The following is a 72089-nucleotide window of genomic DNA, read 5'->3' as shown; positions in this document are numbered from 1 at the left end:
TTCACAGGTGAATTCTATCAAACATTTAGAGAAGAGCTAACACCCATCCCTCTCAAACTCTTCCAAAATATAGCAGAGGGAGGAACACTCCCAATCTCATTCTACAAGGCCACCAACACCCTGATACCAAAACCAGACAAAAATGTCACAAAGAAAGAAAACTACAAGCCAATATCACTGATGAACATAGATGCAAAACCTCAACAAAATACTAACAAACAGAACCCAACAGCACATTAAAAAGATCATACACCATTATCAAATGGGGTTTACCCCAGGAATGCAAGGATTCTTCAATAGACGCAAATCAATCAATGTGATAAACCATATTAACAAATTGAAGGAGAAAAACCATATGATCATCTCAATAGATGCAAAAAAAGCTTTTGACAAATTCAACACCCATTTATGATAAAAACTCTCCAGGAAGTAGGCATAGTTGGAACTTACCACAACATAATAAAGGCCATATATGACAAACCCACAGCCAACATTGTCCTCAATGGTGAAAAACTGAAACCATTTCCACTAAGATCAGGAACAAGACAAGGTTGCCCACTCTCACCACTATTATTCAACATTGTTTTGGAAGTTTTAGCGACAGCAATAAGAGAAGAAAAAAAAAAAAAGGGTTCCAAATCGGACAAGAAGTAAAGCTGTCATTGTTTGCAGATGCCATGATACTATACATAGAGAATCCTAAATATGCTACCAGAAAACTACTAGAGCTAATCAATGAATTTGGTAAAGTAGCAGGATACAAAATTAATGCACAGAAATCTCTTGCATTCCTATACACTAATGATGAAAAATCTGAAAGTGGAATTAAGGAAACACTTCCATTTACCTTTGCAACAAAAGGAATAAAATACCTAGGAATAAACCTACCTAAAGTGACAAAAGACCTGCATGAAGAAAACTATGACACTGATGAAAGAAATTAAAGATGATACAAACAGATGGAGAGATATACCATGTTCTTGGATTGGAAGAATCAACATTGTGAAAATGCCTATACTACCCAAAGCAATCTACAGATTCAAAGCAATCCCTATCAAACTACCACTGACATTTTTCACAGAACTAGATCAAAAAATTTTACAATTTGTATGGAAACACAAAAGACCCCGAATAGCCAAAGCAATTTTGATAAAGAAAAACAGAGCTGGAGGAATCAAGCTCACTGACTTCAGACTATTCTACAAAGTTACAGTAATCAAGACAGTATGGTACTGGCACAAGAACAGAAATACAGATCAATGGAACAGGATAGAAAGCCCAGAGATAAACCCATGCACATATGGTCACCTTATTTTTGATAAAGGATGCAAGAATATACAATGGAGAAAAGACAGCCTCTTCAATAAGTGGTACTGGGAAAACTGGACAGCTACATGTAAAAGAATGAAATTAGAACACTCCCTACCACCATACACAAAAATAAACTCAAAATGGATTAAAGACCTAAATATAAGGCCAAACACTATAAAACTCTTAGAGGATAATGTAGGCAGAGCACTCTATGACATAAATCACAGCAAAATCCTTTTTTGACCCACCTCCTAGAGAATTGGAAATAAAAACAAAAATAAACAAATGAGACCTAATGAAACTTAAAAGCTTTTTCACAACAAAGGAAACCATAAACAAGATGAAAGACAACCCTCAGAATGGGAGAAAATATTTGCAAATGAAGCAAAGGACAAAGGATTAATCTCCAAAATTTACAGGGAGCTCATGCATCTCAATATAAAAAAAAAACAAAAAACAAACACCCCAATCCAAAAATGGTCAGAAGACCTAAATAGACATTTCTCCAGAGAAGGTATACAGATTGCCAACAAACACATCAAAGAATGCTCAACATCATTAATTATTAGAGAAATGCAAATCAGAACTACAATGAGATATCACCTCACACCAGTCAGAATGGCCATCATCAAAAATCTACAAACAATAAATGCTGGAGAGGGTGTGGAGAAAAGGGAACCCTCTTGCACTATTGGTGGGAATGTAAATTGATACAGCCACTATGGAGAATAGCATGGAGGTTCTTTAAAAAACTAAAAATAGAACTACCATATGACCCAGCAATCTCACTACTGGACATATACCCTGAGAAAACCATAATTCAAAAAAAGTCATGGGGGCTTCCCTGGTGGCACAGTGCTTGAGAATCTGCCTGCCAATGCAGGGGACACGGGTTCGAGCCCTGGTCTGGGAAGATCTCACATGCCGCAGAGCAACTAGGCCCGTGAGCCACAACTACTGAGCCTGTGCATCTGGAGCCTGTGCTCCGCAACAAGAGAGGCCGCGACAGTGAGAGGCCCATGCACCGCGATGAAGAGTGGCCCCCCGCTCGCCGCAACTGGAGAAAGCCCTCGCACAGAAACGAAGATCCAACACAGCCATAAATTAATTAATTAATTAATTAAAATTAAAAAAAAAAAAAAGTCATGTATCACAATGTTCATTGCAGCTCTATTTACAATAGCCAGGACATGGAAGCAACCTAAGTGTCCATCCACTGATGAATGGATAAAGAAGATGTGGCACATATATACAATGGAATATTACTCAGCCATAAAAAGAAATGAAATTGAGTTATTTGTAGTGAGGTGGATAGACCTAGAGTCTGTCACTCAGAGTGAAGTCAGAAAGAGAAAAACAAATACTGTATGCTAACACATATATATGGAATCTAAAAAAAAAAAAAAAAGGTCATGAAGAACCTAGGGGCAGGACAGGAGTAAAGACGCAGACCTACTAGAGAATGGTTTCTAGGACACGGGGAGGGGGAAGAGTAAGCTCGGACAAAGTGAGAGAGTGGCATGGACATATACACACTACCAAACTTAAAATAGATAGCTAGTGGGAAGCAGCCGCATAGCACAGGGAGATCAGCTCGGTGCTTTGTGACCACCTAGAGGGGTGGGATAGGGAGGGTGGGAGGGAGGGAGACGCAAGAGGCAAGAGATATGCGGATATATGTATATGTATAGCTGATTCACTTTGTTATAAAGCAGAAACTAACACACCTTTGTAAAGCAATTATACTCCAATAAAGATGTTAAAAAAAAAGACTTATGTTACTTAATGCTGTATATACACCTATGAGTTATTATTATTAACCATCATAAATTATGTGATCATCATTTTATTATATATATATATATATTTAAAATCTATTACTTTGATACTGTGAAGAAGAAGACCAAGATTGTGATAATTAACTTTAAGGACATCAGTTCATGTAACACTTGTAGTAGCATGATAAATTAATTGTGATATTTGGATTTATATTCTCCCCCTAAGTTTCTTATTTGTTGTCCTTACATCTTAATATTTTCCTTTCAATTTCACCTTATGCTACAAATGGGAAGATGTAGACAAATTGGTAAAAGGATGAGTTCACTAAAAAGAGTCAAGTATAATTCAGTCCTTATCTGCAAAGAACTGTCACCATTTCTATACACAATAACATGATTATATTTCAAGGACCAACTTTTTTTTTTTTTTTTGAAGCAGATGTCTATATTTCAGGCAGTCTGCTTGAAATCCTTATTAGGTTTGGAATAAGAATCTCTCAGTTGCCCTCATGGCTCTGAAATCCATAATTTTTATATGTGATCTTCCAGAAGGCTCTTGGAGTCTGGCTGCAAGTTAGGGCTACTTACTGTTGAGGCAGCTGGCTGGGGCTGAGGGATTTTAGGGCCTGGTGCTGAGGAAGAATTTGCTACCTTTTCCTAGGGTGTCATGGATGTGTTTTATTCATCTACTTGTCCAACAAAATCTTGTCAAGCCCTAATTTTTAGAAGGACTAGTCTCTGAGATAACACTTCATCTGAATCACTTGTTTTAGTTCTGTATGTCTCGCCAGCAGGATATTTGAAGTCATTGCCCTCTCCAAAGTGGTGTACTCCAGTCAAAAAGATGTTGATTTGCATTTTCCTCTTTGAGCACCTTATCCTAGCACTTTCAGTCTTCATGACATGAAAGAGTTAATGCATCTTTTTCAACACCTGTCACAATTTGGGAACAAATCAGGCAGTGAAAAGAGTAGGACTCAATTAACGTGGACAGAAGTGCGTGGGCATTTGGAACACTCTTCATAGGTTGCTCTTTTATGGTCTCTTCCCTTCCCTCAACCTTGGCCTGTGGACATGAGTAGCAACTTAAATGAACCATAAAACATCCCTGGAAAAATCTGCAGCGTGCGGAAGGAGGCAGCAAAGCATTGAGATGAATGCATCTGGGAGCTTTCTGAGCAGGGGAGAGACAGCACTTAATATTTATGGGACCATTAAACTCCCATGTGCTCTGGACCAATGAATCTGGAGAGGTGTCATCAGGCATCAACCTCAGACTCTTCACTAGCATTTATCAAAGTCATGGTCCCTCTCAAACCCAGATGATGGGACAGAGCCAGAGTCCATTCTGAACTACACCAACATAACTTTCCTTGCTTCCTAAGTGAAAGGATATATTTCTTCTGTGTGAATGGACAATTTTTAAAAAATAAAACTTGCATTGACTCATTGCTTAAGCAACTCTTACAAGTCTTAAGATCTCACAGGCTGGAGGATCCCAATGTGGACTTAGAGAAGTAAATTTGACCTAACCAGACTACTGTTAAATTCAACAGGAACTTCTTTTCAAAAGCCAGAGTCTGAACCCACGTTTGTCACAGCTTTTTGGTGTTGGGCTTGTTTTTAATTTTTCTGAGCCATGCCCTCCTCATTCTCCCCATGTGTAAAGTGGGAACATGAATCCCTGTTCCTGTTATTCATTCCACACGGTCTGGGTTCTCCCTCTGTGCCAAGCACAGTGCTACACCCTGGGGTACAATCGTAGACAAGCACCCTTTGTTCCTACTGCCATGGAGTTTACTGGTTTACTAGGGAAGAGAAATACTACACATGTATTTTAAATGTGGTGAGGGTCATAAAGGGAAAATATAGCACTTGGCAGAAACAGGAAACAGGAAGTCCTAACTTACTCTGAGAGTCAGAAGAGTCTCCCTGAGGAAGTGCTGTATGAACTGAGACATGAAGGACAAGTGAGTGATTATTAGATATTGAGAGGTCCGTGAGATTCCATGCCTAGGGAAGAGCGTGTGTGAAAACTCAAGGAGGGGAAGAGAACAGCGTGTGCAATTTACAACGTGGAGCTGGGGGGAAATTAAAAGAAGAATTGCCTTTGACAGAGCTTTATAAACTATCTCTGGAGATTTGCCAAGGACCATCAGCACCTCTACAAAGCCATAAAAGAAAATCCATAAGAAACCCCAGTCACTTAAGCATGCATGCTTCCGTTCAACTATTACTGCCAAATGCTCTTGAGGGTCATTTCTGAGGTGGAAAGGCAATCGAAGCCTAGATCATAATCACAGTGGGAATGAAACTCTGGTCCTTGCCTGTCTCGGATATTTTCTGGCCTGCAGGAGGCACCATTGAGGGCATCAGTCAAGACCTCAGCTGCCTTAATAGTTAATGATACTTTTCTCTTCTGCCATCCACTGGCCAGCATTCTAAGCCAGACACCATGTTCCAACCCATCTCTCTCAAGGGGAGCCTCCCCTCTGCTCAGGCACACCTGTGAAGTTGGAAGTGGTCTTTGTCCTCCATCTCTGTGAGTATTAGACCCTAAACATAATCTCACAGTCCCCTTCTCTGTACTTCTCTGGATCTTGTGGATTATCATACGTCGACTCCTGAGCATAGGTCTTGACGGGGTGGAAGTGAGCTCACCTTTGCTCAGAGACATGCTAGAATTAAAACACACGTTTTCTGGAAATTACAGAAGAGGTATATATTTTTTCTTATTCTGTGATCTCCAAGGAAAGGCTGTAGATATCTAGAGTGGGGTTGACACACATTTTTCTCTTTTGTAAAGGTCCAGATGGTAAGTAATTTAGGCTTTGCAAACCACATGTGGTCATTATTGCATATTATTTGTTTGTCTTTTACAATCTTGTAAAAATAGAAAAACCTCTCTTAGCCCAGCAGCACAGAAACTGGCCACAGTCTGGATTTGGCCCATGGACTGTAGTTTGTCAGTCCTTAATCTAGAGTAAAGATGGATCAGAGCCACGTAACTCAACCTGAGGAGCTATCTTTTTCTTTACTCTCCTTAGCATTAATAATTGTCAAATAGATGCTGTATGCCCAATAGAGTCTTTTTGGAGTTTTTTTCTTTTACACTACTTGCAAGCTAACAAGTTAGCCTTCCACAGTTTCATGAATGATGCTAGAATTCACGAGACTCCTGGGTCAGAGACAAAAGATAGTTTATTGATCACTGCAACATCAGTTGCCAGAGTATGAGCATTCTTATGCTGGTTCCTCAAGTATAATTTTCACAGGGCAACACGAAAAGGACCAGATGATGTCTGCATGCATAGTGGGTTGCATTACAGGAGTGGAAGCCTGAGTTCATAGAACTGAATATTTTATAACAGACAGTAAACATACTTGCTCTTGTTCCAGAGGGAGACATTATCTCTTATGTGCCAGGCTATGAGCACATCTGCTCTTTGTTCTAGAGAGAGATACTATATTTATATTCCAAGGCAGTTTATAAACAACCTAGAAAACACAGTCCAGAAGAAAAAGACAGTTATTGTCCTATTTGAAAGACATGGAGAAACACAGTGATCCACGGAAAATTGTCTTTCCGCAGACAACTAGTATCTATTCACACTAATGTGATAGTCCATTAATTTTGGAGAAATTAAACACCAAATAAGCCATTTCTGGTGTGGAAGTGACCTTTGCCTATGTCCTGTATTTAGTTATTTGCTGTCTAAGGACAGATCTAAGATCTAATCTTAAGGTTATTTAGTTCTGTAATAACTAAAAATCTTGATAGAGAGATTTTTGGTTCCAAGAGCAAAGGAAGGAGATAAAAACAAAAGAATGACTCATATGGGGGATTTCCAGGATAGCTGGAATTTGAAATGGAATCAGGAGTCCACTAAATAAGAGAAATGAAATTATCACTTCCTTCAATAGGCAGCCCGTTTTTTGTAACATTGTGCCCCAAATGATATAATATTTGGAAGGATTCAAACAGGAAATGAGTAGGAAATTCTTGAATGTGGTCCATGATTCACAGGGAGAGGCCATAGGGGACTGCCAGGCATGAATACAGGTGGTTTAATGAGAGCCATTAAGAGCTAGACCATGCCTGGGTCAACAACAGAAGCAACGTATCGGTGACAGGCAGAGCAAATACAGTTAGTGAATAAGGGTGGCCCAGAAAGCATCACTAGGGATGCCTATGTTAGTACATCTCTGGTCCAGAGGTCCAGATGAGAATATTCTAGATCCGTGATGCTCCATCTGGTAACCACCAGCCACATGTGGCTATCGAGAACTTAAAATGTGGTTAGGGCAGCTGAGGAAGTAAATTTCTGATTAACTAATAATTAACTAATTATTTAATTCTAATTAATTTAAATGTAAATAGCTACATGTAGCAAATACCTGTCCAAATGGACACCACAGGTCTATACTCTAGTTTTAGGTATAACGTTTGACGATTTTCATCCATTTGGAAAGAATGTTATATAAAATGATTAGATAACTAAAGTCTGATTCTAGCTTGTTGAGGTCACCTCTGTGTCAACCTTCCTTGCCTTAAGAGGGGCTTTAACGAGGCAACAGCACCCTGAACAAAATCAAGAGACCCTATGGCCTGTGACAGTAAAAGAAGTTAGAGACGGAAATGTTGAAGATCCCTTTTTCCCATCTTCAGGGCCTTCCCTTCTCCTAAGTACCTCTCAGTTGATGTCTTATAAAGGGCCCTGAGAAATCAACATCCAATGTTTTTAAACCTCATTGTTATTACTGTTTTAGCAGCAGAACTTTTGGTCACCCTAAGACTTTCATGAAACGCCCATCTATTGGACAGATAAAACCTGGGATGCAGACTTGTAGCCACACTTGATCTCATGTCTCCCTTTCCCTGTTACCCCTTCAGGACTCTGCAGGGCAGTTTGGACACCATGATTCTAACAGACTGCTCTGACTTTATCCAAGAGTAAACTGAAATCCAGGGACATGATGTGCTGGCTCTAAGGCACTTGGATGCTGAAACAAATGGGACTAGCATTCGGGCCACTGTCTCCCAGGGTTCTCCAGATGTGGCTTCTGCTTGAAGCGTTTCTGAGTTCATTAGTCTTTTTAATGCCTCTAAAAATAGGTTGGAGCCTGTACGCTATCACATAGCAGGTCTTTTGCATTCTGTCTGAAGTTGTTCACTATTGTCTGCTGTGCCTTTCTCTTGTTTCCTGACTGATGCTGTCAGTTCCTTAAGAGCAGGAACGGCGCCATCCACTCCTGTTATAGCCATGGTGCATTTGGCAGAATGTGAATAACCCTGCAGTCAATATCCATTTGAATGATGATTCTTGTTGGAAGTCGCTTTATTGAAAGTTCACTGAATGCTCAGCAGTGTCCTGGGCAAATACAAAAGACAGAAAATAGTCTTTCCCTTTAAGAAGCTTAGGGTTTAGTTGGAGAAACAAGACAGCGCAGAGGAATAACAACAAGTGTGCCTCTCTAAGTGAGCTCCAGAGATCACCTGCATCAGACCTATTGAAGAATTCACGGAGAATTCAGATTCTTAGATCTCGTACTCTGTGATTCAGATTGGGGAGGGCCCAGGAGTCATCCTTTACTATTATTTCTTCAGTTGACTTTGTGCACTTGTAATTTTGAAACCTGGAGAATATACGTTAGCAATCATTTATAATAGTCTCAAATATCTAGGTTGATGGCAATATTAGAAAACTTTGGTGATCTAAGAAGAGGACTCTGGCTGCATGGTGTTAAGCAGAGGGATTGAGGGATGGAGTAGAGCAAGGGACTCACCCCTGTTGAAGCTGCCTCTCTAACCACAGAATACTGGTACCATCAACCCCCAAGATGTAGTGCCTTCTTCCCTGGTGGATGATTGGAGAGGCGCTTTCATACCCCTGATCAGCTGGCACTCCAGATAAACTGGTCACCAGCTCAGGGAGATGGAGTTGCAGGGTGAGGCTGCACTTTTGGACAAGCCACGTGGAGGACAGAAGAAGATGTTAGCAGCGTGGAGGAGGATTTGTCAGTGGCTGTATTCGGTATTTATTGCTTCATAACGAAGTACCCCAAAACTTAGTGGCTTAAAAAACAAACATTTAAAATGTCACAAGGTTTCTGAAGGACAAGAATCTGGGAACAGCAAAATTAGGTATTTCTGGCTGAGGGCCTCTTACGAGTTTGCAGTCAAGATGCTGGCCTTGGATACAGGCATCGGAAGGCTTGACTAGGGTTAAAGGATCTGCTTCCATGCTCACGCATGCGGCTGTTGGCAGAAGGCCTTAGTTTTTTGTGGACGATTGTCTGGAGACCTCAGCTCTTTACAATGTGGGCTATTCCACAGGACTGCTCATGACATGGCATCTCTCTTCTCCAGAGCAAGTGATGAGAGAGAGGGAGAGAGAAAGAAACAGAGACAGAGAGAATGAGAGAGAGAGAGAGGGAGGGAGAGAGACACTAATTAGAAAACACGTCTTTTATAACTTAACCTCAGAAGTGACATATACTATCACTTCTGCCATATTCTATTAGTCACAGTGACCAACCCTGGTGGGACGAGATTATGCAAACCCGTGGATACCAGGAGGTGGGGATCATTAGGAACCATCTTGGAGGGACTGCTCTAGGAGTCTTCTGGGGAAGGATGACTACTAACATAGCTGTAGATGTGCAACCTATGTCCTCAATTTAGACCAAGTATAAGTCTTAATTTTTAAATCTCCAACAAATGATGCTTTCTCACACACTCGCATGTAGAAACTCTCGACATCTATTCTTACACAAGCCACCCTTGCTTGCTGTCTGTGTTTTCCCAAGCTTTCTTCTATAAACATGGCCCATATCCACTACCTCCCTATCCCACCAATGGGAAGTTATTCTCAGGGAGGCAGCTTTCCTATTACAGTTATTCTCTACCCTCTTTAGGTGGCAAACAATGAGAATTACCTTCTAGTGCATAACAAAGAGTTGTGAGTAACACACATGCATGTGTTTCTTGGGTTGTTTGAATCTGAAAATTGTTTCCAGGAAAGCTGCCTCAGAGCTGCCCATGTAGCTGTAATATGTCTGAGTTCCTTATTTGTTAAAAAAAAAAAAAAAAATCCTGTTGTTTTTTGCCTACTGGAGTATGAGCCTTCAAACAACATCTTCAAAAAGAGTTTTTAAATACAATTTTAACTTTTATTAAAAATTTGGCGTCTTTCACATTGGTGTGTGTGCAGGTATGTGTGTTTGTATATATTTATTCAGATTTTTAAAGCATAAACTACTGATACATAGTTGTATTCACTGTGTACATATAATGTTGAATCTTGTTTATTTATTATTATTTTTTACCTAGGTTTTACATTTTCTTTTACCATTTTTACCTAGGTTTTACCATTTCCCAGGGTTTTATGTTTTCTTCATAACCATTATTCATGCATTCATTCAACAAACTTTTATTGAATGCTTACCCTAATCTAGGACCATTCCAGGCACTGAGGATACAGCCTTGAACAAGAGAGTCCACTTCCTGCTCTCAGGTTGCTGACTTTACCCTGAAGAGAGAGAAAGAATAGATAATCAAGAAAACAAGATGGTTTCGGATGGTGATGAGTGTCTTCAGCCAAATAAAGCAGGTTACTATGATGGAGTGCCTGGGCAAGGGGCGTTTATTTAGATTGGGTTTTTTAGAATGATGAAGAAAGTGGAGCTGAGACTTGAATGATGGAGGCAGCCATGAGAAGAGATAGGGGATGAAATTTATGGACTGACAGAATAGAAAGTGACAGTAATTTGAAGCCAGAGTAAGTTTGGTGTGGCTGAGAACAAAATAGAAAGCCAGCGTGGTTAGAACATTGTGAGTGTTGGGGAGGGAGAGAGAGGAAAAGATCCCTAAAGTAAGATAGGGACAGATGATGTGAGGGTTCACAGGTCAGGGTAAGGAATTTTGATATCCCAAGTTCAATGAAATCCTTTAGAGGGTTTTAGCTAACATCTAGTCCAAGCAGGAACATAGTTTACACTCAGTAAATATATGTGAATACATCAACAAACTATGCATTACTTAACCATTTTATAGAATATGTATTACTTAACCATTTATAGAATAAAAATAGCCATTTTCTATTATGGATTATAAATTTAGTACCTTTAGCTCTTCTCCATATTATTTTATTAATGTTTGAGGTTGTGGCCCTAAAATTTCTTGGGCCAATAGAAAATTAATAAAAAACATCTTAGTCCAGAAATGCCAGAATACATTCTGCATTGATCAGAAAAAAGAAAATGCAGGACCTTCCTGGGCTTTTGATATGAGACCAAAGACAGCTCAAATTTGTTTTAGCCTGTCCTCATTTTAATATTGTATTGTCACATGTCAAATTTCATATGTCTATTTTCATAGTAGTTTGTGTCAATTGCACATTTTGCAAAAGTATTACAGACTTCTCTCAGTGAGTCACAGATGGAAACATCTTCATTAGTTAAAGAGCAAGAAACACACTGTATAGTGAACTGTATCTTATTAGCATAACTTGAGAGTCTCACTTCATTCAGTAATACTGGCCTTTGAGGAATGTTAGAGATTTGATGATCTTAAAAACATCTTGCAGGCTGTTACTGCCATAATGCTAAAACTAGAAAGTACATATTCTTTCCCCTGAAGGGGTTCATATGAACCCCTTGACTTCCTCAGGAACAGAACAGTCAGGACCAGAGTATTTATCTGTAAGATGGAGGCTGTCCTCTTTTGGTTGGAATGGGAAGACTGAAGTCTTCCAATACAGATTATAATTTATGTCCCACTCGCTCTTCTGAGCAGGCTGGGCAAACCCACGTGATGCTAGAGCCCTGGGGTGGTGGTGATGACCCTTCACCCACATTCTCAGCAGATGACTTTATCTCTTACTTCACCATGATGGCTATTCTCCACCTGGCCCTCTCTGCTTTGCCCTTCTCTGTCTTTCCTCCTGACTCATCCCTAAAATGTCTGTATCTCTTTGGGGTTTATCCAGGGCTTTTTTTGCTTCTCATTCTGTACACACTCTTATGAGAGTCATCCACTCCTGTGGCTTCAATTCATCTAAAGGCAGATGACGCTCAAGTCTATAGGTCCAGTCAAGACTCCCAAATCAGTGTGGCCAGAGCTGAAAGGACCATCTCTCCCTCCCCCACTCCCCTGGAATCTCACCTTTGCTGTCCTCTGTCTCAGTTAATAACCTCATTCACCACCATGCTGTTTGAAGCAAAGTCCTTGGAGTCATTTTTGACCTCCTGTTTCCAATTAATCACCCATAAACTCAAGCCCCTAGGCTTGGACGATCCAGCCCGTGCTAAACTCTTCAGCCTTCTTTGTAGAATTTTCCTTTATGTTGTAAGATGTTCCGGCTCGACTGGACTAATTCTGGTTCCTCCAGGCTTTACCTCACTCTCCCTTGCCTCCAGGTCTTTATATACACCATTTCTTCGGCCAGGAACACACTTGCTTTGCTATCCTCTCTTCCTGTATACAATTTAATCATTTTTTTAGCTCTTAATGTAAAAATCACTTCATCCAGGACTTTCTTCTGGATAGCTGGGTAGTTTAGATTCCCTCAGGAGCCCCCCTTCCCTGTCTACTCCAGGAATCTTGTCCTTCCTCTACTATAATTTAGTAGTTACAATTACTTAATCTGTCTCCTCCTCTAGACTTTTATTTGCCACAAATTCCCCAAGTCCTGGCCAATGGAAGTTACTCATGTTGAATACTGATGATATTTAAGAGGACTAGTGCTTTCCATGTACAATGGCTGTACCTCTAAGTCACTTCCCAGCCTTCCTTCTAGCCATGAGTAGCCATGTGATAAAGTTCCAACCAATGGAATGTGAAAATTTTCAGACACTTTCTTAAAAGGAAATTGTTTGCCTTCTACTTCTTCTCTCCTATTTCTCAAACTAGAATACAGATATGGCAGCGACGCAGATCTAACCTTACAAACAAGGACAATTTCCTCCTAGACTACAAAGCAATAAAATGTAACAAATCTGGGACAGGTAACCATGTGAAACTAACCACAAAAAAGAAAAAGGTTTGGGGTATACGTACAGTCTTTGACTTATGGTCTGAGAGACCCAATATTTGAAGTCAAACTGTCCAAACTGTTAAAGAAAAAAAAAAAAAAAAGAATCCAGAAGGTGTTATTAAGGGTATGGTGTTTGAGGATGGAAGGGGTCACAGAAGCAGTGCCTAAGTCATCTCTACTCTCTCCCATCTTCTTCCACTCCTCCCTGGGCAAGTTTAGCTGATCCTTAGTTGTTTTCTATCCAGTTAATCAAATCTCAGGACCAGAGATGATTAAGAGAAAAGCAAATGCAAAAAAGCCAAGGCAGCTCGTGATCTGGGTCCCCTGTCACACCAGCACAACTATCCTACATGCTCCCCGCCTACTCTTTGCCTCTTTAGCCAGGCCTCTGCCTTCACAAGCTCTCTAACTCTGCCCAACTCTTAAATATATGTTGTTCCAGAGATGTGGTCCTAAACCATATCTCTTTTCACTCCCTACACTTTCCCTGAGTGGCCCCATTCATACCCATGACTTCAACCTTCACTCACATGTTGCTGATGTCTAAATCGTTACCTCTAGCCAGCAATACTTGCTGGAGGGCTAAATCTGTGTGACCAACTAACTGCGTAATAGGAATGTCCAGTTGGGCATCCACAAAGTACCTTGACATGTCCAAAGATAAATGTGTCATTTGCCCTGCAAGTCTGCTTCCTCTTGTCTTTGTTCCACAATTTCCCAAAATAAACTTTAGAGTCATGATATAGTAATAAAGGCACACATCTATTCAATGTTAACCCATAAGCCAGACAAGAAGAGCCTATATATATAGGCTTGTCTCTCTATATATAGAAGCCTTCTATATATATATATACATATATATATATATATATATACACACACACACATATATATAAAAGGAAATTGTTTGCCTATATATATACATATATCCATTTAATCCTTATATATATATATATATATATATATATATATCCATTTAATCCTTAAAATCTGAAGTGCTATTACCACCCCGCTTTACAGTTGGACAACTAAAGCAGAAAGAGGTAAAGTAACTTGACCTACATTTAAGTTGCCAAAGGCAGGATTCAAACCAAGTTTGGTTCCAGAGTCTGGACACATAACTACTATGCTATGTGTTTCTAGAAGCACTAGGTTTTTAAATATTATTTTTTCACTAGTGAGCAAGATACTTGAGGACTGGCTTCCTAAAAATAAGCTTTGAAATTCCAGCACCCAGCTCCATGCCTGGTGCATAATAGTGTTCACGGAATAAAGACAGAAAAAAAAAAATGCAAGTGTGTAGGAGAGTTTGGAGAAGTAACTATGAAGTTAACCACAAGTCCAAGAAAATCCGTTACAGAAAGCTGTCCTCGCCTTCCTCCCACTTCCTCTACACTTCCCCTTCTACTCAAGTATTTGCAGGATCTTCAGAACCCCAGAAAGACGTCTAGAAAATATGTCAAAATGGCAGTTGGGGGCAAAGAGTGGAAGGAAGAAGAAACAGGAAAAAAAGCATCTCCCCTTTTCTCATAGCGGGAACTTCTACTTCTCCAGGTTTTTATTTGTCACATTAAAGCAGAGTCTGGTATATTTTTAAGAATAGTTGTTTGCTAATTGCAAGAGGAATAAAATATAGCCATATAATTTGAATTTCCCTGTAGAGAAAAAAATTAATGAGCACTAATTTCTACTGAGATATTAGCAAGTTCCAGGCCCTGTGCTAGGCAGGTTCTAAGCCTATGGGTATTATTATCAGTTCTACTCTAAGTGGAGAAACTGAGGCACAGAGAATTATTGAGGAACTTGCCTGGGATGACAGAGCAAATACATGGATAATACAGATCTGAACACAGGCTGTATGTCTATGGAGACTCTGCCCTTAATCCCCAAGGCTGTGCATGAAAATGAGCTTTTAAAAAACCTGAAGAGGGACTTCCCTGGTGGTGCAGTGGTTAAGAATCTGCCTGCCAATGCAGGGGACACGGGTTCGAGCCCTGACCCAGGAAGATCCCACATGCTGTGGAGCAACTAAGCCCGTGCGCCACAACTACCGAGCCTGCACTCTAGAGCTCGCGAGCCACAACTACTGAGCCCGCGTGCCACAGCTACTGAAGCCCGCGCGCCTAGAGCCCATGCTCCGCAACAAGAGAAACCACTGCAATGAGAAGCCCGCGCACCGCAACGAAGAATAGCCCCCTCTCACCACAACTAAAGAAAGCCCGCGTGCAGCAACGAAGACCCAATGCAGCCAAAAATAAATAAATAAATTTATTTAAAAAAAAAAAAAAAACCTGAAGAGTGATGAGTTGGGGATAGGAGGTAATCTATCATTGTCAGTATTTTCCCATTTTGTGAAGGCTGGTGAGGAGAGTCAGTTCTTGATTCCGTGGAAGAGGTTTCCCCATCCATTTTGCTCGTGGCTTCATCAGCATGCAACGTGGAAAGGTAAGACAAGGGAAAACAGCTATAAACGATAAAAACAAAATTTAAGTAAAGCCTGTTCAATCAGCTGCAGCTGCCATTAATTTCAATAAATATCCAGTTAAATTCATTGACAGGCAGCTCATAAATCTTGGAGAGAAATGGATCACTTCAAGGAATCTGGAACCCTTTGGAGGCTTGCTGAGTAATGTCATCTTTCAATGTGCTCATGCTTAATATTAATTCTGATTTGCTGAGTATACCATGGATAATTTGGAAAATCTATGGGACTTGGTATACCGGGTGCCTTTCCTTTTCAAAGGTTGAAAAGTGTAAACACGGAGCTGGTTAAAATGAACATTTATGATAAATATGCTGGCATGAAATTGCTCATTCCTCATGACTTCAAGGATCTGAATACTCATATCTTGACCAGGGGTTGCTTCTGGTTTAAGGTGGTAATTTGTGACGATTTGTATCAACAGAGATTAGGCAAACCGTGCAAAGTCTAAAAGGAAAGTTTACCCATTTCTGTCCAACTTTGATGTTAAAGTCATTACTCAGGATCTAATACACCTTTAGTCATGTCATTAAACCCTGACTTCTGTGTTCAGCTCATCTGAAGCCTGGAAAACAGCAACCTTTCATTATCATTTTAATAGCTATTTTTATAAATTTGTGTAGCTCCTTAAGAGAAGAATGTTTCTAAAGCAACTGAGGAATAGTTCTTTTTTTTTTTTTTTAACATCTTTATTAGAGTATAATTGCTTTACAATGGTGTGTTAGTTTCTGCTTTATAACAAAGTGAATCAGCTATATGTATACATATATTATAATCTCTCACTGCTCCAGGACTATATTTTCCCACATTTTTCTAAAACTGCATTAGAAGTCCAAGAAGACCTCAGAGAGCAAGGAGTCACTTAAAAAAAAAAAAAAAAAGCACCAAATATAAGAAATGACCACATAAATTCAGTCCCCTTGGAGTTCTGTACTTAAACCTGAAATTTCCCCCATATGTTAGTCTTTATTTGAGACCTAAACCACTAGAGCTTCACAAAGTCATTTACCAAACACTGTTTGAGATCATTCAGTTATAACTGTTTTCATGTTGTCATTTGAATTTTTAAAGTCATATTAAAAAAAAAATTCAGAAAACAAAATAAACCACCCTCAGTGAAGAAGATTATTTGTTCTTCTCTTCCTCCTGTTTGTTTGTTTTAATTCCTGAAGACCTATAGAGGAATTGAAATGAAATGCTTGGGCAAAAATGCAACAATTACGAGGAAGATTTGCCTTGGTGGATATCTTTGTTTATACTTAGGGCTAACTCCTTCCTTGTCAGTTGTCCCGTGTGCTGTAGGGGCTTAAAGTCTAGAGACTATATTTCTCAGATTCCTTTTGCATAAATTCCACCAATGAGAGGTGTTTGCATGAGATACAGGAAGTGGAAGAGAAGAAGGTAACAATCTACTATGACTCCTATAGGCAGACGCGAAAGAGGTTTGCAGATGATTTCTCAGGCCTGCTGAGACTCACCCACTTCGGTGAGACAGGGAGCTGCAATCGTGGGCCTTCAGTGTCTCTGGGTGCCCTCTAAGAATCAGTGACATTGGTGGCATGAGAGCTTCAGAGAGGTGTGTAAGCCTCTAACATGCTGTATTAAACTTCTTCCACCTCTAAATACCTCATTTCTGGTTTTCTGAACAAAACCTAGCTGATAACACTTTCCCTGATTTCTTAGTATCTGCAGCAAAACTCATGGTGAGATAATACTTTAGAAAAAAAAAGAATTATTCAGTACTTATAAAAAAGGGTACCAAGAGATTGTGTTACACATGAGTAAAATGATATAAAAACCAATAGTAAATCGCAAGCACAAATTTTGGTTTTTTTGACTAAGATTTTAAAACAGACATTGTGTTTCATACATGGGGAGAATAAATGACTTCATTTGGATTGAACCCTTGCTCTGTGTCAAAGTCTTTCATCTCTCTCATTTTCTCTGCTTTCTGTTGTTAGTGTTTGTTGTTATTGTTCAAATAAGGCACAGAATAGTTGTATAACAATTTTTTTAAGATAAATGAATGAGTGAATGAATGAAAGCTGATATGTTTCAAGAACCAAAAATATTTTAACATTTCTTCTAGTTTTTCCAGTCTTAGTTCACTGGAAATTCTCTGTCTTGGAGAATCTAGGAACACCTAACCAACCTGGGGATTGAGGGTAGCTTCCCATCTTTAATTAGAAGACTGCCACATCTTCATTCATTCATAGTTACAAGACTGCCGTATCTTCATTCATTCGTTCTTCTATTTACTTGCTCATTCATTCTTTAAACACACTGACAATGTACAGACACTTTAGTAGGTAAAGGAGATAAAATGATGAATGAGGTACAGTTTCTGGTCCTCGGGGACTTCAGAGTCTAAGGCACTCTAATAAGAACAATATAATAGCACACAATGAAACACAGTGCAGGACAGGACAGACCCATAATTCCTTATTTAACACTCCTGGGGCCAGGTAGATTTCAGAATAAAGCATTCTTTTCAGACTTAGAAAGATAATCTGGTGCCTATATGGTATATTTTTTAACACTCCTAGTGGGGTCTAAGGCAGTACTCCAAAGCCACACAAGTCAATTTTTCTACAGGAAGATGTCTGACTATTCTCACCAAATGGGATAAATCCGTACTAGACTTAACGTTAAAAATTTTAGTTTTCAGAGCTTTTTGTATTTTACTCTTATGGAGAAGTGGTTTGGGATGTGTACAACTCACCACAAGGTAGTGCAAAGAATACAAAGGAGGACAAGTTGCTTTGGGGTCGTGTGTGTCTGTATGTGTGTTGCGGCAGGTAGGGGGAGCTATTGCAATCTTGGGTGTGGATAAAAGGCTTCCCAGATCCCAAAAGCTAAGTAGGAGTTGGTCAGGCGGAGGAAAGAGGTTTTAATCAGGTGGGGAAAGATGCTTCTGCAGAAGCAGTGTGCTGTACTGAGGCATGTGATGTGTAAGGCAAGGTGGAAAGCAAGGGCACGGTGTGCCCATGAAACTTCTAAGTGATGTGGTGAAGGAGAGGATGGCAAGCTTGAAGCAGGGAGGGGACATCTACCCAGCTGGTGAAATGCAGCATAAGAAGTGCTAGGTCTTATTCCTGAGTCATCTCCCTCTGAGCCAGCAAATTTGCATCACTTCAGAATTGGATCTTGGTAACTGCTCTTCTCTGGCTTGCAAACAAGGGGCCTCCCAATAGCAGGTCAGCATTGCTATGAGCTTGAAGCATAGCCTCCTGACTATAAACTTCCTCTCAGGCTCAACATTGCATTGCTGTCTTTCCTGCCTCTTTGGCCACCTGGAAACACAGTTTCCTAACTGTTTGTCAGCTTGACAACCAGACTCTGAGATAGTCTTGTCATCTCAATGTCCTGATTTTAAAAAAAATTTTAAAGCCTACTTACTCTTTTTTTTTTTGGTATAAATTTATTTATTTATTTATATTTTATTTTTGGCTGCGCTGGGTCTTCGTTGCTGCGCGAGGGTTTTCTCTAGTTGCTGCAAGCGGGAGCTACTCTTCATTGTGGTGTGTGGGCTTCTCATTGCAATGGCTTCTCTTGTTGTGGAGCATGGGCTTTAGGTGTGTGGACTTCAGTAGTTGTGGCATGTTTGCTCAGTAGTTGTGGCTCGCGGGCTCTAGAGCTCAGTCTCTGTAGTGGTCGTGCGTGGGCTTAGTTGTTCCGTGGCATGTGGGATCTTCCCGGACCAGGGCTTGAACCCGTGTCCCCTGTATTGGGAGGTGGATTCTTAACCACTGCGCCACCAGGGAAGCCCTACTCTGCCACTTTTTGAATTAAGTAGCAATAATAACATCTGGTGCTACTTTGGGTCTTTGAATCTGGGTTAATCATAAATTTGCCATGTACTAACTGTAACATCAGGCAAATTATTTAGCCTCTCGGATGATTTCCTCTTTGTAGAATGGAAGTATAAAAAGGCAAGATGGGTTGTTGTGAAGACGATGCGTGTGATGTGTCTGGTGTGTATTGGGTGCTCGTCAGGGCAGGTACCTTCTATAACATGACCACGTCCTCCTTGTTTACTTGAGTATGTGATTGCTATGCTCATCTTGTCTCACTGGGATCATGGGCTAAAGTTTCTTCTGAATGGAGCGCTTCTTGTGTCCATCAATTTGGGACAAATTAGTTCCTCAGAGAGGAAACCAGAACTTGGATGACAGGTTTTCTGCAAGTGAGTGTAGAAATTCTCATTTCTTTCTGGTCCTCATTTTCCAGGATTTGGACCTTCTGGAGGACAAATTTCTAAGTGTGGGTTTCAGGCTAGTGGTTAATATGATGCCACAGGCAAGAGGTCAGATACCTAAGACGTGCTTAGACACAGTCACGCCACTTAAGTCAGATGATCTAATTCTGAGATATCCTCAGGCACGGCTGCCTCACGGCACAGCTCCAGGGGACATCGTTGTCACCCCAGCCCATGTGCGTGGCATCCCCTGGAGTTGGACAGCCCACAGCCTGTGCCACCGTCATGTGGTTGCACTACCTGCATTTGTTACCTTTATGCTCTCCCTGAGCCTCTGGTAAAGACTCATGTCCCAGACTTGGCTCTGCTGTGCTCTAGGGAAGAAAAAGAAAAGCCAGGGCATTAGAGGAGAAACAGCCCTCCATAAAACACCTCTTCAAGGCAGGTAGGTGGGAGCAGAGTTAATAATGAAAGAAGGGAAAGGCAAAGCTTGTGGGACAAGGTCAAGGCCATGACCTACTGCTCCTCCTTCCTACATAGAGACACTCTCACTAGTCACAGTTTTAAAATTAAAACAGAGGCAATTGTGCTTTCCTCCTAAACATTCCCCCTTCCCCAAAGTTTTTCCATTTAGTTCTGTGAGCACTTTCCCATCTGAAACCTCACCTGCTTCTCTCCACAATGCTATAGACTCTTTGAGGGAAGCTGGATGTTGTGTTTCTGATGGAGACAATTGCTTTCACAGCGCCTTAGAGCTTATGAAAGGTGTAAGCAAGTATGACATGATTTAGGTCACGTCTTTGTACTCTTCTCAGTCCTAATTTTGCTTTATTATCTATACTTACTGCAGCCCTGCGACTACTGCTGTATGTTTTAGGAAATGTAAAATCTTTAGAAATCTGGTGAGTTCCCACAATGGACCATAGTTATTCTCCAAGCAGCTTGCTGTCCTTCTGGAAGTGGACTCTTTTCTATCATTTTCTATTCTGAAGTGAGGGTTGGAGTTTGTTCTTCTCCAAAGCCACTGGGAATACTGCACACATTTTTATGGAGTTTCTCTAGTAGCGCAGAATTTAAATAAGTAAAACCTCTGCTGGGAAAAAACCCTGCACCACTAACTTTCCTTACTGAGCTTCCTATAACAGTGGTGTGTATCTGACTGCCCTCCCCGATATAACTCCATTTTTATACATACAATGGGAAATGGAAAATTGAAACTGTTATTCCAAATGCTTATTTTTCGTCATGAATTATATTAAGAGTTTTACATACAATATTTTATCTAATACTCATAATTGCCCTGCCACATATAAACATTCACATTCCCTATACAGAGATGAGTGCTAAAGAAGTTAGTGAACTTAAATAAGGTTGGGAAGTGGTTGAGGAAGGGCTCAATCCCACATTTAATTGATTTAAAAGTCCATACTTTCAACTTTTATATCATACTTCCTTTAAATACAGTGACTAAAACAAAAATGATCTGAATTTAAATGCCCCTCTTTATTTGCATCCATAACTGAGTTTGACTGTGTAAATGTGATGGCATTTAACAAGACTGAAAACTTCCAAGTGAAGTTCAGCCATACAGATTCCATATCCTCATTCATTATACAATTATCCTTCTACTACTCAATGTTTACAGTGTCCCTTTCCTTCTGGGCAGGGTTTCTGAGTGCCTGTCCCTTCTCTCCCTTTCCTTCTTTGCCCATGCCCTCTTCACCCTCTGCCTCTGGGGGTCTGCCACCTATGATCCATGTGTCATAGGTCTCTTGGCTTGAGCCAGTGCTACAGTGCGCTCTGGAATCAGACACGTCCGAGTCCTCCTTGGGAAGGCTGGAGGGAATATTTGCATGAGGAACCAAGGGGTCTCCTTGGGAAAAACTCATACTAAAGGAGTAGAGAATAAGGTCCACAAACTTGTCCCATAACACTGCTTCATTCATTGAAGCAGGGAGATGCCAGCAAGGTACGAAGTGGGGCGAGGGTTGGATCCTGAGGCTGCAAGGTGTTTCATGGCTCTTCATCCTTTAACTCAACCTCACAGACCCCAGGCTGAGTGTGGAATTATGGGGTAGGTACAGGCTCTGTAAGTAGCAAAGTGAAAGTGAATTGTTTTCACTCATATCTGTGAGACATGGGATCCAAAGCAATGTGGCTTTTGGTACCCAGTGGACACAGTGTAAAGAAAGCGACATGCTCCACACTGGCTTTGATGAACGGAGGATTCGAGAGACCACAGTGCTACGTGGATTCATGAAGGCTGTCATTCATTAGCAGGATCCAGGATGGCAGTGACAACTGTGGGTACACAGGTAACCATGGTACCAGCAAAGGCCAGGGGAAGTAGCAATGATTCTATGTGCTCCAAGAGGGGATCAAGGGTGAAGAAGCATCAGTGTGAGTGGGTCCCACCTCCCTGCACATTCCCAATGGCTTTGCTGGCAGGGAGGGTGTGGAGACTTGTACATTAGCGTTTGAGAAACACACTTGTGACCATCTTGGCCTCCAGAATGGCTGGATGTGACACAGGACCTGGAAAATGGGAAAGGAGGGAAAAGATGGGGAAATGTCTGAATCAGCATTATAACTTGCATAGTTATTTCTCTTTGATCTTTACAAGGACCCTCTGCAATTTGAGTTGTTATTTCCATTTTATTTGTAAGGAGGTAGAGGCTAGGTTAAATTTCCCAAGATCAAATAGATGGTAAGTCAAGGTAAGGGGATCAAAACTCAGATCCTCTGACTCGCCATCCTTTTCTGTACCTTTCCTACTTTTCACAACCTCATGAAAACTTCTGTCTTGAGTAAAGTTATGTTTCCTTTTACCAGCTAACCAGGCTTATATAATTATATTTTTGCTGTTTGCCTTGGCTGTTAGAAATCTGAGTTGATCTTTTTTTATTCTACTGACAATATTAATCTAGGTGGTTAATATATTTACCACATTTTTCTTCTAAAATGTTTTAGATTTTCTTTTTTCTTTTTAATTGCCTTTTATCATACCACTCTTTCATGGAGGCTGATTCAATCCTTCCTAGAAGCAAATGGGATAATTTCTTTAAAGAAAGAAAGAATCTAGAGACTAAAATTGCTGCTGGCTGAGTGTGAATCAGGCTAGTCATTCCCAATGAATAAACTGAGCAATTCCAGGTGAAATGAGATGGGAGATTTCACATAAACTTTGATATTTTTTTTCAAAAGTCAATGAATTTTGCCAACTTCCTGATATTCCCATATAATCTCCCCTTTTAATCCATGTCAAATATTTAAGAGAAGCTTGACAGGAGCTGGAGGACCAGACTTCAGACATGGTACACAGGAAAGAATATCTAATAATCTAAGAAACACATGAAAATAAAAGACATAAATGCGTAAACTGATCTAGATTTGAAGTACTGAAATGTGCTGAAGAATCACAGTGAAACTGGTCAACTCCGTACTTCTCTGGCTTAACGAAAATTAGTCGACAAGAGTGTGCCATACGCGGTTGAGAAGCTATACTTGGAGCATATTTTGAAAGACATAAGGGAAGCTGAGGCAAATAGCATTTGTTAAGAGAAAGAAACAGGAACAAACAAGTGACACACAGGCGAAGATTAACAGTTATTACTAACTGGATCTGAGGGTACGTTCCAGAAAGGAGTAAGCTAGAGGAGAATTGGGTGGTTAGAAGTTCCTGGGGAAGCGAAAAAGAGCTTGAAAAAAATTAGAACTTTGAAGGGTCTGTGAGGACACTGAACTTGAAATCAGAAGTTACCTGAGAATGGAAATGTCACTTTTAATAACATGATAGAAACATTATATGACCTCAAGAAGGAAGGATGGATGCGAGTGGGAGAAACCACTGAAGCAGAAACAAATGTATCATTTAAGTTTCAGAAGGAATCTTGGTGAAAATGCATGTCAAGACCAGGCAGTGAATCACATTTGAGATATTTGCAGAGAGGGAGAAAACTAACATTTTTTTACATGATGTGTGATTCTACAAGGATGATGACAGTGGTGACAGCATAGACTTTGGATCTTCCTTCCAAATGGCCAACAGAAGGCTGTGTGATTTTGGCATTTGTGTGAGAAAAAGAAAATGGAAGCAGTGAAGAGTCTTAAAATCCCTGAGCAGGAGAATCCAAAATAGCCAAAAGATCTTCACTAGAAAACAATGTGGACAATTTGAAACTAGCAGAGGTTTTACCACTCCAAAAGCAGGTGGTACAAGGGCATCTCTGCCAAGTTCTCAAGGGCAGACATAGCTTAGCCCCAGAAAACTCTTAAGACTAGACAGCCAGAGTATCCTTCCATGACAGGTTGCCAGATAGGGTAAACTATGGGGAGTGAAATCACAATAGGCTGGCATAAGGAGAATAGCAACAAAGGAAAGAGAAGATTTAGATAAAAGTGGCATGGGGGACAGAGCCCTCTATTTTCAAAATTTCACAGAAGACATCAAAGAGGGAGCTCTACAAAGTTAAAAAATAAAATAAAATAAAATAAAATGCTACCTGAACTACTCAACCTTTGCCTGAGAGTGCAAATAAACTAACTTCATAGGAAAATAAACAATAGAAAAGCATCAAAGTCAAATGCCACACAAAATTGATACAAGAAAAAATAGAATGAGAAGCAGAATAATATGCTATAGACAATGAAATAAGACAGTAAGAATCAGAATAACACCCCTACAGAAAATGACAGCACAGCACATCAGAAATAAATATATCTTCCAAAAATAGATTAAAACTATAATATAATATTTTAAATCAACTGAAGGGAATTAAGAAAGTACATAAAACTGAAGGACACATAAATCATAAGTACAAAGTTCATAAGTTCTAAAGAAATATACAAAATAAAAGAAAAAAAATATTATCAGAAAATAAATAAAATGGAAGGTATACAACAGCAAATAAACACAACAAAAAATGCCTTAAGAGAAATAGAGTGTGAAAAGAAAAAAATACTCTAAAAATTGAAATGAATTGAAGAAAGTTATAAAAACATTTTGACAAATATAGGAAAAAAGAAAAAGAAGACCTATAATGTAGAGATAGGAGTTTCCAAAGAAGAAAATGAACACAAGGAAACAATAATTGATAAACACTATAATTTAAGGGAACATAGCTATAATTAAAAAAAAAAAATGAAATATTAAAAGAATACAACATGTTGCTGAGAATTTTGCCTCAGAAGACATATTCTAACAAACACAAGACAGGTTCCTGTCACCCAGTGGCCAACTGGGTGGTGAAGCAATGCTCTAGCAGAAACCATGTATCAGAAAATTTAGAGGTAGGGAGCAAGTAGTAGATAAAACGATAACAATATTGGATGACTATTTTTGAACACCACTGGTGTACTCTAAAAAGATAATGAACAGCTGAGAGTAAGTAGCAGGCAATTAAAAGCCAGGTGTGAAAGGATAAGAATACAGACAAAACTGCCATCAATGTGCAAAAACTCCGACATATTCTTCCTATGAGCCTTTCCTAAGGAAATCTACTTAGAGAATTAGCTTCAGACAACCAAAATGACTAAACAGACATCGATACGAGGACTGTTGATGTGTGTTATATATAGTTACTAGGAGAACTAAGGCTACATGAGTGTTAAAATAGAGAGTTTATAATATGTGGTGATCTGACAATGTAGATACAGAATAACTATTTAAAAACTGGAGGAGACAGAGGTATAGCATATACAATTTTTGTATGAAAATAATCATGATTGGTGCTATTAGTATTCTGAGATTATTATATTGAATATGGAATAAAACAACTAACCTTGAGTTATTTAAATTCTACAATCCCTTGTGTCATTCAGAACTAGGATTTTGTTGTGTTAGAAAGGAGATTCAGAGGTAATATCAGCAAGTTAAATAAAAGTCCTGTGGTTCTGAATTGGACTGGAAATATGATTACGAATTCACAGAGTAATATATAGATGGTTGGTAAATAGATAAATCCACCTGTCCAGTCAAATGCCTAGAAACAACGAACCAGCCCGTAACAATGAGCATCCTCAATATCCAGATTATGCTTTTGATGTACAATTCTCATTAAGGGATATCAGTGCTTCTTGGAGAAACAGCTGATTATACATCTGAGGCAGTAAAAGACAAGAAGACCTTGGAATGTCTTGACACACCAAAAAGCAAGGAAGCCAGCAAAGACTATTGGGATCACGTGAAAAGGACTTAGGAGCTAACTTGGAAACATTTCCATTGGCCAAAGATAGAATAATTTGAGCTTCAATAAGTAACAGTCATAATGTTTTGAAATTCGTAAAATACTTTAAAATTTCTGTGTTGACAAGGATGTTCAAAATAATGTAAAAATCAGTTGCTTTGAAAACTGGATATGTAAAAAGAAAGAATCAAGTATTTATCCTGCTTTTTTCCTCTATGAACTACGCCACTGGGTAACTAAATAGTACATGAAGGAGAGCATCATTTTATAAAAGTATTGTAGTGAATAAATGAAAACAAAATGAGTGCAAATATCACCATTTTGCAACCCCCAATGAATTTATGTCATCAATGGTTAATAACACTGAAGCCAAAAACAACAACCAGCCATCATGTGCTCCCTGATGAGAGAGCATGGCACCACTGTCCATAATATTACTAAAGGCATTAAACTTGAGACTAATAAAGACTCTGGATCTAGCGGCCCATTTTCAAGAAATACAGAGGAGAGAGGAACAGGTTGAAGTGCACCATGAATGTGCAATGTGCAAAATCCAGGCAATGGGAAACCCTAGAGTTCAAGCAACTAGTTCTTCAACACACAATTTTAAAGAAATGGAAAAATTGGAGTGGAACACTTTAGATATAAAGAGACTTAGTACACTTATGTTTACAGCAGCACTATTCATGATTGCCAAAAGGTGGAAGCAACCCAAGTGTGCATCAGTGAATGAATGAATAAACAAAATGTGGTATAGCCATATAGTGGAATATTATTCAGCCTTTTTAGGAAGAAAATTCTGACACATAATACAGCAGGTATGAACTTTTACGACATTATGTAAGTGAAATAATATAGTCAAAAAGCGGTAAATATTACATGATTCCTGTTATATGAAGTACTTGGAATAGTCAAATTCATAGAGACAAAATTAGAATAATAGCTGTCAGAGGCTGGGAGGAGGGTAAATGGGTTATTGTTTCATGGCTACAGAGTTTCCGTTTTCAACATGAAAAGAGACGGATGATGGTAATGGTTGTACAACAATGTGAAGGCACTTAATGTCACTGAACTGTACACTTAAGAATGGTTAAAATGGTAAAATTGTTTGTTATATGTACTTTGCCACAATTAATTTTCTTTTAATTAAAAGAGACTTAGGGACTTCCCTGGTGGCGCAGTGGTTGGGAATCCGCCTGCCAGTGCAGGGGACGCGGGTTCATTCCCTGGTCTGGGAAGATCCCACATGCCGCAGAGCAACTAAGCCTGTGTGCCACGTTTACTGAGCCTGCGCCCTAGAGCCCATGAGCCACAACTACTGAGCCCGTGTGCCACAACTGCTGAAGTCCGCATGCCTGGAGCCCATGCTCCGCAGCAAGAGAAGCCATCTCAATGAGAAGTCCGCGCGCGGCAACGAAGACCCAACACAGCCAACAATAAATAAATAAATAAATGTAAATAAATAAATTAAAAAAAAAAAAGAGACTTAGAAGAAAAAGTAAGCTTTTTTTTAAAAATAGGCAAGTCTAAACTATACTGCCTAGGTGATAAAACCCTAAAGAAATGCAAGGAAGTGATTACTATTTAAAAAAATAAGGATATTCGTTATGTTTGGAGGATGGAGGGGGATGTAATTGAGATGAAATATATAAAAGGGCTTCTGAGGGGCTACCAAAATTCTACTATTGACTTGGGTAGAGTTACAAGGGTCTTGACCTTAAAATAATTCAATATGCTATATATTTGTTCTCTGTAGATTTCTGTATTTTAAAATAAAAAATAGAAAATGAATCACATAGCTATGAATGTGTTTGGATGTCCAAAATCTAATAAAGAAAAGGACTTCCATTTGATTTGGTGGCATCTCAGTTATAGACGTTCACTGCCAAGACATTTATCTTATTTATAAATCTCTCATTCAACCTTCCTTTTATTTATTCATTTGACTTGTGGATTAGTGAGCTTTTGTTCTAGGAATCAAAGATAAAGGACTGAAGAAGAAAGAAACACCCTGAGTTGGTTATTCTCCATTCTCCTACCAAGATCCATTCTCCTTACCTTCTCTGATCTGCTCTGAGCTGCTGGGGATAAACCCTATGGACTGAATCTTCCAGTTCCCAGGTCCTTTGGTTTCCATCTGGGTTTGGCCAGTGGTAGACACAATCAAGATATTGGCAGGCAAGAAGAAGGAGGGGTCAAGGTCTATACTGCCTCATTCTTCCCTTTCTTCTATACCACAATTGTGGCAGTGGCTTTATCCCTTTGTGATTACTGCTAGGTTTCTGCTCTAAGGCACCAACTCTCACTAAGGTCCTATAACAGTTTTCTTCCCTTTCTCCTTGAAGCCTAGGGAGGTAATGCCTTCATGCTGTTGCTAAGTCCATGGGTGCCTTAATGCTTATGCTAGTTCCTTTAATAACCCTTAATATGATTATTTTATGTCCATGTCCTAACCTACACAACCTGCATGGAAAAGGAGTCCACACGGATGTGATCTAGAGATGATATCATCCTGAATTATCCAAATGGGCCCTAAATTCCGTAAGTTTCCTTACAAGAGACAGAAGAGAAGACAAAAGCATGGAGGAGAAAGCCATGTGAAGACGGAAGCAGAAATTTAGAGTAGTTTTCAGACACAAGCCAAAGAGCTCATGGAGCCACTATTAGCTGGAAGAAGCAAGGAAGGATTCTCTCTCAGAGATTCTGGAGGGAGCGTGGTGGGCCTGCTGACACCTTGGTTTTTGGACTTCTGGCCTTCAGAACTGTGAAAGAATAAATTCCTGTTGTTTTAAGCACCGAGTGTGTAGAAATTCGTTAAAACAGCCATAGCAAACTAATATACCACTTAAGTGGACTTTCTGTTTCTTGTCAGAATCCTGACTGAATCAGATTGCAATCTACTAAGAAAAGCAAACCCCAAACAAAGCAGCTCATGCATCCCACTCAATGTTCTTTAAGCCATGCCTTATGCCTCACCTGATAAAGAGATTTAATGACCCCAAAGAAAATATCTCCAGATATTGAAACTTGGGGGCCCCAGTGAAAGATCAACCTGCAATGAATCCCTCCAGACTCTACGTCTCTTCTATTCCCATTCATCCCCCTGACCCACCCCTAACACACATAAACTGCAATCAACCTTTAGGCGCCCCCTCTTTCCTTTTTTTTTATTAAAGTATAGTTAATTTATAATACTGTGCTAGTTTCAGGTGTACAGCATTGTGATTCAGTTTTTTTTTCTTATTATATTCCATTATAAGTTATTATAAGATATTGAATACAATTCTCTGTACTATACAGCAAATCTCTGTTGCTCATCTGTTTTATGTATAGTAGTTTGTATCTCTTAATCCCATGTTCCTACTTTATCCCTCCCCCAGCCCTCCCCTTTGGTAACCATAAGTTTGTTTTCTATGTCTGTGAGTCTGTTTCTGCTTTGTATATAGATTCATTTGTATTATATTTTAGATTCCACATATAAGAGATATCATATATTTGTCTTTCTCTGTCTGACTGACTTCACTAAGTCTAATACTCACTAGGTCCATCCATGTTGCTGCATATGGCAATATTTCATTCTTTTCTATGGCTGAGTAATATTCCATTGTGCGTATATGTGTGTGTATGTGTATATATATATATATATATATATATATATATATATATATATATCATCTTCTTAAGCCAATTGTCTGTTAATGGGCACTTGGGTTGTTTCCATGTCTTGCCTATTATATATAGTGCTCTTACGAACATTGAGATGCATGTATCTTTTCAAATTAGTTTTGTTTTTTCTGAAAATATACCCAGGAGTGGAATTGCTGGATCCTATGGTAGCTCTACTTTTATTTTTTTAAGGAACCTCCATACTGTTTTCCATGGCCATCGCTACCCCACCTGGACCACATCTCAGGCCCTCTGGGCTGTCACTACTTAGTCCTCTCCCAGGGCTTGTCTGCCAAGATTCAGTGCTTAGCCGCTGCGCGGTCTGTGGCGCCACCCCGTACACGTGCCGACAACGGCCATCACATAGTGTCCCGCTCTTAAATATGCATAGACAACAAAGGTTTACAAGACACTTGAGAAATTCTTCAACATGGAAACCAACACATACAATACACACACAATACAAACACATACACACACAAATACAGAGAGAAAGAATAAAAAGGGTAAAAGAGAAGGAAAACCTCAGAAAATTATAACTAATGGCCTGAGAACATGAAAAAGCATATTGCATCCTTGAAACAAGAACAGATTACTACATAAAAATAAAGATCAAGAAATAAGAAAGTAAACACAAAAATTTAAAAATGGTTGCTGAACTCTGAAACCACTTTTCACTTACACTAAAATCGAACAAATAAGTAAATAAACTATAGATGATGGGAGTCAGGACTCTCGCTGTCAAAGAAAGAAGTCACAAATAAAAAATGAAGGAAGTCTACAGTGAATCCTGGGCTGCTGGATTAGAGTCAAAGAATCAGCATGAACTTATGATTTTATATCTATCTGTCTATCTACCTAGTTAGCTATAGAGATACACACACACACAGAAATATTTAAAATATGTGTATAAATATTGGTTAGTATATATATATATATATATATATATATATATATATATGTACACACACACGTATATATTTCTTTGTTCTGTCTGCTGAAAGGGCTCAGATGCAATGAACCCCAGTAGCAATGAACATACCCAGCACTCTGATCTTTATTTCTAATATCATTCCCTGATAAGCAGAAACAGGATTCCTTGGAAAAGTGACTGATTCTAGGACTAGGGCAGGAAAAAATATAAGATGAGCCTAGAGCAACTTGAAATGCCATAATGTAAAGAAGTGCTCAAAAATATAAATGATGGGGCTATGTCAAAGCAACACTGAAGCCAACTTAAAGAGCTCCCATTAACCAAGGCTAGGACAATTTGAGGAACAAAATAAAAAATATAGTATTAGATTATAACCCAAAGTAAAAAATATCCATGAGTCCATACTGATATAAATAAATGATTGAATAAATAAATAATTGGGGAGAAGAGATAAATCTCTCATACAGAAGAATCCCAGATAATTTGTATAGCTATTCTACCATGAAGGAGGTGGAACTTAAATCCCCACCTCTTGATTATGGGCTATGCTGAGTGAGTTGCTTCCAGACAGAAAATTTAGAAGGAGCAGGGGATAAACTCACAGTAGGGAAATTTGGCAAAAACTAGCTTGGCTAGATGATAAAGGTTAACATCATTAGGGATAAGTCATGTGCATATCAAGCACCCTTAACATGATGTAATGAGAATGGTGCTTCTCTTCTGCGGCGGTCTTTTAAAAACCCCTAACCTCAGTCTACCCATGAGAAAAGCATCAGACAAACCCAAATTGAGAGACATGCTACAAAATGCCTGATCAGTACTCTTCAAAACTGTTTAGGTCATAGAAAACAAAGTAAGCCAGAAATTGTCACATATTGACGGAGGCTAAGGGTGCGTGATGATTGAATGCAACATGTTTTCCTGGATTGAGTCCTAGAACAGAAAAAGGATGCTTGTGGGAAAACCAGGGAAATTCAAGTAGTCTGCATTTTAGTTAGTAACACTGTTCTAATGATCATTTCTTAGTTTTGGTAAGCGTACTAGGGTTATGTAAGATGTTAAGGGTATATGGACACTCTACTATCTTTACAACTCTTCTGTGAATTTAAAATTATTCCAAGATTAAAAGTGTGGAAAGTCATAGCTGGTGAACTAGATATGAGTTGAGAGTTAAGGTGTTATGAGAGGCTGCCAAGGGCTTGGGGGGTGAGGCGGGGGGGAGGAGTGTGGGAGATGGAGTCAGGAAAGACGCTCCTGAATGAGAGGACGGTGGTGGGATGAGACTGCAAGTATACAATGGTAGTGGTAGAAATAATAATTATGATAGTAATCAATACTCCATTAAGTTCTTAGTAAGAACCAGGTACTGACTTGGGGATCTTATTTGCAACGTTTCATGTAATCCTCACAATAGCCCAAACAAGTTATTATTTTTGCCCTTATTTTATGGTTGTGGAGACTCAGATTGAGAGAAATGAAGCAACTTTGCCTGTGCTGCTCATCTAGGTAAAGTACCTGGATTGAATCCAGGTCTGTTTGACTCCCAAACTCTTACTCTAAATACTACAGTTATTTTCAGTCTCCAGTCTAACCAAAAACCAAGGACCAAAAAACAGAAGGGATTCGTTCACTCTGTCAGTTAGCTTTGCTACATGGTCAGTAGGCTAGCTGGTCTCACCTGCATGGTCTTCTCAAGGTTTCAACAGCAGCAAGAGGGCAAACCCCAAACAGCAAATGTTTCTCAAACCTCTGCTTGTGTAACACTTGCTAATATCCCATTTGCCAAGGCAAGTCACATGGCCAATAGGCGTTCAGGGGTGGAGATGTAAATTCCGCTCCTGATGACAGAACCCGCAGCATCACATTGCAGGGGCCTGGAACAGGTCAGAACACAATTGATGACCATTATTCAGACTTCTCAAACTACTCGTCACTCAGACTGGAAGAAGAGAGGCAGTGGCCAATCCAGGCCTCCAGATTTTCAGTTCAGAAGGTCCCCAAAGATCCACACTGCCTGTAGGCTCAAACTGGAGATGTGGAAATTTGGACTGTGTGGACAGAGAAAGGTCAGGGAAAGTCCAGTGGAAGACGTGTGAGCAGGATGTATTATGTGGCTACCAAAGTTCAAGACTGTCCACAGCGAGGCCAGCTGTGGGAAACAGCAGGTGGTAGGAGGCCTCAAATGTCAGAGTCAGACCCTTGGGCTTGTTGCTCCAGGAAATCTCCAGGCCCAGGTCTGGGTCTAACTCATTCCTGTGCCCAGAATAGGGTCTGACACCAGGGAGGAACTGATGAGCCCTTGTGTTAGGGTAAGTGAATATGTGAATGTAAGGTAACACATGGGTGTTTGTACTTCATAAAATCCTATTTGAAAAAAAGTCTAAGCCATTTTTATTTTAAGTAATTAAGTAAAAAAGAAAGACTCTAAAAACAAGGGTCGCACTTATAAATAAAATTTCCCTTGTCTTACATCTTGCAGACTACCCTTCAATAAATTTTGCAATGAGATTTTTTTTCTTGCTTCTTTGAATCTAGTTGGCATACTTACATTTTTTATCTTTTTGGGGTGAATTTTTTTTCCACAAAAACCCAGTTGAGTACCTTGTACCGATTTATACTTCCTTCCTATTTACTGAGTTTCAAATGGGCAGAGGCAAGAATACCATATAGTTACATAACATGCCAAGACCCTGATTAGTTGACAGTAGATGTTTAAATAAAACGTCCTCCAAATGAAGCAAGTCAGAACTTGAAGTGCCCAAATATGTCATGGGTGACCGTTGAAGTGTACTCACTGGTCCAGTAAATTGGTAAGTCCACCCTGACAGCTATGATTCCAGGTAGCAGCCCCACAAACAGAGCAGAAACTGACCAGAGACCACATGGTTCTCTTCCACACACACTGACTCAAAGAAGGGCACAGCCACCGACAACACAGCAGAAGACACCGGCGCCTGGTAGTCCTGCACTTGCGTGGTGTTTACCCTCGACCCATGCTGTTTGGCTCCTACCCACACTGGATAAAGTGACGCAGCTAAACACCCACAGCCGCAAACAGCATTCCAAGGACATTAAACTTCATATCAGAATAGGAATTTGGGATTGTACCTAAAGTGACAGGACGCAGCAGTTGAGTTGTATTTTGGTGAAATGCTTCTTGTGGCAGAAGGTTTGGATGGCTGTGACAACCACCTGCTACGGTGGCCATGCCCAGGTCCTCGGACAGGCGCGGATGGTGCTGTTTGGCAGAGAGAAGTGCTGAGGACCGGGAAGCCATAGAAGTGACCTCCAGGATGAAGGACTTGCAGGCTAGCAGAATCTTGGAGGTGAAGGTGTCCAACTCCTGACGGAAGTAAGGCCCAGTCAGGTGGCCACGGGATGCACCAGGGTCAAGCTCGCATTGGGGGTCCTTTTGCCGAGAAACAAGATGCAGATGGACACCATTGGTCCGAGGAGCAGCCCAGCAGAAATGTGCCTGTTGCCCAGCCCTGGAGAGCAGTGCGCCTCTGCCCCCAGGCGACCAGCCATCCCTGCAGCACGCATCTGCCCCAGCACCGCCCACTCCAACCACGGACTCTAAGAGGCTGAACTTTATGATTGGTAAGAAATTCAAGCCGTATGTAGGAAAGTGTAGGTATTTTAGTTTACAAGGGTTCGGAATTTCAGATCACTTTACCTGGGCATCTCTTTGCTTTGTCCATGCAGAGGCCCATCGGGAAGCAGCATGAGTGTCCCGGGCTAGTGCTTAAGGAGGGAGTAATGAGGCAGGATAAGGTTGATTCTACCTGGTACACTATCGCTCTGCTTCCTTTCAAGGGGACCTCGTTCCACCCTTCTCTTTGATACAATTGTTGATGTAAAAAATGTGCTAAAATTCCTGAGGAGACTCCTAAGCTCTGAAAGACATACGATCTAACAGAATGGAGTCCTGGCCTCCTTCCTGAGAGACATAAAGCTCAGGCATCTCCAGTCCTAGCTTGCATTTTACTAGCTGCAGGGCCTCAGGTGTGTTACTTACACTCTCTCTGCCTCATTTTCCTCATGTGTAAAAATGAAAATCTTAATAGTTCCTGTGATGGTGAGAGCATGCCAGGCAGATGGGGTGCTGTCTTGTTAGTGATCACAAATTATAATCATTCATTTCAGAAGGCTTTCTCCGTGGCAGGACTCTCCTTTTATGTGTTTTCTAAAACTGTTTCATGAACATATATATATATATGTGTGTGTGTGTGTGTGTGTGTGTGTGTGTGTGTGTATATATATACACACACATATATATACATTTCAGTTTTAAAAAAAACTTTATATTATAATAAACTTCAGTTAGGTTTCTGTTTTAAGGTTAATTTAAACTGTTCTACAAGAAAAATTTCTGGTCTAAGTTCAGAAATGTTCTTGCTTTGTATCTGAATTAAATGTTGGTTACTATAAGAGAGTGGTTCTCAGCCAGAGGTGATTTTTTTTCCACATCTTTATTGGAGTATAATTGCTTTATAATGTTGTGTTAGTTTCCGCTGTACAACAAAGCGAATCAGCTATATGTATACGTATATCCCCATCCAGAGGTGGTATTGACGGTGTGATTTGTCAATGACTGGAGACATTATTGGTTGTCGTGATACAGGGGGTGGTACTACTGAATCTAGGGAGAGAGACCAAGGATGTTGGTAAACATCCTACAGCGCACGGGCAGGCCCCTTGCAACCAAGAATTATCCGGCCTAAAATGTCGTTAGTGCCCATATTGAGAAACCGCCTTAAAGTGACCTAGTCAACAGAAATAGCTAGTAAATAATTTAATTTCCATTAGGGAAAGAACATTTTCTCTTCAAAGGGAAGTTAGGTGACGATAAACATGCAGCCTGGGGAGCACAGGAGTCAGGCTCATTGCTGATAGATAATTCTGACCTTTCTTTCTGTGCTGATGTTTTGTAGGGAGGGTATTCAAAGAGCCAAGGGAAAGAGAACAGAAGAACCAGGGAAAACGATAAACCTATCCATTTAACTCTAAAGAGGTAAAACGCTTATATCTGTGATTGAAAAAAAAAAACAAAAAACTGACAACTAAGAAAAACCATTTATAGGGGTTTTGGACACCAAGTTGGTTAGATGTCTCAAAGCCATCTCGGGATGCTCTGACTCTCAGCCAAAGATTGAATTGAAATAAACCTTCCACTTATCTCTTCGTTATTAAAATATTAACCATATGCTCTAGCAAAGGAAGCAGAGAGCTTTAGGAAGAAAGTTTTAAATAAAAACAAGCTATTGGAAAAGTGGCTACTTCACTTAAATATCTTTATGAACTACTGATTTTTAATAAACCTAGGAAACCTGTATCACTAGGATCAGAAATAGCCAGGCTGTTACCAAAGGGTTTTTATTTAAATGTCTGAGCTAAAGACATTTGGGATAGTTTGGGATATTGTTTAGTAAAACTTCTCTCCCCTCCCACTCAGGATGGAGTGTACTTTCCCACCCGTTGACACTGGACTATCCGTGTGACTCTTTGACCAAAGGAACATTAGCAGTCAGGACCCAAGCAGAGGCCTGAAATGTGCTCCTGCAATTTTTTTATCTTGTGTCCTTGAGTGATTAATCATCAGAAGGCTGTGTCTTGGTCGCGCTGCCCCTTCAGTTTGGAACAAGAAAACACACGTAGAGTAACTGAACCCAATCTCCAGCCTGGAGCCAAGCCTGGAGCAGGACCACTTGACCTAACTCAGCTCATATCAGCTGAAGCACCATACGTCTGCACACCTGTGAACTTGACAATAAATGTCTGTTCCTGAAAGGCACTAAGTTTGGGGGTGGTTTGTTACACAACATTATGGTGACAATAGCCGTAATAGAGTGACAAGTCTGTATGATTTGGGTTTTAAATGAATTCACTACAAATGGGATTCTAAATAGATATTTGCAAATTCATTTCTCTTTCCCTCCATTGTTAATGACTATTACTTCTGTTTTCTGAGTTGCTGACCAAAATATATGTTTGATGGAGCATGGAATTGGTTACATGAGGGCAGACTTCTACAAGGATTCATCTCTACAAGATGCAGAAATGTCTTTCAAATCACTTTAGAAGTCTTTCAGGCATTTGAATAAGAGTGGCCTTTAGAAAGAACCTTGTTGGCTGCATGTAGGGCTTTGAAATAATCTAAGCTCTGAGTTAGAAAACAGTCTGTACAGTGGTTACTATCTACGGCCTTCTGGGGAAAAGCTGAGCGGCTTCATTATTTCATTCTTCAGATTTCCAGGAACATTTCTTCCATTTGGCTCATGAGATGAGAGATTTAGCAAAGAAGGGACAAGGCAGCGCTTAGATGGGCAGCTGATGAGTTGCTTAAGCAAAGTTTATTGATTCTTTGCAATCAGAAATCTCATCTACATAAAATGAGGAGTCATTAAATTGCATCTTAATTGTGATCTCTCCTCATGTAATTGAACTTCAACACTTAGGTCAGGGGCTGGAGTGCAAAGGCACTTTCTTCTAGAAAGGTTTTTAAATTAATTTTCCTCCTTATTTACAAGAGGGCGATGCTAGAGCCCAGTGTGAATGAACTATATTAAATGAGCCCATATAAGATTTTGGACAAGTACGTTGACATGGGTTCCACAAGCTGGGGAAGGTTTCTAGCTGTATGTAAGTGTCTTCAGCTGTCACTGATGAATATAAATGTATGGCAGATGAAGAAGGATTGTGGTATAAGCTACAGACTTTAATCTTTAGTCATACCTCTTTTTCTCCTCAGGTTGGAGTGGATAAAACGAGCCTGAGAAGTAGCAGGCTAAAGTTGAGATCACTAGAATCAGAGAATGCCAGAATTTGAAGCCACATGAGAGGCCAGCAAAATTGATCCAATCTGTCACCTAAGGAAATGGAAACCTTCTGAAAGCCAGTGATGTACCCAAGGCTGTACAGATAGTGAATTACAGAGATGAATGGTACATATAGCTGCTCTGATTGCTAATTCTAGGTACTTCTCAGGTTTAAGGAAAACTGTCGAATTGAAAGTTCCTGAACACAGAAACATTAATTATGGTCATATGCATATACTGTAGAGGGTGTGACTTACTGGCCTTCAAAGGCAGAAGTATTTGATGCCTTTGCTTTGCTGTGGCATCAGCATGTATTTGGGGGTGCTGTGGAGTGGGAGAGCCCACCTGAGCACTGTCTTTCCCATTGGGAGTTCTCCCAGAGCGTGGTCTCTCCTGGCCCCTGACCCATTCTGGAGTCTATGTTTCTGGCAGGATCTATTCTGACAAAGCTGCACTGGGTGCCCCCTGGCCTCACATTCGTGTCTGTCAAGGTGGTGTGGTTGTCCAGGGCAAGAGTGTAGGTCCGTGGCTCCTGGCAGGTGATGGTTACATAAGCATCCTGCCAGGCACCCGAGTGGAAACGCTGGCCCCGGTGCTTCCGAGAGAAGAGAACATGCCGGGGGCAGCGTGCAGCTGAGGTGCAAATGTGCACATGCTCGCTGGCCCGACGGGAATTTTTTCCAGTAAAGTGATTTTTCACATGGTCAGAGGAGGCAGGAGAAAAGGCTCCATCACCTGCCAGACACAGGGTGCCCTAAAACACAAAGTGTTTCAGCTTTGTCTCGGCTTTGAGGGGCTTGGGGTTTGTGTATTTTTAGAGTTACTTATTCTTTACTCTCGTTTCAAGTGGCAAGCACTCCATTCACTTTTCTCAGTGGAGCAAGGACAGACTGATTGGCCCTCTGGGTGTTCGGGAATGAAAGGTCATCCTTCCACTCGGCAAACACATCCACTCTGTGACCTGAAAAAGCTCCTCGTGCAGTGCCCCTCGGCCTGGCCAGGCCACATGCTGTCCTCGGAAGACTCAAGCAAGGTGAGGACACAGGCTATGGTCTTAAACCAAAAAGAGAGAGAAGAGAGGGGAAGGGAGTTAATAAATACAGCAGCAGGGAGAAAAACAGGATAGAAAGGATGTAGAAAAGATCGGAGAGGTTATACAGGGGAAGGATTGTTTGTTTGTTTGTTTTCCCTTAAGAAATATTTCTATCAGGACAGCGTCCAGGCTGGATGAAAGTAGGTCTCACTTCCACTGTATCAGGTTAACATCAAATACATTTGTTTAGTCATCAATCCATCAGAGAGCAATAGAACCGAGTTGGTAACATCTCAGACTTTTGAATCAAACGGACATGGATTCAAGTTCCAGTCAACAACTTGCTAACTTCTCTAAGGCCTTGGTCTTCTCATTATTAAAAAAAGAAACAGCAGAGCCATCGTAGAGTGATTATATTTAATGTGATAATGTGTGAGTGCTTGGTAAAATATGTAACACGTAGTGACTTCTCAAGTTTTAGCTGTTATTACTTAACGCGTATCACGATGGGCATAGCACCAACAGGATTTAAAGAGACACAAAGGATAGAAACTAGCCTCAGGGAACTTATAGTCTGCTTGAGCATATAAGATTAACATCCCTGAAGCAACACTGAACAGCCGAAGGTAGAATAAAATGTGTGGGACACACTGAAGTTCTACATGGCTTTACAAAGCCCAACAGTAGGCAAGCCAGGATATTATGGTGAATCATCACTTAAGTGGTATATAAAAGTAGGTGCTACAGATAGACTTGGAAGATGAGTATCTTCTAGACCAGTGCTTCTCCAGCTGTAATATGCATACAAATCACCCAAAGATCACCTAATAATATAGAGTTCAGAGTTCAGTCCTGCGGTAGGGCTTTGGATTCTGCATTTCTAAGAAGCTTCTAAGTGATGTCATGTTACTGGTCTTCAGACCTCTCGTGGAGTAGCAAGGACTTAGGTGTTGGTGCATGTTCCAGGCAACTCAAGTGCCTACCCATGACCATGTGCTTATTTTACATCTATTAATTATAATACTAAACACAGAAGAGGATGAAAAAGAGAAGGAAAGAGAGCCAAGAGAAATAGGCCTTGTCTCTACTCACAAGTTTATTTTTTCTCCTCTTAAATTCTCAGTGATCAGGCCGACATCATCACCTACACCACCACCACTAACAAACAATGTTAGCTACCTGAAACAACGAGGGAAAAAATACTCATTGAGCAAGTATGTGATGATCTAGGACCATACCTTGAATAGGTGCTAAACAGACATGGCTAAGAGAGTAATCACCATGGGGCAGGACTAGTCAGGGAGAGTTTCCTAGGTAAGCGACATTTAAGACAAAGGCTGAAAGAAGTGACAACTGGGAATAGAGGGGGTGACAAAACTCAGGAACAGGATCTCCCAACTCTGCATCCTTTTCCTTCTTACTCTTTAATATCACACAAATTACTCATGAGCTACTTTCTGATTGCTTTTTGGACAACTCATTCAAGCATTTTTGTGGCTGTCCTCCACCCCACACACACAGTAGGTTACTCTCTCATCATATATAGAGATCAAAATGATTTTCTTCTTGACTCTTCTGCTTATCATCAGCCTACATTTAAGCTACGTTTGTTTTTCCAGAAGGAAAATGAAGTCTATAGAAGTCAGTCCCCCAGGTTGCAGACTATGAAATGAAAATGTTTTTGATATTAGAAGCATTGCAGAAAAGCAGAAATCACTGACGTGTTGTCTGCATGGGTTGTGTAATTCTAGATTAACAATGTATGTTCATTCTGATATATAATAATGCGAGATACATAGGATGCACGTCTTTGGTGAGGAAATGAAACCTTTGGTATCTTATCCAGCTGAGGCAGATCTTAAAACATAGGCTCTGAATTGTCCCTGTTTCCACGGTATTTTTCCAAAGTCCTACAAAGAGAGTTATACCAACTTATTTCCAGGAAGCAAATTGAGGGAGAAATTATAGGGAAAATAGTTGGTTTATTGCATATGTGCATCTATTCTGTAAACCCACGTGTAGAGTCAGGAAGGGCATTTTTGTCCCTGGGACCAGAACAAATATAGGATTTAGAGAGGGAGGCCTGACTTACCCACAAACCTTGGTCATTGGCAGGATAGAGGGCTTCTAAAATAGAGTGATTTGGGGAACATTAAAAGGATTCCTTAGACTATAAAACCTCCCCTATCATACTTACTTATTACAGAAATTTATAGAATATGGAACAGACACTTTGGTTTTGTAACTAGAGAGATAGATTGATAATAATCACCTACACTTTGGAAACTTCACCTTCGATGGCATGTCAACATCCAAACATGGCAATGAGTACTATAAGAGTTTGTGTTTTTTGAAATTACATTTCACTCAATAGTGGCTTTTCTGTTTTATAATGGTTTTTCTGTTTTATCACCACTTTGCCTCTTGTACTCTGATTATTTCTGCTTTAACGATCAGTGCTTCAAAGGTCATATGGAGAAATCGAAGCGCCTGCCTTTTCAAATGCTAGTGGCTTGGGTTTTGTTTTCTTTTGTCTTTTATTTTTTCATCCTACTTGCCACATTCTCTGGAGACAGACTTCCCTAGAGATGAGGATTCTATGTTTATCAAACAGCACTGAAGTCTGACATGCTGCTGAATGGTCCCATCTTAGGCAATGTCAGAAGCTAGCTTCTCATCCAAGGAAAATTTTAAACTGCTATTTCTATTCAAACGCAAGAATCCTTAATCACGGATTCTTTTCTAAATATCTGTTGAGGTTTGACAGATTTTCCCCACACAGATAATGGGGGGGATAGAAAAAAGACATAAATGGGAAAGTGGTAGATTTTAGCATCTCAAGTATCGTTAGTTTTGCTGATGAAAACTAAATAAAAAAGACTATAGCACCCCAGGGCAAATGAAAAGATAATCACCCCACAGGGCCCCAAAAAACAAGGCAGCTCTTATAATGGAAACAGTACTTGGTGTGGGTTTCACTATCCTTCCCAGTGAGAACTTGGAAAGCCAAAGACCAGAAAGGTAAGGAATCAATGGACTGCCAGGTCTGGAGCCTCTGACCTTTTTCTTCCATTCTATCACAGCTTATATCAGAGAAACAAGCAAAGGACCAGTTCACCCTAAGGAGTGAAGTTATCGAGCTAGGCTGTGCTAAGATAGTCGTGTCAGATGGCTTGGAGAGCATCTCAGCGAAGTCAGTGGGCAGTTCCTGAGCAGAAATTGCCTGATAGAGGAGTCCAACATTGGGCCTGAATGGCGCTGCTCCAGGAACCCCACCATTGCCAGAGTAGCCCGACTATTTCAGACATTGGCTGGGAACAGCCTGAGGGAAGCATGGCCTCTGTGCGAACACTGGAGTGGATCTGAAAGCACAGCGGCCTGGAGATTGTCAATAATTATGCTCCTTGCTACTACTGGTGCTCGGAAAGTGAGATCTGAGTAGCGCTCTGTCAAAGACCACCAGTGGGAGCTTAGCTATGCGTAAAGTTCATCCCATGAGGACAGGGAAGAATTATTCTAATTATATTCTAATTAGAGGAATCAATGTGAACTCATGTTAAAAAAAGATAAGAAGATCATAAAAGCAATAGAATGTATTAAAAAAAAAAAGTACAGCATGCACACAGGCATAGTGTCAGGAAAAGCTAAAGCTTAAAAAGAGCTCAGGGGGGAAAAGGACCCTTTTTTTAAAAGACACATTTATTTGAAGCATGAATAAAAATGAGAAAACTGTCTTTTCTTGGAAAAGACAGAACAACTCTGAAGTATTTGTTTGCTTACCCAACCCAAATCTATCGAATATCCCACTATACACAGAAGTCAGCTAAGCACCAGGGACCATTAACATATCAAGGGCCACAGACTCTTTAGAGAATCTTATTATACTATAGACCAAAGATAGAAAAGGGTTTATGAGAGAGTAAGTGGGAGAAAGATGTTAAGTGGTGAAGGGATGAAAGAAGAGGAGAGAAGGAGCATGCAGTCAACATTCACAAGCATTGTGCATGCAAATTCATGGATCCCCCAAAAAGCAGGAACCCTAGCTTCTTGAGTTCACTAGATTATAAACTCTTAATCTCAAATTCCTAATTCATACTTGTCTTCTCTGATAGAATGATTTTTCAGACAAGAATGGATAGAACAAATATCAGTAGAATAAGTGAAAAAAATTCTAAGAAAATACAACCTGCTCTTGGTTTTCTTTTGTCTCTTGGTTTTAACAAATTTTATCTCAGGGTACTCAAGGGGTATATGTAAATACCACTGCCAACTCACAGCCTGTTTTCTTCAAGAAAGCATGAGAAACAGAACACATGTTGGGTAAATGAAGGCACAATACATCCAAAAGGGAAAAATACAGATGAACCAGCACACATGTTAGTAATCCTAAATAGGGTTCTAGAACATGTTATATGTACTTAGAGATGGAGATTTGGTCACTAGTAACCAGTATGGATTTAGTAAAAGCAGAGGGTAGCAAACTAATTACATATCCTTTTGTGACAGGTTATCATTGGGCTGGCAGGTTAAGGGAATAGAGTAAACATCATATTCTGTAATTTGACAAGGATTCATAGATCCTCTCATACCTTGTGCATTGGACAGAGCAGTGCAAGTTGTGTGTAGTACAACTAGGAGAACATACAAATGCTTGGTGAATGAACTCAGAGAATCATTACTGTCCAATTGATGTCTTCACTGGCGTTCCTCAGAAATTCATCTTGCCCCTGTCCAGTTCAACATTATGTGTATCAATGACTGATGATTTCCTAGGAGCATGTAGCTAAAGTTGGGGAATAGCACTAAGCCTAGGGTGTAGCTAAAATTGTAATGAATGAATCAGGATCTAAAACTGATGAATTTAAGTTGGGGCCTTTTGTTTTTGTTAAATTTAGGTTTAATGGATCTAGGAACATAATAGCATCATTTCATTTCACATGGGTAAGGCCACACTTTTTTTTTTTTTACCATTTTTAAAAATTGAAGTATAGTTAATTTACAATGTTGTGTTACTTTCAGGTATACAGCAAAGTGATTCAGTTATATATATATGAATCTGAAAAATTATACATATAATTATAAAAATTATGTGTATAATTTTTCAGATTCTTTTCCATTATAGGTTATTACAAGATATTGAATATAGTTCCCTGTGCTATATAGTAGGTCCTTGTTGTTTATCTGTTTTATACATAGTAGTGTGTATATGTTAATCCCAAACTCCTCATTTAAATTAGGCCATACTTTCAGTAGTACTATGTGTACTTCTGGGTGCCGTATTTTTAATAGTATATTCACAGACTGCACCTGTCCTGATGAAAAATATAGAATAATAAAAGACCGCAAAATAATTTAACATAAGAAATGAATGAAGGAACTGGGGAGTGTTCAACATGGAGAAGTAATTTAGAGTGTTCATGCTGTTTAAATTATTTAGAAGGATTACATAAACAGAGAATGACACATGTTCTCTGTAGCTCTGGAAGAAAGAACAGGGGCAAGTGAATATACATTACAGAAAAATGTTGATTTACCTTAAAGATAAACTTTTTACCACTGACTGATGAAAAAAAAGAAAGGGAATGTTTTGGAAGTGTGACAACTTCCCCATTACTAGAGGTTTCCAAGTAGATTTTTCAAGTGGTAAGTCAAAGACCACCTGGTAATGTCTTAAAGAGACCCATGCCTTAGAATCCAGTTGGACTAAATACACTCGAAGGTATACTAAAATAGAAAGAAGTCTGAGTATGGGTAGGGGGTCAAGGAAACTGGCCTTCGACTTCCTTCATGTAAAATTATCTCTTGGGATCTTTCTAATAAAAAAATCTGGTGCTATCATGCTGTGGGACTTTTAAATTCACTTTCATGATACTGTGTCAGTCACAAGTTAGGTTTTGCTGCAGCAATTAACAGCTCCCAAATGTCATTGGCTTGAAATGGCAAAGGTTTATTTCTTGCTCATACTACATGCTCATCTCAGGTCAATGGAGAGCCTTAAGGGTCTAAAAGCATCTTGACTTGTGTAGTCGGCAGAAGGAGAGTTCAGTAAATTATGCACTGGCTCTTGAAGGCTTCTGCCTGTCTGGAACTAGTCACAGGTTCACTCAACCACATGGTGGGGCGGGGGGCAGGCAATGTATAGTCTTCTATGTGCCCAGAGGAGAGGAAAGAAGTTACCCTGAGCAGTAACTCATGACGATCTGAAATTAAAATGGATACACGCCTTCATAAAATAAAAGGGCCTAAGGAAGTAGCACCAATTCTCTTCTGAGGTCAGGCTCTGTCCCTGCTGTGAACTTCCTCTGTGACCCTGGGTAGGTCACTTCACCTTTTTACGTCTCAGTTTCTATAAAACAAGGAGAAGTTTCTCTCTTTCTCTCTCACTCAGGATTGTAGTTCCATACAACTGCATGTCACAGAGGCAGACTGAGGCCTCTGGAGACACTCAGAATTGGTAGGAGGGTCAGGAATAGAAAGTCTCTGGCTCCAGACTCCTACCAAGCCATTTTGCGAACTCTCCCTCCTCTCTCTGGCCTTGCTCCCTCTCTTGCTCCTATTTCAATCCTCTACTCAGTCTTGGCATGGAGAATAGAGACTGTGGGATACTTGGGCAGTGGAGGAGAAGACATTCTGCCAACTGCCTCCTCAAAAATAGTTCCAGTTACCTGCGACCTGGCCTGCCCCTGCGGGGAGGTCGCATGAGGGAGGCTGGGCACGGGATGGGGTCGTTTTGGTCCAAAGGCAGCCCAGATGTTGCAGGCACCCACTCTCCCCCTACAGATGGCCAAGTAGTAACCACGGTGTCCAGGAATGTGGGCTCAAGTCCACGTGCCCCCAGCCGGAAGAAATTCCCTGAGCAGGGAACTGACTGTGACTTGGAAGGTGAACTGGAAAATGTGGAGACCCCGGTCGCAGACTGGACAGAGTGAGTGTACACGGATCACAGGGGGCCGCTCTCCCATCAAGGAATGCTGTCCTCCCACGGGGTCGTGGAGCAGCCCCGGGCGAGCTGGGCAAAGGTCCTGGCAAGGGCAGGGATGCATGTGCGTGCTCACTCAACACACTGGTTCACGTGCTTCTCGGCAACTGCTGGCCAAGCCAACCCTACGTGGATTTGATACCAAAGACTACTTGATACCAAATAGGTATAGTGCCTGTCCTTAAGGAACTTAGAGTTTGACTGGGGAGACAAGACATAAACATATGTAACAGCTAGAAAAAAATGCAAGGCAGTACAACTAAACACATGCAACTAAAATGGTAGAATTCAGATGAGATAGAGTTCAGAAGTGGATCTGAACTGAGGAAATTTTCACGAGTAATTTATGGTGTGGCTTAGGCCTAAAATCTGCCTCTTCCATGCTAATCCATACTATTCAAACTTCTTCCAATCTAATATAGATAGTTTCTTCTCAAGTAGCTAGATTCTTTACCAGAATAAAGAAGCACCCATTCATAGCGAAGCAACTAGCTACTCTTCTACAAGATTTAAGCATATACCTACAACCGAGGCATTTGGAATGACTAGAGTGAAATTTTCTCTTAACATTCATATTTTATCCTTTGTAATTTTCAATTGATGACCAAGGATCAAACTATCATTCTGTTTAACTGTCACTCTTTTCTGTGCTTTTATGTAGTGGTAAAGGTAATAGTGCTAGTCATAACGTCATATCAGGTCTGACTTGGATTATCAAATCAGGGAGAATATTTGGAGGGTGCCCAAGGGAAGATGCCACCTGTATAATCCCATCATTTAGCACTTGCAGTATTACTTTATGTTAAGGACGGTGGTGGACCCCTCCCACACTGCCTAATATGGCAGAGCTAACGCAACAGGTGGTCAGCTAAATAAACGCTTGCTAGATGAATATCTTCTTTGGGTGAGTATTCTGCACTCACATTTTCCTTGAATGCACAAAAGTGAGGTACTTACCTCAACCTAGACTTCTAGCTTCGTGATTCTTGTTTTAGAATCCATCCCCCCAAATCAGCTCCTATAGAAGCATTCTTCTCTTCTCTTCTGTCATGGGAATGGGATGCAGGAAGCAGAAGTCTAGTGTTTTCTTTCATCAGAACTTTCCAAATGGTAGGCAAGAATCCCTTATGTTTACAGAAGTTTAGCAAATTATGAAAAGGTCACGACTAAGAAAGGCTGGTAGGAGTAGAGAGGATCTCAGGCAAAATTGCTGCAGAAAATTGAGAGAATCAGATCTCATCCTGCAAAACACATTCAGTCTTCTCACCTTTTTTCTTTAGATTTCTTGTGATTAAGGTTCTTGAAGAGATCCTCAATTTATCATTTTGATCAAACCGACTAGCTGATTTCTCAGAGCTCATTACAACTGTCAGTGTGGACACAGGTGATAGTATGTTGAAATAGTGTTGTTTCCACTCCGTATTAACCGGGTGAACATTTTATCATAGGCCACCCAGAGGGCTAGACGTGAGACCCTTTCTTTCTGGATGCTATTTTTAGAGAGCACGTTATGCACGGCACTTGCACCTGTCAGCAGTAGGTTCAACAGCCAACAGCCCATCTGTGCTGCTACTATATGTGTGGCCACATGGTGAGGGTTGTGTGAAGGTCACCATGGCCATGGCCTTCAGACAAGGATACTCTTAAAGATGGGCCTGGTCCATCTAACCTGCAAGCCCTTGACTCATAGTCAAACCCTAACATCTCAAAGCGGTAATCACAGTTGTTTTGCAGGAAAAAAAATGATTGTCAGGTTTATTTGTTTAAAAAAAAATCAGTAGACATACATACAAATATATAGTCAAATACACATATACTATGGAAAAATTTACATGCGAAAATTTAAAATGTGTACTAAATTTAACAGTTACAACTTATAGGTAGAGAATAATGGCATTTGAGGAGAGAAGAAATTATGAAAGAGTATTTTAACTTTTGCTCCATAAACCTTGATATTGTTTGAATTTTTAACAACTAGAATGATTTCATTACCATTTGAGTAATTTTTAAATCTCTTGGCACAGATGCTGTTAGGTAATATGAACTTAAAGGGGGAAAAAAGAGTGAGGAGGATAAGAGAAGGAAGGGAAAGAGGAAGGAAAGGAACAGAAATGGAAAAGAAAGAGTATGTACAAATTTTCAAGAGCCAAATCCATGAGCTTTGAGTGAGTGGAGTGGTTAGAGATAAATGGGGTTAGTTTAGAAAGGCTTTGTGAAACTTTTAGCAGAGTTTTTAAGATAATTTTTAGGAACTTATAATGTGCTTACTCTCTTCTATAAGGTATTCATTGCAGAACATTTGGAAAATGTAGAAGAGCACACAGAAGAAAGTTATTACTACAATAATCCAATTTCTCAGAGAAAACCATAGTTAACACTGCAGTGGATTTCCTTCCCTTCTCTTTTGTAATTTTTAGATGACATTTCGAAGGGAAACAGAAATATAACATCACAGAGAAGAGGGAGTTGGGAGTGGGGGAGGCATTCTAGAAAAGCAGTGAAGAAGTGTTTACCAGCAGCCATGAGCTACTCCTTTATCTCAGGCCTGAGATCTTGGTGAGCTGGCCTGGACCTGGAATATTGGTATTATTTTCATCTTTGAAGCCTTGTGAGGGTAACAGTCTCCCTGGGCCTCAATTGCTTTCCCTGTAAAATGGAGATATCCTCCTTATCCTGCCCACCTTGTTGCACTAAGTCCCCACAGACACAAAAAAACACATTCCAATTACAGCCCTTACCTAGAATACAGAGTAATGATTGTATGCAGGTTTGTGGACTAGCTTACAAAAGCCAACTTAACCCAAAAGGTAGTTGAAATGCCATACTCTGATTTTCTACCTTTTTCTACTATGTGATCTTCTATCTTTTTTCTACTATATCATTTTTAGTCATAGTATTGGCACTTTAAGGCAGATTCTTATATTTTCTGGGGACCCAACCAACATTTATTTCAAGGAGAAAATGCATTTTATCTTCCTAGAAAGGAGACTGTTGACGTTGATGGCCCTGCCTGTAATTCTGGGTCATCTCTCCGCAGCATTATCAGGGAGAGAAGAGTGCAGTTTGGGGACAGGTTTTGTTGGGAGCACTCCCAGTCCAGACACTGCACAGATCAATCTCATTAGAACAGTAGCTGCAACATGTGAGAGCAGTAATTGTGGCAGCTATCATTTATTGAGGGGTATTATGGTCCTAATGTGCTTTACATGCATTATTGCATTTAATTCTCACATCAACTCTGTCATGTAGTTACAATTATTCTCCTTGTTTTATAAAAGCGGGAACAGGGGCTTCCCTGGTGGCGCAGTGGTTGAGAATCTACCTGCCAATGCAGGAGACACGGGTTCGAGCCCTGGTCTGGGAAGATCCCACATGCCACGGAGCAAATGGGCCCGTGAGCCACAATTACTGAGCCTGCGCGTCTGGAGCCTGTGCTCCGCAACAAGAGAGGCCGCGATAGTGAGAGGCCCGAGCACCGTGATGAAGAGCGGCCCCCATTTGCCACAACTAGAGAAAGCCCTCGCACAGAAACGAAGATCCAACACAGCCATTAATAAATAAATATGCTTGCCTCCTTTATCAAAGATAAGGTGACCATATGTGTGTGGGTTTATCTCTGGGCTTTCTATCCTGTTCCATTGATCTATATTTCTGTTTTTGTGCCAGTACCAAACTGTCTTGATTACCTCTTCAATAAGTGGTGCTGGGAAAATTGGACAGCTACATGTAAAAGTATGAAATTAGAACACTCCCTGACACCATGCACAAAAATAAACTCAAAATGGATTAAAGACCTAAGTGTAAGGGCAGACACTATCAAACTCTTAGAGGAAAACATAGGCAGAACACTCTATGACATACATCACAGCAAGACTCTTTTTGACCCAGCTCCCAGAGAAATGGAAATAAGAACACAAATAAACAAATGGGACCTAATGAAACTTAAAAGCTTTTGCACACAAAGGAAACCATAAACAAGACCAAAAGACAACCATCAGAATGGGAGAAAATATTTGCAAATGAAGCAACTGACAAAGGATTAATCTCCAAGATTTACAAGCAGCTCATGCAGCTCAATAACAAAAAAACGAACAACCCAATCCAAAAATGGGCAGAAGACCTAAATAGACATTTCTCCAAAGAAGATATACAGATGGCCTACAGACACATGAAAGAATGCTCAACATCATTAATCATTAGAGAAATGCAAATCAAAACTACAATGAGATATCATCTCACACCGGTCAGAATGGCCATCAATAAAAAATCTAGAAACAATAAATGCTGGAGAGGGTGTGGAGGAAAGGGAACACTCTTGCACTGTTGGTGGGAATGTAAATTGATACAGCCACTATGGAGAACAGTATGGAGGTTCCTTAAAAAACTGCAAATAGAACTACCATACGACCCAGCAATCCCACTACTGGGCATATACCCTGAGAAAACCATAGTTCAAAAAGAGTCATGTACCACAATGTTCATTGCAGCTCTATTTACAATAGCCAGGACATGGAAGCAACCTAAATGTCCATCGACAGATGAATGGATAAAGAAGATGTGGCACATATATACAATGGAATATTACTCAGCCATAAAAAGAAATGAAATGGAGGTATTTGTAATGAGGTGGATGGAGTTAGAGTCTGTCATACAGAGTGAAGTAAGTCAGAAAGAGAAAAACAAATACAGTATGCTAACACATATATACGGAATCTAAGGAAAAAAAAAAAAAGGCCATGAAGAACCTAGTGGCAAGATGGGAATAAAGACACAGACCTACTAGAGAATGGACTTGAGGATATGGGGAGGGGGTGGGGTGAGATGTGACAGGGTAAGAGAGTGTCATGGACATATATACACTACCAAATGTAAAATAGATAGCTAGTGGGAAGCAGCCGCATAGCACAGGGAGATCAGCTCGGTGCTTTGTGACCACCTAGAGGGGTGGGATGGGGAGGGGGGGAGGGAGGGAGATGCAAGAGGGAAGAGAAATGGGAACATATTGTATATGTATAACTGATTCACTTTGTTATAAAGCAGAAGCTAACACACCATTGTAAGGCAATTATACTTCAGTAAAGATGTTTAATAAATAAATAAATAAATAAATAAAGCACACCTAGTATAGTGTAATTTAAAAAAAAAAATTGATTTAAAAAAAAAAAGCGGGAACAGGACATTGAGAGGTTAAATAGCTTACTGAAGGTCTGGCTATTTTGTAAGGTTTTCTAAAAGGGAGGAAGATGGTAACAGAAATCCAGCCTCTCTAAGGAATGTCTAACAGGCACTTGCCCATCCCCCTCCCATACTCCCATCCTGGAGATGTTGCCCTGGGCAGCCTGACAATGGGGAAATTTGTCACTAAGGAAGTTCACTTAAGAGTCTATGTACAAAGATTATGACTAGAATTTTGGGGAGGGGAGAGATTTATAATCATCTCATTCTCTTCTGCAGCGCCCACTCCTCTACTGGATCCATGTTTCTGAATCATCTCTCAGAATCAACTGCCCACAGCATGCTCTGTTTCAGAAATGTGCCCTTTGATTTTAGCCTCTACACGTTTTTCTTTTTTTTTTTCTGTTTTGCTGTATTGCTTATAATGTTTATACAGCTGCTTTGAGAGCTAAATATGCAATCAGTGTGATGCAATCATGTTCCTTCCTTATCAGGGAAGGGAGAAAATGCCAACTTGAATTTTATACAGTTTTCAAAAACTCCATGATGCAAAATGATAAGTTCACTTAATTGATGTGATCTTAATTGGAATCACAAGGGAAATTGGAATGCACATAAAGTTCAGTTACTTGTGTTTTTAATAGCACTGTTTAGCTGAGATTGGACCATTATCTCCCTCTGGTTACCCGAATGATGAAGAGTTTGTATTTCCTGAAGCTTGCTGAAAATGGAATGCAATATTACAGTATTTTCTGTTATGCTGTTTCATATGAGATTTTGATTTTATGGGTTATGTTTTGAGAATGAGCTACCATAGTGGATAGATAGATAGATAGATAGGTAGATAATAGATGGATGGATAGATAGATAAGTAGATATATAGATAGATACTTTGTTCGTGTTCCAGCAATTAGAAGCACAAGGATAGTCATTCACGTTCATTATTATCAACTTACAATATTTATTTATTTACTTGTTTATTCAAACTTTTATTCATTTAGCAAATATTTACTCAGCTCAAGCCAAATGACTCTGTTGATAAACACAGGAGATGGACAAATGAATAAGACTAAATCCTGTTCTCAAGATTTCACCATAGTTGGAGAGAAGAACAAGTAACCCATGTGGCAGGTCCTGGGATAGAGGTATGTAAGGCTATTGAGGGTACAGACAAGAAGATCTACATAAACTGGAGATGGTCACTAGATTTAAAATATAATGCTGAATTTTACCAGAGCATGGAGAAAGGATGGCCTTAGGAGTCAAAGAAATGAGAGACATTATATCTCATTTTTAGTTTCTCTTGCCTGTGTTAATCAAATTGAACAAATTTCAAATATCTAATTTATTTTTCACCAATGATGTTCTTCCTTTAATTTTGTATTGGAAGAGTTTTTTTTTAAAAAAAGAGAGTGGATCAGGCAATTTAGTTTATTGATTAGTATGCATTATTCTGTGTTGTCAGGTAGCAATATTACATATTTCTATTGGAGGCACATTTTATAAAGCATGCTATTACATGCTCTAGAAGTAAGATGTGACTTTGTTCATGGTAGTGCATTCATTTGATCCACTGAAAACATGTTAGGTATAAATTTTACCTGTTTTGAACCTCAAGTTGAAATCTAGAAGGGGGTGGTATAATCAGTTACACAATTTGATTTGCTTAACATCCAAAGATATATTTTTACTGCATTTTCAGGGCTATATATCCACAAATGACTTCACTGTAGAGTGTGAAGATGTCTAATGGCAAGGCCCATATTTCTGCAAGTGAGAGTAAGGAAGCAAAAGTGACCCCTGCATGGTATCCTAGTGTCTGTTACCTTCCTTGCAGATGACCATAGACCCTAGCCACACCCTAAAAAGAAGGAAAGTTTCAAACACTGATAAGAATGGAACACTTAGGAGAGGAAACAACACACAACACCATGATGGAAAGAGTATTGAACAAATTGATATCAAAGTATGAGAGATCAGTTCTATTCCTAGCTGATCACTATCTATGTGACTTTGAAGAATTCCTTAATGTTTCTAATCTTCCATTTCTTCATCTAAGATATAAGAAAGTAGAATAGATAATCCATCAACTCTAAACTCTGAATTCTAATAGAAATACAATATACGAGATTACTCTTATTTACTTAGTTTGAATCAGTCAGTAGAGGGGTTAGAAAAAGGAATTTAGTTAAAAGGCCTCTTGATAGAGAATCAGGAGACCATATTTCTAGTTCCAAGTCTCCTATTAACTAATCTGTGTGACCTTGGACCAGTCACTTCCTCTGTTCATAGTTGCCTTATCTTTGGAACAGTGAGGGATGTGTGCTGGGTGGGGAGTGGGTTGGGAGCATAGACTATATTATTGCTATGGTGCCTTCCATTTCTAGCTTTCAATGGTTCCATGCATGGGTCAAGGTTACCTGGGACATTTTGCCAGTTCTTCTCTGGTTTCCTTACAATATAGTACACTTACTTTCTCCAGAAAGAAGAATCAAGATTGTCATTTCCATTTTACAATGCTAAGTGAAATTTTTTCAAGACAGCTTAGATTTCTAAGTTCTAATACTATTGAAATTAACCAAGACTATTTCTCTTATTTTAGATTTGAGATAAACACATGTATTCATAGGATCAGACATGAGGTTCTTTCTTCCATTTTTATTGATTATTTGCAAAACTAAAGGGTTTCCTATCCCTTTGAAGACTGGTCGCCTATAGAAAATGAGTCAGTGCAGCCCATAGCTTGCTCTTGTCAGGGTCTCCACATTTGTAATTTAATATCTGGAGACAGGAGATGGAGCAGATGTCCTTCCAAGCTTTCTTTAAATTTCAGAAATTGGTACATATTATAAGCCTGGTTGATTTCCTTACTTGAGGCTCTAGTAATAAAGGTTTTGGGGAATAAATTGTAAGGAAGTGTTAGAAAGCTTTTGGACTTTCATCTCCAGCTACTCTTATTAAATATTAGTCTTTCTTGCATACCTCAGCCCAATGAAGAAGTGTGATAATTTTAAAAGATTTGGAGCTGATGACACTTGCTGCTATTTTTATAATTTATTTTTCACAGAGCTTTCATATGTTTTAGACTTGCAAAACATGCAAGCTAGATAATAGCAGTCCATTGAACAGATGAGAGACCCAAAGCACAGGCCAGGAAGTGACATGCCCAAGAACACATAGCTACGAAGGGCTGGAACAGGAGTCGAAACTATGGTTTTTGATGCCCAGTCCTATTTACTTTCCTTCAACCCCCTACATCTTTAGTGGTAGTTAATTCAGTTTCCACTGTATAAGGGCACTTCCCCAAAAGGGGTCACTTGTGACCCATGGGGAACACTCAGTGGATTGTGGTAGTGACAGTAGCTTCTATGTCATGAAACAAGGATTAATAAAAGATTTCCTTCCAGCTATTAACCCTTCTTACTCCCTTTTTCCTCATTTTAACATGTGCTGTGACCTTGAAAAGGCATTGAAACTAAAAATATTTAAGTAATCTATTTGTGAATAAATTGTTTTGTAATACTTCTTGGGAATTCTTGGATGAAAATGCTTTCTTTGTACTTTAGAAGGTGATATATTAAATTGTGCATTTTAAATAGTGTTGTTTCTTCTGGGTTGGGAAGCTTTGCAGCTCTATAGGCTGGGTTTCTGATAACACAGGGGTGTGATGTGGCTGAATTTATTTCTTGGTTGATTTTCCTACCCAGGGATAATTCTCAGAACTAGATTTATGTGGAAACAACCCAACTGTCCATCAACCAATGAATGGATAAACAAAATGTATTTATATTTGGTTATATAAATAAATGAAGTGATGTTACATACTATAACATAGATGAACCTTGAAAACATGTTAAGTGAAAGAAGACAGTCATAAAAGACCACGCATTGCGTGATTCCATTAATATGAAATGTTCAGAGCAGAAATCTATAAAGACAGAGAGTTGATTCACAGTTGCTTAGGGCTGGGAGGGAGAGGAGATGGGAAAACAGGGGTATAACAGCCAAAGAGTATGAGATATTTTTTTTGAGGTGATGAAAATATTGTAAAGTTTTTGGTGCTGACAATTGTACACATCTGTGAATAAACTAAAAACCACTGAATTGTACACTTTAAATGAGTGAATTGCTTGGTATATGAATTATATCTCAAATAAAACTATTTTTAAAAAGAAGTAGATATCTAATAATATAGCATTCTCTCTTTTGTGCTCCATTACAATGAGAGCTGCCTTGACAGTCTTGGTCATTACGGGCATCACTTACCTACCATCCCCTTAGCCAAGGACTGACTGATGGATCAGGCTGGCTGTAGAACACTTTCCCTGAAAATCATAAACCCCACGGTCTTTTTCTTAAATAAATAGCTTTTTCCCTTGAACTCCTGGAGCATTCAATTCAAATGTCAGATCTACACACTTTTATTACCATTATCTCTTTACTTGTCATTTTTCTGTAGTCGATCATGAATCTATGCAGGGCAAGGGATATTGCTTATTTGTCTTTGAATCCCTGGCACCAAACAGTGTGCCTTGTAGTAAGTAGGTTCTCCATAAAAATGGAAGAAATGGGGACTTCTCTGTCAATCCAGTGGTTAAAACTCAGCACTTCCAATGCAGTGGGGGGGTGGGTTCCATCCCTGGTTGGGGAACTAAGATCCCACATGCAGTTCGGCATGGACAAAAAAAAAAAAAAAAAAAAAAAAAAATGGAAGAAAGAAGAAAGGAAGGGAGGGAGGAGTGAGGAAGGGAGAACTGCCATCACGTTTCATCAGGAGCCAGTGAATTCCTGAACACCTGGAGTAGAACATCTGCTTTGTATGTGTGGTTCTGCATCAGACTCATGCTGATGATGCCTTCAAACAGCATGCAATGGAGTGATGGATTGGGCGTGGGTTGAATTTTTGCACCTCTATGGACAAACAATGAATACCATCAGAATACCTGAATTTAAGTTAAATTTTAGCTAATTTAATCTTGGTTTATAGTCAATATAACGTTACTCTTTAATCACTGTCTATTAGTGGCTTACATATATGAACCCCAGCATATGTATTTCCCTTGGTCCGTGTCATTTATAAACTCAAGTCCAGGAACTTTAGTCTCCACATCTTATCGATCTCCCAAAGCATGGACTACAGAGCAATTTATTCATAAAGACTTATTCTCTAAATAAATAGCTGAATGACATCATTAAATGAATTCTCAAGGAAATTTGACACTGTGTGGCAAGTTTTAATAGTGAGGTTATGTTGGTATTTTTTTTATCCACCATTAAGTAAACAACCTGACTCTTCACACACTAGAATTCCAGTTACTCCATGTATGAGTCTGTATCACAGGCTATTTTGTGGTATTGATATACAAGAAAATATTTACCTAAAAGAACTTTTTCATCTTCAATACAAAGAGATCAAGTTATTGCATCCATAATTCCTGTGGACATCAGTGGCCAGATGCAAAAAAAGAACATTTTCTGTTTGACCTTGTGACTCCTGGTCACAGCAGCTCTTCCGGACCTGGCTGCAAAGCCATTGTATGTGTAAGGGTGTTAGGCACCGCTCAGCTCATTTTGGTCCATGCCAAAAAATAAATCACTATCACCATTAAACACTTATTAAGTGATGCCTTATGTATGATGTCAGAGCATGGGTTTTACAGCTAGAATCTTTATATACCCTCTCAGACAGGGCAGCTGAAAACTGAATTGGAAATTTGGTTGTTACCTACAAAGAAACCTATTTAGCAAGGACAACAGGAGTAAAAATGTGTCACATTTTCTATGGGGAACTTTTTTGGGAAATAGGAAGCCAATTATTCAGTGGAGAGTATGGATTTAAAAGTAGGATTTGGGAGTATTGGAGCTGCCCTATTAGTTCTCTACTGGGAAACTTGATCCAGTGGAGAGACTGTGATGGGCTCAGGTCCAAGAATTATGGATGCTATTTCCAGAGCTTCCAGCAACTCAGCAAGGCTGGCTTCACTGTGCCTGGGGCAGGGCCAGCCTCAGGGCAATGTGAGGCCACACTGGGTGTCCCGAGGTGGCCTCTTGTGTGAGGAAAATTGTCCCCTGCAAGCTCATGGATTTCTCTATTGGGCAACTCTTCAATAGACCAGGTTTCTGGACTGATGACATGTGATGGGCATGACGATAGACATGGGCAGAATGTCTTCAATGGACATTGGGCAGAAAAGGAAAGTCAGCACAGGCAGTGTTATTTTGATTCCTACTTATCCCACACTAGCTTCTCCACATTCATTCACTTGATTCAACACGTAGTTACTGAGCAGCTACTATGTGCCAGACACTGTCCTAAGTTCTGGGGGGTACAGTGAAGCATGAAAACAGCTTGTTCCATGGGAATTATTTTCTGGTGGAGAGGGTGTGCACATGTGGGCCAAAGGGTGGGAGTTTTCACTCCCTACCAATGAAGGAACTTTCCTAGTTTTCTGTAGCTGCCCATGTATTTTCCTCCTAATTGAACATTTTCTTGACCAGAAGGATGCATATGAATAAGAGAGGACATAAGACATAAGTGAGACTGCTTACTCCAACTTAGCATAAAGTCCTCATCCTGAAAAAAAAATCTTATTCCTGACAACCCTTTGTGATAGACAGTGAATATAGTAAGTAAAAGGTAAGGCTCCAGAGTCAGACTCTCTTTGAGTTTGAATTCTGGCTCTGCCACTTACTAGCTACATGTTAGAAGGTAGGTTCTATAGCCTGAATATTTGTGTCCACCTCAAATTCATATTTTAAAACCTACTTCCCCAATGAGATGGTATTTGGAGGTGGGCCCTTTAGGAGGTGATTAGGTAGTGAGGGTGGAGCCCTTGTGAATGAAATTAGTGCCTTTATAAAAGAGTCCCCAGAGAGCTTCCTTGTCCGCTTCTGCCATGTGAGGACACAAAGAGAAGATAGCCACCTATGAACTAGAAAATGTGTCTCACCAGACAGCAAATCTGCCTTGATCTTGGACTTCCCAGTCTCCAGAACAGCCAAAAATAAATATTTGTTGTTTATAAGCCACCCAGTCTATGATATTTTGTTATGGCACCCTGAAAGGAATATGACAGTAAATTACTTCAACTATCTGAGTCTCACCTTCCTGATATTAATAGCTACCTCATAGAGTACTTATGAAGAATAAATGAGGTAATGCATATATAGTACATATTATACATATTCTCCTTTATTTTTTAGCATTAACTTATTATAGATGTGCTGGCTTAGGATATGCCCAAGCTGTGTCACCAGGCTTGTATTCTCAGCTCTATTCCAACTTCCTCAGGGTAGAAACCCTGTTTTGTACATTATTCTCTTTCCTACAGTGGTCTCTCTGATGGTTCTACACACGGTAGGGGATAGGAAGTGCTTGCTGACTGCTGCTGAGAAAATGAATTGGATGCCATTTACACTGCCTTGGTATTGCTGAGAAAAGCATACACGGTGTGTAAAGTCACCTCACCTCCCATCTGCCTTACTTCTGTCCATAGTCCCTGAATTTTCCTCATCAGCCAGAGTCCAGACCTCAGACCCTTTTGGTTCCTCATTTTCATTTGTTTAAAATAACCAATTAAACTCCAATGATCAAGTTTTAGGAAGTCTCCCTTTGTCATATCTCTTGCAATTTATTCTGTGGCGTTTTTTCCACCACCATCTCCCCTGTCTTGAATTTTATAATTTTATGCCCTTTTGTGGTGACGTACTTGGCTCTGATTCCAATTATGGATGCTGAATATTTGGTTTTCATCTATTGACTAAGAACAGCCCTCCCGGGAGCCAGTCTATGATCATATAACAAATATATGTTAATGGAGGGTTCCTCCTAGTGTGCCTGTAAATCCCAAGGGAACAAAGCAAGTACGGATAGTATATCTGAGAATTGTCCTGAAACCTCTCCCTCTTTTATGTTCATAAACTAGAAAAACATATTCAACCTCCAGTTCATTATCTAAAGGGAGTGGATATCTGCCATATACTGCCATGTTCAAGAATCACCTTCTCAAACTTGTGAATTATATTACTGTGTAAAACAAAAAAATAAGTTGTAAATAAAAACTTGTATAATGATATTGAATTGATCAGAGCTTAATAAAATTCCTTTGACTCTCCTCTCTCAAATATATCTGAAGCAGTAGCTCTCTTACACTGAGAATAAGCAGCTCTAACAAAGTTCTTTTTTCTCCTAGCTTAATCCATATCAACGTTTATTTATCAGTTCATTATATTTGATCCTGTAGGCATGTTGTTCTCATACTTGACTGCAAGTAAGATACATCTAGGAAACTTTTTAAATAAAATTTTTCCTGCACTTCTGGAGAAGATAGAATTACAGGGAGTGGATTTATCCTCCTGGCTAAAACAAGTACAAAGTAGAAAAATAATATATTCAACAAGGGCATTCAAAATATTGGACGTCAGACAATGAAGGGCAGCCATAACTGAGATGGAAAACAAATGAGATGACCTTTACTTACTGCCTAGGGAAAGTTTCAGGAAGTGGCACAAGCAGGGGGAACCTAGGCAGAGATCTGCAATCTCCCTGATTCAAGACTTGGAACTAGAATTTCAGTGATACCAACAGAGATATAGTCTGGAACATAGAATACATGATGGGAGAGAGAGTCCTAGAGATCTGCAGAGAGTATTCCTGGAATATTCAACGGAATACTGATCAGCACAAGAATATAAAGAAACTGCCCATGATTGGGGAAAGAACCATGCTAAAAGATTACAAGAAAGAGTGCCCAGAGCTCACAAAGGCTTGGAAATATTATCAGCTCACAATAACTATCGCGGAAAACCTCATACTTTAAGGAGACTACCAAGAATGATCTCACCTCTGTAGTGGGAAAAATGAACCTTAGACTAGAATGCAGTGCTAGTCCCACCTAACAAAGTTTAAAAACAAAGCCCAAAAGGATCAGACTGTTTTCAAGTGATTTAATTGTGTCCCAGAACAGAGGTCTAGAATATTTATAAGACTTTAAAAATATACTAAACGCAACAAAATAAAAGCCAAAATGTTTTCCATCCAACCAAAAATTACCAGACATGGAAAAAGCAAGAAAAATACTACCAATGCTGAACAGAAAAATCAGTCAATTAAAACTGAACCAGCAATGACACAGATGATAGAGTTAGAAGACAAGAACATTAAAACAGTTGTTGTAATTGATTCCATATGTTCAGGAAGTTAGAAAAATGATTGAACATGTTAAGTAGAGACACAGAAGGTATACAAAAGCCCCAAAAGGAACTACTAGAGACAAAACCTATATTCTCTGGGAAGAGAAACACACTGGATGGAATAGCAGAATATTAGACATTGCAGAAGAAAAGATTAGTCAACTTGAAGACTTAGAAATAATAACTTTGCAGAATGACATACAGAGAAAAAAAATGAGCAGAGCATTAGTAATCTGATATAATTTTATTAATTATTAATTTTAAGCAGCCAAACGTATGTGTAATTGGAGTCTATGATGGTATGAGGTGTTCGAAGAATCATGGGCAAACCTTTTACAAATTTGATGAAAATTATAAACCACAAATCCAAAAAGCTCAATCAACCCTAAGCACAAAAAGTATGAGGAAAAGTACACCAAGGAAAATCATAAAATAAATCACTTAAAACCAATGATAAAGTAAACATTTCAGAAGCGACCAGAGAAACGTGTACATTATGAAGAGAAGAACAAATATAAGGATTACAGCAGATTTTTCTCAAAAATAAGACAAGCAGGAGGAGAGCAAGGCAACATTTTTTAAGTGTTTTTTAAAACCTAGAACATGTTACACAACAAAAACATATTTTATTTATTTATTTATTTACAATAGAATAGTTTAATATACGTGCTCAGGAAATGAAAAACACATTTGCTAGTATGCAAATTGTTTCATACAATTTGCATACTAACAAAAACATATTTTAAAAATAAAGTGGAGTAAAAACCTTTTCAAGGATAGAATAGATGAATGAATCACCAACTGACCTTCAACTACAAGAAATATTAAAGTCCATCAGGTAGAAGGAAAATAATACTAGATGAAAACCTGGAGCTCCACAAACCAAGAACACCAGAAAAATGGTAACTACTTGGGTAAATATAAAGTTGTTTGCTCTGTTATTTAAATCTCTTCAAAAGATAAGCTTGTGATTAAAGGAAAAAGTATAACATGTGTAAAAGAGGATTACATGACAAGAACGCAAAGGCTGGAAGTGAAGAAATGCAAGTATACTGACTTAGGTTTTTAATATTCTACATGAAATATTTTAATAATACCATGATGAGTTGAATTGTGTAAGCTATAACCTCCAAAGAAACCAGTAAAATAACACAACTAGTTATAGCTAAAGAGCCAACAAATGAGAAAAAAATAATCACAAAAATACACAAAATGTTCTGGAGATTGATGGTTGCACAACAATGTGAATACACTTAATGCCACTAAACTATACACTTAAAAATAGTTTAAAAGGTAAATTTTATGTTATACATATTTTACCACAATAAGAAGGCAACCATATGATCCTCTCAGTAGATGCAGAAAAAGACATTTGACACAATATAACATACTTTCTTGATTAAAAAAAGAAAAAAAAACTTTTGACATACTAGGAACTGAATGAACCTTCTGACACTTGATAAAGGTCTCCTATGAAAATGTACCGCTAACGTCATACTTAATGATGACAGACTGAATGCTTTCCTGCTAAGATAATGAACAAAGCAAGGATGTCTGCTCTTACCACCTCTATTTAATATTGTATTGGAGGTTCTAGCTAGTGCATTAAAGCAAATGAAAGAAATTAAATTGATAGGTAGGAAAGGAAGAAATAAAAAACACTTTTTATTTGCAGACATGACCATATATATATATAAAACCCCATGGAATCTACAAAAAATTTACAATAAGTAGCACTTAAGTTTTGCAAGGTTATAGGATACAAGATCAATATACAAAAATTAATTGTACTTCTATATACTAGCAACAAAAATTGAATTAATAAAACAATATGATTTATAAGAGCATCATAAAATATGAAATACTTATGGATAAATCTGACAAAATATGTGCAACATATGCCACTGAAATCTATAAAACATTATTAAGAGAAATTAAAAAGACCTAAATTAAGTATAAAGACATCTATATTATGCTTACAGTTTAGAAGACTTTATATTATAAAGATGTAAATTATCCCCAAATTGGTCTATAGTTTCAACACAATCTGTCAAAATCCCATCAGGTTTTTGTAGATATTAAGAAACTGTTTCTAAAATGCATATAAAACTGCAAAAGATCTAAAACAGACAAAACAACTTGAAAAAGGAAGAACAAAATTGGAGGATTAATACTACCTAATTTCATGATCTATTACAGAGCTATAGAAATCAAGACAGTATGGTAATGGCAGCAAAATAGACAGGTCAATACGATGAATAGCTAGTCCAGAAATAGAGCTGCATATTGATTGTCAATCGATTTTTGACAAGGTTGCCCAAGGCAATCCTGTAGAGAAAGGGTAGTCTTTTCAAAAAACTGTGCTGGAAAAATTGGATCTACATTTGCAGAAAGAGAAACTTCAGCCCATACCATGTACCATATATAAAAATTAACCCAAAAAAGGATAATTTTTTCTCTGAATGTATAAAACCTAAAACTATAAAAGTTCTAGAAGAAAATATAGGAGCAAACATTTGTGACTTTGAGTTAAGAAAACGTTTTTTAAGTATAAACTGAAAGCATAATCCAAAAAAGAAAAAACAATTTGATAATCAAAATTGAGCGTTTGCTCTTTGAAAGACAGTGTTAAGACTCAAGCCAGAGGCTGAAAATAATTTCAAATTACATATCTGATTAAGAACTTGTACTTGGAATTTGTAAACAACTCTCAAGATCCTGTAGTAAGAACGTAAACAACGAAATAAGAACAAAATATTTGAATCAACACTTCACCAGAGAAAGTATACAGATAAAAAACACACGAAAAAATGTTCAACATTATTAGGCATTGGGGGAATACAAATAAAAACCACAATGACTCGTTTTACCCCGGCCCAAAGCATCGACTCAGGTACAGCACAGCTGTGGCCGGTAAATTTAAGCTGACCTGAATGGTTAATGAGATTTACTTTAACTGGCTACATCCAGGCCCTGTAAGAGGCATAACTGAGATCCATGTTGCAGGTTGGTCTCACCCTTTTGTGTAGGGTCGTACTGATAATAATTTTGCTCTAAAGTAGACTTGGCCAATGGCCAAGGAGGTGGACTGTTCAGAAGAGAGCTAATAAAGCAGGCCTGAGACAGTTCTCCTTAGAAAGGCCTGCTCGCAAGGTCGGCCCTGGCTGGAATCTGGGTTCTTGGGTTTCAGGAGGGTTCTCACTATTCCCTAAATGATAAGAGTTGCTCACAGGGCCTAAACTGTACAAACAATGTGGCTGATGCTGCATACCTGCTTTCCTTCCAGGAATGTGGAATTTTGGTGTGTGCAGGGCAGAGGGTGCCTGTGTGACCAGCCCCTAGAAAAGCCCTGGGTGTTGAGGCTCTAATGAGCTTCCCTGGTAGATAACATTTTACATATATTGTCACAGTCATTGCTGGAGGAATTGTGTCCTGTGTGACTCCACTGGGAGAAGACTTTGGGAAGCTTGTGCCTGGTTTCCTCTGGATCTTGCCCTATACACATTTTCCCTTTCCTGATTTTGCTTCCTAGCCTTTTGCTGTAATAAATCATAGCCATCTGTGAGTAGGACTAAAAAAAAAAAAACCACAATGAGATTTTGCCACACATCTGTTAGATTGTCTAAAATTGGCAAGGATGTAGAGGAAGTGAAACTCTCATACACTGCTTGCAGGAATTTAAATTGATACAAATACTTTGTAAACAATTTGCCTGTTTCTTAAAAAGTTAAACATACAGTGCCTATATGATACAAATATTCTACTCCTAGGTATTTACCTAAGTTAAGTGGAAGTATATGTCTATATAAGACTTATACACAAATGTTCACAATGACTTTATTTGTGATAACCCCAAACTAGAAAAACCAAAATGAGGGTGACTAATATATTCATTATCTTGATTATGACTGGCTTCATGAGTATAACCATATGTGAAATCTTATTAAACTGTATACTTGATAAATATGTGCAGTTTATTGTATGTCAATTACAACTCAACAAAACTGGTAAACACAATTATTCCTGTGATTTATCCCAGGTGATTTTTTCAGTTTTGGAGAACTCATAAATTAGACAACTCTGGACCATTATCACTTTAATGGTATCATTTGACCTACTTTTCAACTCAATTATATCAAGAACATTGCATGAAATTCAAGAAATATACCTATTCTCAAGGAATTTGAAGTGGCACTCAAGAGACCATGCTGGGCTGCACCTCACAGGCCTGCAAGCCCTGAAATTGCCCAGCCTCAAGAAAGAAGAAAGAGTCCAGAGTCAGTGACAGAGAGAGACATCAATGGTTTATTGGATAGGGGACCTTACATGTCTTAAGCAAGGTCCTAGAGCAACGCCCCATGGTGCTCGACAGACAGAGGCAGGACGTAGCAGCAGTCATCGTTACTGGGGGGAGAGGGAGGTTACCAGTTATAGGGGAAATTGACGTCACGTTGGCTCATTGGTTACCCGGGAAACCAGCATAGGAGCACACCTCTCATAGCCCTCTCCAGTTAAGGACCATCTGGAGGCAGATGTTTCCCTTTGATACACTGGCATAGTGGAGCCGTTCTGATCTAAAGATTAGAACAATCACTAGCTGGGGCCAGGGCTAGGTGGGGAGGTGGAGGCAAGCACGTAGGCAGTTATTGATTAGGCTCTATGATTAAGACGGAAGATCAGTCATGTGAGTAGGGTGTAGGTTGAGCAGGGGATATACAGAGAGCAAGAGAGCAACCATCTTGAGTGGCATGATCATACAGACCAGCATTCATTCACTCACCTAAGCCCAGCCCTTTACTGGGTGCTAGGGGTTGAAAGTTGAATAAGAAATAGTCTTTGGGATCCACAACTGATTATTCTAATAGATATATTATTATATAATTAGTAAGTCCCCTACATGGGAACCTTCAAGTTGCGAGTTTTCAAAATGAGGAAGGATAGGCTCCTCTTCCATAGCTGTATTCTGTAATGCACCTGTTTATTATTCTCTTTTATCTGATCCTTTGTTTCCTTCATAAACACTCACGTTGACTAGGCCATATTCCTGGTAAACAGTCACCGACCCTTGAACACAGCCACACCCGCACATCCCCAAACATGTGCATGCACACAGACTAGACTCTGCAAAAAACCTTCTGATGCACAAAATAGGGCCTTTTCCAAATTAATCAGGACTATGTTCTCTCTAGTCAGAAGATACAAGGGTACAGGAAGAGTGATCAGTGATTTAAGAGGCCTAGAAGACCCTCTTAACCCAAAGCATCTATCATCCTGAAATCCCTGATATGTTAAATGCTTTATTAAGAAGACTGATATTTAGTTGAGTTAAGGCAGGAACGTATTAGCGGAGATTAGGGGTCTCTGCTGGGGTTCCAGTCACATCTCTGCCCTGCCTTAACCTCTCGGTGCCTTAGTTTCATCAACTGTAAAAGAGAGGACTTACATCATAGACTCAGTAGAGTCATACAGGTAAAGTGCTTAGAAAAAGCATGTCGTTAATGTTATGTAAGTGTCATCTATTATTAGTGTTATTTTTTCCCTGCACATTTAACAAATAATAATTAAGCATCTATATTATGCAAAGCACTATGCTAGGCACTGTGGATATTGTGATGAATAAAACAAATAGTTTATAGGCTATTGGGGGAAAGCAACAATAAACAGATTTTTTCAAGTAACAAGTTGTCATATATACCATGATTGGAAAAGAAAATGCAGTGGGAGAGGAAAAGGAGGGTGGTGAGTGTATATGCTGGAGCAAAGATAGGTAGGTTTGACCACTAAAAAAAAGGCTTCTGAAGAGGAGGCATTTGAATTCCTTCTTAGGAGGAGGCCTGAATAAGGAGAAGAAGCCATTTACTGAAGAAGAGAGGGAGCTATTCAGAAAGAGGCGGAAGCCTGTGTGAAGGCCCCGGAGTGGACAAGGGCTGTCCAGCAGACTTGGTGTAGTGGGTGAGGGTGTGCATGACCTGCAATGAAAGCAAGCGTCAGATTCTGCAGGGCCTAGCTGGGCATGGTAGAAGTTCAGATTTGACTTTATGAGGCCTGTGTAGTCATTGCAGGTTTTTAGGCAAGACAGTAACATAATCCAATTTACTTTTTCAGATGCTCTCAACTGACTGCTATATAAAAGTATATTGGCCCAAAGGCAACACAGAATACAGGCAGACTAAACCCTCTGACAGGGCATTTGGCCACTGCATCCTCTGAAATGAAAAGACCACCCAGGCAGTGGTCTGTTTGGTCACCCATACAAAATGCATCCCTCTGTATTTCGGGAACCAGTCCAAAGCCTCCTGTACTCTTTGGGCTTGTACTCTTTGGGATGTTCCATTGAGGCTGGGAGGGACAGCAAGTTTTGACTTTTGAATAATGTCTTGTGCCTTGTAACATTTGATCTATTTGAATGGGAACCTCAGTCTGTTTATCTGACATCATTATTACCGTTTCTTTGGCACTTAAAATATAAATTATGCTTCTACAATTTTTTTTCTTTTAATTCTACAGTTGGCTTATCTTAATATTGTATTATTAAGAAGATTTACTCTTCTATTCCATAAGTGGAAATTTGAAGAAAGAATTCCAAGGTTCAAAATCCTTCCATACTGAGATTATCTATATGCTCAATTGTTTGGCTAAGCTCCTGAGGCTTTGTTTGTTTGCTTGTTTGCTTTTGAATAAACATGTTTGTACCTGGATCTGCATGGCTCCATTAATTAGTTTGATTGTTTCGTCCAATTTTTATTCTGGCCTATCAGGTGTTACATAGATAGGTCTGATGTATTGAATACCTGTTGACCCCTATTCTGTCTCTAAGTGGCTATATGAATTTGGACCCCTGAGACTGTCAGCTATTCCAACTGTGGCTATTTAAGTTCTAATGACCCATGGCTTTGATGGTATTGTGTATACTGAGAGACATAGCATTGTTTCCTTTTTGTTATTATTTTATAAAATTTTGCCAGTTGGGTTCTCTTAGTATCAGATGCCAAGATGGAGTTAGGACTGCAAAAGTTTTATTGGGGAATAAGACCTGTGAAAGGAAAGGGGAAGAAGCAGGGATGTTCTGGAGTGTTATCATACAGGATGTAGTCCTGACAAAGTCTCAGCCAGCCCAATTCTAGGTTCCAGACCAACGATATACCTTTAGAATTGTCCTGCGCTGAGCAGAAACGGCCAGATTCTTGAACTGCCATCTCGCTCGGTCATTGACTGAAAGTCTCCTCAAGAAGAGTGTGAACTCATCTGGAAAGCTGAAGTGGACCCTGAAGGAGCAAATATTCTGATGACAGACAGCCAACAACAGTCCTCGCTGCTGGGCAGCTCCCTCCTTGAAGGAGAAGCAAAGTGCACGTCTCTTTGTCTTCCACGGGGAAAGCACATCCCTCTGTGTGTCAGAGAACCTTGTGCCCTGCCATCTACCTTTCTATACACGTGAGAGAACAGTTCCTCCTTTCTACCTAAAGCAGACTTAGAAAAGGGGGGTGGGGTGGAAAAAACTGCAGCCCCTGTGGCTGCTGTCGGTCTAAGGGCCACAACTGGTGCTCACTGTTTTCCTATCCAGTATCCATTCCAAGGTGCCCACATGCTCTCTCACCTCCTCCGCTGGTCTCAGAGGCTGACCTGGTTGTGTGACTCAAACTCTCATTTCTGAGGCATCGGAGCTCCTTCTCAGCCAGTGTGGTGCGCTTGTTTAGTCTCAGTCACAGTTGGGCAAGAGAGAACCAAGAAGCACCCAAGTGGGTCACCTAAGCTCCCCATGGATTCCTCCCTGCCCAGGGTATAAGAGCAGCCCTAGCCCCCTGCGGACCAGGATCAGTTACTCCTCTTCTTGCTTGCCAGTCCCTGAGCACAAGTAGCCCAAGATGCCCAGCAGGGACAAGGACCTCTAACGCTGCAGTCAAGTAGGACCTACATCATAAAAACAAGAAGCACAAAGGCTGTCAGTCGGTTTCTGGGAGTGATGGTTAGTGGGTCCACTATTCATATGCCTTGGTTCTCAAACCCACATATTCTTTCTACTCTGTGAACCCAGTGCCATATAACCCTCTGGTTCACTTCATATGTTGCACCCTGAAGAATGAGTCCAGTTTTCACAGGATTTTGCCTCTGGGCTGGTACTTTAGCTGTGCCTTCAGCAGGCCTTTCCAATGTTCTATGAGGCTGGCAGCTTCGGGATGGTGTGCTATGTGATGCCTCCAGTGGATCCCATAGTACTGAATCCCCTCTCACACTTGCATCACTGTAATATGGGTTCTCTAATCAGATACTATGTTGTGTGGGATTCTGCCCGTCTGAACCAAACATTCTGGGAGCTCCAAGATGCTCGGGTGCTTCTCAGTTCTCTCTTGCTCAACTGTGACTGAGACTAAACAAGCTGAGCTTAGCTGAGAACCTGCAAGCACAAAAGGCAAACCCATACCTAGAATAGGTGTCTATTGCTATGAGATCTAATATAATAAACTTGCCACTGACTGGTCAGTTAATCTCCTCAAAGAATAATGACATAATAGAGGCTTCAAATTGGTCATTGTTGCTAATAGGTTAGATATTCACAGGTAGCAATAAACTGACCTTGGTGAATGGGAGACTGTGCTATTGATCTCATATATAGCTTTCATCTCTGCATTCATGGCCGATTCATTCATCTGACCATTGTGCCAAAACTGGAGTGGCTGCTGACTGGCCAAGTTATTTTTGTCAATTTGGTTGTTAAATGCCTCATTCATGGTGGATACTCTCTAATGTGCTTCAATACCTAACTTTAAGAAATAGATCTCAAACTTTGTGCCCACTCTAATATATCCATCCTCATACCTCTATCCCTGATATTTTTGTCTCCAGTATTTTTTTTTTCAGGATCTGGACCAGTTGGCCACGTCATTCACCACTGCCCATGGAGTGTTTTTCCTCACTGCTGTCTTGCAAGGTCTCCCCTTAGTGAGGCTATAATGTAGCCAACATTAATTTTTAGCATGCGCTCACACTAAGCTGACCCATTCAAAAACCAAGTTCTGGGGTTTTCTCCTTCTTTCCAGGTTTTACAATATGGCCATTGTAATTGACCCCACTCCACTGTAATTGGCCACACCCCATAAGGACGTGAGATGCAGAAAGAGCCCTGGTGCAATCATGGTGGTGACCTGGATATTTGGGCTACTTGCTCATGTAGCTTGATAGTGTCTTCTGGTCTTGCTCGTATTTAGGCCTGAGTATACCATTTCCATTTTTGATGGGTTGCTGCAGGCATCCCCCACATTATGACTTCATGAGTCCAATAGGACCCAGTTATTTCAGATTTATGGTCTCTTGGTATCCCGTGGTTAAGTGTTTCATCTCTTTTAGAGCCCAATAGCACTACAGTAAGTCCCCTACATATGAACCTTCAAGTTGAGAACTTTCAAAGATGCGAACGTCCTTTCTCATGTCCAATCACATGTCGGTTCATGTGTCTGGTGTACGTTGTCACGTGTGTGCATCCTCTACAAGTGGTTGTGCTTTTGTGTACTTTACTGTACAATACTGAGTAGAGTACAGTAATACAGTATCTTTATTTCAAGCCCAGGATGTCCAGAAGCAAGTGTAAAAGCAGCAGTGATGTAACTGTTACTGCTAAGAAGCACCAAGCGATAGCAATGGAAAAAAAAGTGAAAATAATTGAGAGAGTAGAGCAAGGTGAAAAGATGGTAGACATCACTGGTCCAGACATCACTGGATTGTTTTTTTCAAGAGGGTAGAGAGAATTGAATCCAACAAGGAACCAGAACCTGTGCCATCAACGTCAGGCATGAGTGAAATTGCAGCTTGCCCTTCATCTCCTATTGCTGACAATCCTTCAGCTCTGCCATCTCCCACCTCCTTTCCCACCTCCAGTCAGTAACTCTTCTTGCCTGTTCACTCGATGTCAGCTCCTGTATACCAGCTGTTGTACTGTACTACTGTGCTTTTCAAGGTACTGTACTGTAAGATTAAAAATGTTTTCTTTATTTTTTGTGTTTGTTTGTTTTTTATGTATTATTTGTGTGAAAAGTATTATAAACCTATTACAGTACTGTACTATAGAGCTGATTGTGTTAGTTCAGTATCTAGGTTAACTTTGTTTGGACTTCCGAACAAATTGGACTTACAAACTCACTCTCAGAATGGAACATGTTCATATGTAGGGGACTTACTGCAAAAGAACTGCTGTGTAATTCTCTGCTGGAGAAAGCATAGCCTGGCTCCAAAACTTCAGAGGGCTACACTGCCCTTCTCCTGCTTCAGCTTGTCATAAAGCCCCCACTGCATTCTTTTCTATCATCACTGATATCTTTAACAGCTTAGGGACTGCCAGATGGTGTGGCCCAAGCAGCAGAGTTATTTGTACCACAGTCTGAGCCCTCTGCAGAGCCCTTTTTGCCCTGGACCCTACTCAAAAACAACAGCCTACCGTGTCACCCGTTATTGTGGCCATATCAATATTCCTAGGTATCAGGTTTTAGAGGTTCAAGATGGCGGAGTAGAAGAACATGCACTTACTCCCTCTTGCAAGAGCCCCAGAGTCACAATTAACTGCTGAAAAATCATTGACAGGAAGACACTGGAACTCACCAAAAAAGATACCTCAGATCCAAAGACAAGGAAGCTGCAATGAGATGGTAGGAGGGATGCAGTCACAATAAAATCAAATCCCATAACCACTGGGTGGGTGACTCACAAACTATAGAACAATTATAGTACAGAAGTCCACCCACTGGATTGAAGGTTCTGAGCCCCACATCAGGCTTCCCAGCCTGGGGGTCTGGCAACAGGAGGAGGAATTCCCAGAGAATCAGACTTTGAAGCCTAGCAGGATTTGATTGTAGGACTTTGCCAGGACTGGAGGAAACAGAGACTCCACTCCTGGGGGATGCACAAAAAGTAGTGTGCACATCAGGACCCAGGGGGAAGGAGCAGTGACCCCATAGGAGACTGAACCAGACCTACCTGCTAGTGTTGGAGGGTCTCCTGCAGAGGCAGGGGGTGGCTGTGGCTCACCGTGGGGACAAGGACACTGGCAGCAGAAGTTCTGGGAAGTACTCCTTAGTGTGAACCCTCCCAGAGTCCACCATTAGCCCCACCAAGAAGCCTGTGGGCTCTAATGCTCGGTCGCCTCAGGCCAAACAACCAACAGGGAGGGAATTCAGCCCCACCCATCAGCAGACAAGTAGATAAAAGTTTTACTGAGCTCAGCCCACCAGAGCAATACCCAGCTCTACCCACCACCAGTCCCTCCCATCAGGAAGCTTACACAAGCCTCTCAGATAGCCTCATCTAACAGAAGGCAGAGAGCAGAAGCAAGAAGAACTACAATCCTGCAGCCTGTGGAACAAAAACCACATTCACAGAAAGATACAGAAAATGAAAAGGCAGATGACTATGTACCAGATGAAGGAACAAGATAAAACCCTAGAAAAACAAAAAAGTGAAGTGGAGATAGCAACCTTCCAGAAAAAGAATTCGGAATAATGATAATGATGATGATCCAGGACCTCGGAAAAAGAATGGAGGCAAAGATCGAGAAGATGCAAGAAATATTTAGCAAAGACCTAGAAGAATTAAAGAACAAACAGCTAGAAGAATTAAAGAACAAAAAAACAGAGATGAACAATACAGTAACTGAAATGAAAAATACACTAGAACGAATCAATAACAGAATAACAGAGGCAGAAAAACGGATAAGTGACCTGGAAGACAGAAAGGTGAAATTCACTGCCACAGAACAGGACAAAGAAAAAAGAATGAAAAGAAATGAAGACAGCCTAAGAGACCTCTGGGACAACATTAAATGCACAAACATTCGCATTATAGGGGTCCCAGAAGGAGAAGAGAGAGAGAAAGGACCCGAGAAAATATTTGAAGAGATTATAGTCGAAAACTTCCCTAACATGGGAAAGGAAATAGCCACCCAAGTCCAGGAAGGGCAGAGAGTCCCAGGCAGGATAAACCCAAGGAGAAACACGCCGAGACACATAGTAATCAAAGTGGCAAAAATTAAAGACAAAGAAAAATTATTAAAAGCAACAAGGGAATAATGACAAAAAACATACAAGGGAACTCCATTACGGTTAACAGCTGATTTCTCAGCAGAAACTCTACAAGCCAGAAGGGAGTGGCATGATATATTTAAAGTGATGAAAGGGAAGAACCTACAACCAAGATTACTCTACCTGGCAAGGATCTCATTCAGATTCGAAATTAAAAGCTTTACAGACAAGCAAAAGCTAAGAGAATTCAGCACCACCAAACCAGCTCTACAACAAATGCTAAAGGAACTTCTCTA

General features: G+C 39.8%; 1 pseudogene; it reads right to left on the bottom strand.

The window, feature by feature from the left end:
- Nucleotides 1–22276: 22276 nt before the first annotated feature.
- Nucleotides 22277–44948, bottom strand: LOC132373258 (uncharacterized; annotated as a pseudogene).
- Between the last annotated feature and the right edge of the window lie 27141 nt (nucleotides 44949–72089).

Source organism: Balaenoptera ricei, chromosome 1 (assembly GCF_028023285.1).
Source record: "Balaenoptera ricei isolate mBalRic1 chromosome 1, mBalRic1.hap2, whole genome shotgun sequence".
Lineage (NCBI taxonomy): Eukaryota > Metazoa > Chordata > Mammalia > Artiodactyla > Balaenopteridae > Balaenoptera > Balaenoptera ricei.
Note: the sequence above shows the minus strand (reverse complement) of the source record. Positions and strands in the feature narration are given on the sequence as shown.